A 72,089-nucleotide genomic window follows, 5' to 3' on the forward strand; every position below is an offset into this window, starting at 1 on the left:
GAGAGGACAGAGATGCTCTAGACGTTATCACAGGTACGCTACTTATTTATGATGTGCCTTACACTACATTGATAGATATAGGATCTACGCATTCGTATATTGCCTGTTCTATTTCCAAAAATCTGGGGATTTCAGTTGAGAGTACTTCTAGTGAGGTGATTGTACTGAGTCCACTAGGGCAATCGATTTGGGTTAGCAAACTGTATAGATATGTTCCACTAGAGGTTTAAGGGACAGTATTTTTGATTGACTTGATGGAGCTTCTGTTTGGGGAGTTCGATCTGATTTTGCGGATGGACTGGTTGGTCAAGTATCGTGTAAGCTTGGATTGTGCAACTAAGAGGGCCATCTTGAGAACTGGGGAGGATGTTGAGGTTGTCGTGATTAGAGAACGCCAGAATTACTTGGCTAATGTGATCTTTGCACTGATTGCTGAAAAACTAGTTCGCAAGGGATGTGAGGCGTACTTGGTCTATATTAGTGGTTATGTTTCTAAGGACTCTAGTGCAAAGGATATCCACACTGTAAGGTATTTTTCAGACGTTTTTCTTTAGAAGCTATCAGGGTTACCTCTGAATAGGGAAATGGAGTTTGGGATTGAGCTTTTTTCTGGTACAGCTCTGGTGTCTATTGCTCCCTATCGAATGGTATCGAAAGAGCTTACAGAGCTTAAGGCTTAGATTCAAGAGTTGTTGGATCATGGGTTCATCCGCCCTAGTGTTTCTCCGTGGGGAGCAACGATACTATTTGTTAAGTAGAAGGATGGATCCATGAGGATGTGTATTGACTACCGACAACTGAATAAGTTGACCATCAAGAGCAAGTATCCGTTACCAAGGATTGATGATCTGTTTGACCAATTTCGAGGGCATCTGTGTTCTCTAAGATTAACTTGTGTTCTGGATATCATCAGTTGAGAGTTAAGGAGGCCGATGTGCATAATACGGCATTTAGGACTCGTTATGGTCACTATGAGTTCCTAGTGATGCCATTTGGACTGGCTAATGCACCGGTAACTTTCATGGATCTGATGAACAGAGTATTTTAGTCCTACCTAGATCAGTTTGTAGTGGTGTTCATTGATGACATATTGATTTATTTGAGGATTGAGAATAAGCATGACGAGCACCTCAGAGTGGTTCTTCAGCCTTTGAGGGAAAAATAGCTCTATGCTAAGTTCAATAAATGCGAGTTCTAGTTAGGTGAAGTAACATTTCTGGGTCATGTGGTGTCTGCGAATAGGATTTGAGTCATTTCTTAAAAGATTGAGACGGTATTGGATTGTAAGTAGCCTAAGAATGTGTTTTAGATCCGCAACTTTCTAGGGCTAGTAGGTTATTACCGACGATTTATAGAAGGCTTCTCATTGATTACAGCACCCTTAACTAAGCTGCTACGTAAGGGTGTACTATTTGTCTGGTCTGATGCGGAGCAAGAGAGCTTCGAGAAGCTCAAGACTGTATTAACTGAAGCTCCTGTTTTGATACAATCAGAGCTTGAAAAGGAGTTCACGATTGTCAGTTTGGGATGTGTGTTGATGCAGGATGGTAAGGTGGTAGCATATGCGTCTCGTCAGCTTAAGACACACGAGGTGAACTATCCGATGCATGATTTGGAGTTGGCCGTCGTAGTCTTTGCATTGAAAATCTGGAGGCATTACTTGTATGGTCAGAAATGTGTCATCTATACTAATCACAAAAGCCTCAAGTACCTCCTTACTCAGAAGGAGCTGTATCTTAGGCAACATAGATGGGTTGAGCTGCTTAAGGATTATGACTGTTCTATTGAGTACCATCCGGGCAAGGCTAATGTGGTGGCTAATGCATTGAGCCGTAGAGCTATGGAAGATCTGAGAGCAATATTCACTCAACTTAGCCTATTCAACGATAGGGGTTTGTTGGCTGAGCTGCAAGTCAAACCAACTTGGATCGAGCAGATCAAGGGTAAACAGTTGGAGGATGAGACTTTGGGTCTTCGGTTCCGACAGATTAAGAGTGGTAGCACTACGAACTTTGGGTTGAACTCTGAGGGTGTATTGTGTTGCTGAGGCCAGATGTATGTACCGAACGACATTGATCTGAGGCAGTCTATTTTGTGATAGGCACATAGTAACCCTTATGCTATACTCCTTGGAGGAAATAAGATATACCGAGATCTTCAAGAGTTGTATTGGTGGCCAGGATTGAAGCGAGAGGTTACTAATTTTGTGGCTAGATGTCTGACATGCCATCAAGTTAAGGCTGAGCATCAGTTGCCATTGGGTTTGCTACAACCGGTTAAGTCATTATGGAAATGGGAACGAGTAACGATGGATTTCATTAGTGGTTGGCCCTTGACATCCACTAAGAAGGATTCTATCTAGGTCATCTTGGATCGATTGACCAAGTCTGCGCACTTCATACAGGTTAGGACTTATTATTCACTGCAGAAGTTGGCGAAGCTCTACATTTCTGGGATTGTGAGACTGCATGGGGTACTGATTTTGATCATCTCTGATAGGGATCTTCGCTTTACGTCTCAGTTTTGGAAAAAGCTACATGAAGCTCTGGGTTCAAAGTTGGACATCAGTACTGCGTTTCATCCTCAGACCGATGATCAATCTGAGAGGGTGATTCAGATACTGGAGGATATGATGACGAGCTGTGTTATCAATTTTCGAGGCAGTTGGAAGGATTATCTGCCGTTAGCCGAGTTCACCTGCAATAACAGCTTTCAGTTGAGTATTCAGATGGCACCTTATGAGGCTCTGTTTGGTCATAAGTGTCATACTCCTTTGTGTTTGACTGAACTGGGTGAACCACGTGTTTTGGGTCTTGAGTTGGTTTCTGAGACAAAGGATAAGGTTTGATTGATTAGGGATCGTTTGAAGGTGGCTTCTGACAGACAGAAATCTTATCCTGATCTAAAGAGTCGTGGGATTGAGTATTCTGTGGGAGACTTCATATTTCTTAAGGTCTCGCCGTGGAAAAAGATTCTGAGGTTTGGTCGTAAGGGCAAGTTAAGCCTTAGGTTTATTGGACCATACCGAATTCTGAAACGAGTAGGACTGGTCACTTATCAGTTGGAGTTACCTCTAGAGTTGGATCGTATTCACAATGTGTTCTACGTCTTGATGTTGAGGCGTTACCGCTCTGATCCTACTCATATTGTCCCTGTTGAGAAGATTAAGGTTAGGCCAGACTTGACCTTCAAGAAGGAGCCGGTTCAGAATCTAGATCGCGATGTAAAGGTTCTTCAGAGGAAGTCTATTCCGTTAATGAAGGTACTGTGGTAGAACCATAGTACTGAGAAGGCCACGTGGGAGCTTGAGGATGCGATGAGTCAACAGTATCATCATCTATTCTAATCAGGTAAATTTCGAGGCCAAAATTTTTTTTAGGGGGTAGAGTTGTAACGTCCCAAAATTCTTACTTTTGTTTCAGTTAAAATGTTACACAACTGTGTATCTGCTTCAGTAGTTAAGTTTTCTAGGAGTGTTTGAGAGGTCCTAAGTTCAAGCTTTGTCTTGGGTAAAATTTTGTCTTTTTCTGAATAAAGCCTTAACCTTGCTCAAAGGGTTTAAGTTTAATTGGTTGTAGGTATGTAACAGAATTGGCCTGCTGGTCTGGTGGTTAAGATGTGGGTAGGTGTGTTGGAGGTCTAGAGTTCGAATCCCTGCTTGAGCATAAGCGTTATTTTTGCGCGATAATGGACAAGAATTTTGGCTAAGTGGGGATTTTGGAGTGGTTGTAGGTTAGTGGGATTGTGGGAGTGAATTTAGGGATATGGGCATTATCAACATCACTTTTGACTAGTTCCTGATTCTTTTTGCAAATTTTCAGTTCTCCTTCTCTTCTCAAATTTTTCTGGCATCATTTTGGTATCTCTCCCTTCTTCTTCTCCCTCTTTTTTCAATTTGTTTCCAAACGCTACTACTCTCTTTGCTATTCATTCGTAGTTACTCTTCTGGAGTGCACTCTCTATTTCATCGGTAGTGGTAAGTGATTTTGGTGCTTTGTAATCTTGATTTCTAAGATATTAATTGGAGACCTATGTATACTATTTTAACAGTCGAGAATCGGGTGAAAGGGGCTATCTAGTGCCGAATTGTAGTAGAAAGCGTCCGGGGTTTTTGAGGTAAGTGTTAATTAGATGTTATTAATCTTTGATAGTGTGGTGGTTTCGAACTAATCGTGGTTTTAGGCTGATTTTTGGGTGTTGGAATGTCATGTGTAGGTTCGGGAGTGCTCATGGTTGTTTTAGTAGCATAAATGATACAAGTGTGTACCCGTAACGTAGAAAACGGAGTTCAGCAAAAAGCTAAAAAACCCCACTGTCGACACCACATGGGCGTGTGGTCACTCGTGTGGTAGGCCGTGCCCCCGAACACGGGCATATGATTGACGAGGCTAGGCCGTACGCGCAAGTCACAGCCGTGCGATGGCCAGGTAGGTTGTGTGCGACACAGAGGCTGGACTGATTTGGGCTGTGTGGTCCACACGTGCATGTGGGGTTTTGGGCCAGGCCGGGTGATCCACACGGCTAAGGCAAATTTTGGCCGTGTGGGCCCACATGCCCATGGACGTGTAAGCCCGTTTTCACTGAATTGATTGCTAAGGTTGCACAGGTTGCCCCAGTTGACTGTGAACCTACTGTAGGGTCGGTAACCATTGCTTAGACCCCTAATTGTGTGAATGGACTGATTGACGGATATAAATGTACTGATATCATGAGATAGCATGTCATGTATTGTATGTTGCATTGCATGGGGTTGGGTTGATTTTATTTTGAGGAAGTGTACTAAAAGGCTCTTAAGCCTAATATACTGGCAGCCAGCTGCAAACTACTGTTTTATGCCATATTTGGTACTACCTGAGTGCAGGGATGGGTAGGTTGATTTAATCCCCACATGGAGTGTAGGGTTGGACAAAGATGGTGTGTAGAGGCTAGTTGGGTAGGACTTGGTTCTTGAATCGATATCTCATATCGACATCGTAATGTGCTAAGGCCTTGTGCATACCGACATCATTATCGAAAGGGACTTAGGCCTAATACTGTTTTTGACTGTGCATTGTGTTTATTGTTGTTTGTTTTCTATGGGATTACACACTGACTTTACGTAAACTCACCCCTCTCTGTTTAATGTGCACAGGTAATCCCCAGACCTAGACGGATTGGGCGACGGAGGACTCAATGGTGACCACAGTTTTTGGGACTTTTACGATTTATAATTTGTGATTTATGGTTTTATTTACCGTGGTTTATTCAGATGTAATTTGGGGGGTTTTTGAGACTTTTGCTTAAATTTGATTTTTATTCATTTTTATGGATTTATAATTGCTAGACGTAAGAAAACTCGGTTTTCAAAAAGGCAAAGTTTTCTCTAAACAGACAATTTACTCAAAAAGGTTTTAAAAGCTTCCGCAACAAATTATGTTTAAAATAATCGATTAAACGAGTAAGGATTTAGGAATTAATAAGAGATAAGAAAAGTAATTATATGGAAATGGATTTATCGTAGAAACTTAGTTTGCAGACACCCTATCATGTCACATCGCCAACTTTGGCCATAACGTCTGGGCTGGGTTTGTGGTGTTGTAGTCACAGTTGTCACAAATTAATTGGCAAAGAGGCAACAAAATAAAAAATAATAGGAACAAGAAGGAAGATCAAAGAAAGAAACCAAATGAAATAGAGAGGGTGATAGAAGAAGAAATGAACAGAAAAAAAATGTGAAATTGATACAAAACAAAAAAGAACGTGAGGAGTGAAGGGAGAGTGGAGAGATGGACGGTTGGGGGAGTAAATTTAGGAGAAAATATTTACCACTATTTTTTTACAACTACCTCACTAATTCCTATCATTATCCCATCAATTTTTTTCTTGGAGTTTAAAACAAAAATAATTTTTCCACCTTGCATATGTAAGGATTCGAGCACAAAACCAAAGGGTAAGCTAAAGCCTTACCACTAAACCAACAAGCTCATTCTTAACATCAATTGAGCAAAAATAATATATAAGTTGGGTCTTCAATGTCAGAAGTTGAAACAAAAAATTAAGGAAAGGGATTTGAACATAAGACCTCTTACATACAAACACAACTTTTAACCACTAAACCAAAACAAATTACTTGACATACTTTTCACAACCTTGATTCAAAACAAGATGTGACGAGTCTTGGTTTTACTAACTCAATTTCTTCTAACCCTATTTTTGGGATGTGACATGTATGATCATTTATTCTTATTGAACACTCAATCTTTAGGTTAAGACAAAATTTTATTTTTAGATATACTTTCATTATAAAGTTTATCTATTGAATAATTATTACTTTTGAAAATTCTTCACAATTCCAAAGATATTTGATACATTAATATCAACAATGCTGATAATAACCTATATATAAATATATTAATTAATAAAAACTCTTGAACAAAATCATATTCACATTTAATGATATTCTCCTGAAACTCGAGTTTTATGCTTCAAACATCAATATTATCAAATAATTTATATCAGATGAATACAAATTTACCAGACGTGAATAAATAACTTTATTTGATGTTTGCATCCACCAAAAATTATTCATAACCAAAAGTCAAGTGTCTTGTGAATGTTCTTGTTACAAGTCAATTCTATATATTGTGACTTGTGTTTTTTTCGCTATTATGCTAACATGTACTCCCCTTAACGTTACACCTTTCAGGTGTTTGGACTTCTTGTTTGACATACATCTCATAAATTACAATAGAAGCGTTTATTTATTTTGATGACTTGTTCTCATCTTAATGCTTTCAAGTAAATTTTTATTCAAAATCCTCACTTTTTCATAATATTTCCTTTTGTCAGCTCCATCATATTTGGTTATGACATAACTAATTAAGATATCTCATTATATTCATTATTTCAAGTGCCTGAACCTTTTTTAAGGTTTTTTCAAAAGTTATACCTTGGGTCTCTTCAAGAATACCCGCCTCATTTAGCATGTGACCATCTTCATTTCTTTCTCCTTTCTTTCAAGAATTTTTCATTTTATGGAGCATGCCCAAGACTTATTTTTATCACATTATCTTTCTGGGACATATACTTATTTGGAGCATTTTAGTTGGTATATGTATCAATTAGTATATGCAATCTCTAAATGTCATCATTAAACACGTCTGACAAATAATTTTATCCTTTAAACTTTGTGCACATAATATTAGTGAGGATCACAAAAAAATGATGACATAAATATTTAACCAATTCATCTCCCCTTAATGTTGAGAAATTTGCAGCATGACAGTACTTCTTCTTTTTTTTCAAAATTATAAATATATCTCCATTCAACTTTTAACATCTAATGAAAATTCTAAAATTTCTCAACTTCATACTTGATGATCCATCTTAGTGCATTATGGTGGAATATGAAATAGATATTGCACATCCAGATATTCTTAGATGGAATCTATTAGCTTATAAATGAAAGTCAATTTTCACGAGACAAATATTTCTTACATGTTGGTTTGATGCAAATAAAATTACATGTTTATTGTAAAATAATTCTTATATTAATAGTTAAGCAATTAAATGGAGGCATAATTTTGCTAAACATTAAGTATAGCATACATAGGCAATAAACAACTTAATATTATCACAGTCAAAACTACGAAAATCAAGCTTGAGATATAATGCACTAGCGTTGTTAGCACAAATTGCATAATATAAAGATTGTGCACAATCAAATTATTTTAAGAAATAATATCGCAAACTTCGGGTTGCACATGATACATGAACTCATTTATTATTTGGTTATCATCTAAAAATGCAACTGACCTAACTTTAGTTGATGTTAGTTCAATATTTTCTCCAAAGAACTAGTATTGATGACAATTATTAAAATATAACTTCTAATTCTTCAATAAAATCATATAAATTTTCATCAAATTATTTTGCATCATCATTGACTCGGGATGGTCTAACTGGTCATACCAACACTAAGAACTTCTTTTCACTATCTCATATGCCAATCATATACATGCAATGTATTCCTTCGGTGAATATTTATAATTTATAAACACGAGTATCTCATGTCATTTCTATTTTCTATCCATGGTTTTAATGTAAAACACATAAAGATTTCCTTCAACATATATCTTCTTGATTTGTAAAATAATATTATGTTTTACAAAATTTTGCATCATAAGGAGGTAAAATATTAGCTCTTAAAGAGCTTTTTACAGTTCGATACAATATTAGCTTTTCAGAACATGTAATCATTTTATTATATAATCTTAATGAATGCTTAAATTATTTTAAATAATATACACTTTTGCACTTCTTTGCAATATGAATGATAAAAATTTCGATCTTCAAAACCTTTATTTATTCATATAAAAATAAAATAAAAGGTATAAATTAAACATATATTAAACATAATAAATAATAAATTCATGTTACTAATAAATCATTATTGTTAGATAATATATTTTTTATATACCATAATACAACAAAATGCAAAATATTATAAGGTCATATTAAAATAACTTTACAACTCTAAAGGTTTAAACATGAATATTTTCTAATCTCCATCTCAATTATGAAACTATTCGACATGGTGAACATCCCAAAGTTCATGACAAGTAAATACTTTTACTCTCATTCCACAAGAATCATATATCTTAATCAATTTTATTAAAATGAACCAATAAAAATAAAAACATTTATCTCTATGTAAAAATCTCAATAACTAAATACGTGAAGAGATTTAAAATTCATAGAATTATGGATAAATAATTATATAAATTAAACTTCTTAATAAAAAGCAAATCAAATTTCAAAAGAAGTTGATTAGACCGACTTAGGCTGTGATTATAAACATCCTTTGTAATGAAGAGAAAAAGATCATCTCCAAGTAAATATCAAGTAACCAATGATTTTAATGATTCTTAAACCAAACAATTAAATTTCAATGTTTGGATCCCAACAAAATTTTGACACAAACTAAGAACATATTAATCATCCTTGTATGCATGGTCATCTTTAGTATCATAGTAAAGGTTTTCATCTTTTGCCGAAAAATTATCCTCCATTTCATCATTCTCAATATTGTTTCTTTTTTTTAATGAATGCTTTGACAAAGTTTTACTAGATGCTTAAACATACAACAGGTATGTGACCAATGTATTTTCATACCATATTGGTAACATGAATTCTCAATAACCTTCGAATATTTTATCCACCATTTTCTTGTTTTTTCCTTATTATTCTTTTTCTAGTGACTAAAAGTACCACTATTATAACTACCATGTAACAATTTGTTAGGATTGACCAGATTAAGCAACAGGTAAAAAAAATAGCAGAATAAATTGAGAAATTGAATACACAAATTTAACGTAGAAAAAACCCCTCCAAAAAGGATAAAAAAACCACGGGCAAAGATAATTTTACTATAATGGCAAAAGAACGAAGAGTACAAAAGATGGAGATAAAAACTAAACCCCAAAAACCTGAAAATAAAGAACCCTCAAAACGTAAACACAAAATTCTCTAAATGTGTTATGAGTTCTAATATCAAATTGGTGTATTTTATAAGGTTGAAAAAAAACCTATTTATAGGCTAAATTAGTAATTCAAATAAACTATACTAATAAATGCTAAATATATTATACTAATAAATACTAAATCGTCTAGAAAGAAAATATATTTTGTTTAACTTGACTTGCAAGCAATCTCTCAAAATTTGGGTCACACAACTCTAACAATCTCCACTTTGACACGAATTCTTACAACGCCATCTTTGCCAAAGCCCGCCACAGGCCTATCTTGAACTATCCAGAGAATTAACTGAGTCGAATCTATGCTTAAAAGCTAGAAGACGTCTAGCCTTCGACTGGTGCACTGCCAAATCAAAACTAACTTGGGTCTAATTTTCACGAACACAGTACCCTAACTTTTCAAAACCTGCATCCAAAAGAGAACGTCTCTTCAATGAAATGGTCATACCTTTTTTCCCTCCTATGACTAAGTTGTCTTCGCTCCAAACAAGTTGACTTTGACTCCGTAATGGACGAGAGACGTTCGATTTCATCGGTCACTGTAGAACCTTCCAGAATATAAAGACTGCTAATTCTTTTACCTTTTAACAAAACAAGATCCCCACGAGATACTTTAATTTCTCTTGACTCGATGTTGATTCTGCATCCTTTCAAGTCTAAAATACTCAAGGAGATGAGATTCTTTCGTAAATTAAGTACATACTTGACATCTGAGAGTGTCCTAATCGTCCCATCATCTATCCTAATTTTAACAGTACCAATACCAATTACCGTAATAGATGAATCGTTTCCCATGCGCACAACTCCACCTTCAATCGAACTATATGTGGAGAACTATCCTCTGTTAGGACACATATGGAAAGAACATCTCGAATCTAGGATCCACTCAGACTTGAGCTTGGAGTTATCACTCGTTGACACTAACAAGAAATCATCACCGCTTTCATCGGCCAAATTAGCACCAGCTACATCTTCCTCGTTACTCTCAGTAGCTCTTTTATTTCGCGGTTTATTACAATCTGCTTTAACGCGACCTAACTTTTTACAATAGTGACACATTTTGTCTCGTTTATTTGATGCTACCAAAATGGAAGCTTGCCTATCTACCTTTCTATTCAAACCAAACTCATTGTCAAGTTTGTCTCTACTCAACAAATGACCCTTTACATCTTCGAACGAAAGTTTATCTTTGCCATAATCAGGGTCTCCCTGAAAGACTTGTATGAAGAAGGTAAAGAGCACAATAATAGCATAACCTGATCTTCATCGTCAATATAAACCTCAGTGTTCTTTAAATCATTTAAAAGAGTAATGAATTGACTGATGTGATCTCTAAGAAGCTCACCTTCATTCATAAGAAACGTAAATAGACGTTGTTTCAACACTAAATGATTAGCCAGAAACTTAGTCGCACAAAGAGTTTCTAACCTTTTCCACAAGGCAGATGAGGTCTTCTCCATCAATACTTCCTGCAATACCGCATTGGCGAGGCACAACTGGATTGCAGACAAGGCCCTTTCATCAAGCTCTTCCCATTCTGTTTGATTTAGATGCTCAAGCTTTTTCCTTGTAACAACCTTTTTCAAGTCAGTTTGAACTAGAATTGTCATCATCCGAACTTGTCATAGATTGAAATTTGTCTCACCATCGAACTTCTCAATTTCAAACCTTGTTACTACCATCTCTGAATGGATTTATTTATGAAAATTGAACTAGCTCTGATACCACTTATTTGGATCGACCCAATTAAGCAACAAGTAAAAAATAGCAGAATAAATTGAGAAATTGAACACACAAATTTAACGTGGAAAAAACCCCTCCAAAGAGGATAAAAAATCACGGGAAAAGATAATTTTACTATAATGACAAAAGAACGAAGAGTACAAAAGATGGAGATAAAAATTAAACCTCGAAAAACACGAAAATAAAGAACCCTCAAAATGTAAACAAAAAAATTCTCTAAATGTGTTATGAGTTCTAATATCTAATGGGTGTATTTTCTAAGGTTGTAAAAAAACCTATTTGTAGGCTAAATTAGTAAGTCAAATAAATTATGCTAATAAATGTTAAATATATTATACTAATAAATACTAAATCTTCTAGAAAGAAAATATATTTTGTTTAACTTGACTTGCAAGCAACCTCTTAAAATTTGGGTCACACAAATCTAACACAATTATTAGTACATCTCCAACCACATCCTCAATTACAACAACAATCACGATATCTATATTTTGATTTTTCATAATTGTTATGTATTGTAACACTCACTTCAGAGAATGAAGCCTTTTTTACTAAAAGACATGAAATCGTTTCAAAATACTTTTTAAAGCCTTTTTCACAATATTATTGCTATAGGAGCACATAATATATTTTAATTATAATAAGCTTTAGAGAGTATTATTGTTTTCTAATGATCAAATCATTCTTTCAAATTATTACGTAATTCAAGAGTCAAGAGAATTTTTCGTAATTATATATTTCACTTTTAATCCTTCATGTAGATGATAAGTATTGAACTTCCACAATGGTAACTTTCTCATAATTATTTCTGTCAAGTTATATATTTTGAGCTAACAACTAAAGCGAGAAAGCACTATTATTCATGTCTGTTTAAACTTAAGTATAGAAATATGATCCTCTAAATATGTTACAACTCAAGGTGTAACGCCCTAAAATTTTAATTTTTGTTTTTGGAAATTTGTGACACAAATGTGTATCTGCTTCAGTGGTTAAGTGTTCTGAGTGTGTGTGGGAGGTCCCAAGTTCAAGCTTTGCCCTGGGAAATTTTCAGTATTGTTTCTGAATAAAGCCTTGATCTTGCGCAGTAGGCTTTTATTTAATTGTTTGTAAGCTTATATCAGAATGGACTTACTGGTCTAGTAGTTAAGGGGAGTGTTAGGTTGCTGAGGGTTAGGAGTTCGAATCTCTGCATTGGCAATATTTTTGTTCGGCTCTGAGCAAAAGAGTTTCAGTTGTGATAGAGTTCTGGGTAGTAAGAAGTTAGGTTGAGTGAATTAAAGGGAGTTGGGATAGGGTGTTATCGAAATCTCTCATTTGATTTCTTTTTGCAAAAATTTTGTTCTCCCTTCTCCCTCTCTCCTGAAATTTTCACTTCTCTCTCTCTCTCTTTTTTTTTTTGTTTACGTTACTAAGGGAAAAACCTCCTTTTTGGTGTAGCACTTAATCGTGCTTGATCGGTAAATGGTATTTTTCCATAGTTCTATCGTTATTTTGATTAAGCAATTAACAGAAGGTTCGTTTTTACTTACGTTTAGGTGTTGCTCAAAGGCTTTAAATGGGTTTTCCAGTGTGTGGTGACTACTGGTTATCGTATTCGTCTTGGTAAGATTTTGAAACGTCGATTGGCTCAATTCTCAGGTTTTACGTTTGGGGTTTTTCGTAAGAATGGCTTCCATAATGAAATTGATTGGGTTTTTGGGTGTTGGTTTATCGTTTGTTAGGTTCTAGAGGACTCATGGTTGCAGTAGCTTCTAAACGAAACCAGGTGTGTACCCGAAAACATAGAAAATCAGATTTCAGCGAAAGTCAAAAACCAATTTGTTGATGTCACACGGCCGTGTGGTACACCATGTGGTAGGTAGTGTGCTATAACATGGGCGTGTGATCGACGAGGCCAGGCCGTGCGCACGACACACGGCCAAGGCCAATTTGGGCGATGTAGGCCACACGGGCGTGTGGGATTCTAGGCCAGGCCATGTGATCCACACGGCCAAGGGCGTGTGAGCCCATGTTTATGAAAAGTTGCTTAAGGTTGCACGGGTCGCCCGAGTTGACTGAGAACCTACTAGAGGGTCGGTAAGCATTACTTAGAACCTTAATTGTGTGAAGTGTCTGTATGACATCTGAACTGAACATGTATGCTTGCTGAATGTATGTTCTGTTATTAACATATTTACATGTCATTTATGGTATGTTGCACTGCATCGGTGTGGGTTGATGAAAATTTGGAGGAAGTATCTAAAAGGCTCTTAAGCCTGTTATCTAGCAGCTCAGCTGCAAACTTCTAATTATGTGCAGCATTTCGGTACAGCATGGTGTGTAGGGATGGGTGGGTTGATTTAATCCCCACATGGTATGTAGGGCTGGACGGAGATGGTGTATAGAGGCTGGTGGGTAGGATTCTGATTTACTGTATCTATATTCTATATCTGATATGGGCCAAAGCCCTAAATAAATTCTGAAATTATATCTGAATGGGCTAAGGCCCAAATTGATTCTGTAATGGGCTCAATCTTGGACTGTAAATGACTATATTCTGATGTATATCTGTATGTATGTTTTCTGTGGGGATTACACGCACTGAGTTTGCAAAAACTCACCCCTTTCTGTTTAATTTGTACAGGTAATCCCCAGACTTGACGGATCAGCACAGCAGAGGACTCGACGGTGGCCACCTGTAAATTTTAGACTATTCTCGTAAGTTTTTAGATTTTATTACTTATTTGAGGTTTGATGTAAATTTTGAGACTTTGGACTGTTTTGGATTTTTACTTTGGATTTTTAACTGCTTTACGGTTTTAGAACGGCTTAACGGTAAAAACTCGATTTTGCTAAAACCAAGGTTTCTTTCAAAACGAACAGTTTTCCAATAATAAACGTTTCCAAAAGCTTCCGCTAAAAAGATTTCATTTAGACATGACGAAGATTATGCGCTTTACTTCGAATTCATATAAAGTTAATTAACTGGAACAATTTTAACTCGACAAACTCATTTTTGACTTCTATTCCATATGACATAGCCAGATTTGGCCATAACGTCTAGGGCGAGTTTAAGGTGTTACACAAGAAATAAAAAGGATACTATTAAAATCTTATGATACCCCAAAAAAGTTTTTTGGAATATTAGCTAGAGACATCACATTATCCTATTTACTATAATCAAGGTTTCCATAGAAAATTTCATTCGTAAAGAAACAAATAGCCATCAGTTATGTCATATGCATTTGGATATAAATTTGATACAGATATATTTAACTTTTTTCTAAGTTCTTCATACCGCGTATCCAAATATTGAACATGAGCCTCTAGTCTCAAAAACAATAATATAATAATCTAATAGGCAATGTAGTACATTTGGTAAAGGTTACCAAATAAAATGAAAAATTTTAAAATGACTACTATTTTTTGATCATATCAATGACATATATTATGAAAGATATACATATTTAAGTAAAAATATTCAAGTTGTTGATACTTCAATCTTATTCAAGTCTTAGATCATAAACAAGCATAGCATGGAATATATAAAACATAAATTCATACTTAAATATGATTTTAAAAAATGAGCATCATTTTTAACTTTTTTTTCATTAGGAATATTGAAATCTCAAAATCTTTCAAGCATGCATAGAAACCACATACTTTTGAGTGTTGCTTCAACGAGAGCGTTGTATGTCTAGATTACTTATTCTACAATGGAATATTGAATACTATCGAGCAAACTCGTGTTGATAACATTTTATAAAATAATTATAATACAAAGAACACAAGAATAATAGATGATAATAAAGAGAGATTTCTATTGTATTTCTCTTCTTTTCCATCATCATTACAAGTAATATACTCCTCTCTCTCTTTCCCTCTCTCCCTCTCTCCCCTCCTCCTCCCCTCCCTCCCTCCCTCTCCCCTCTCTCCCCTCCCTCCCTCCCTCTCTCTCTCTCTCTCTCTCTCTCTCTCTCTCTCTCTCTCCTCCCTCCCTCCCTCTCTCTCTCCCTCTCTCTCTAGCTCTCTCCTCCCTCCCTCCCTCTCTCTCCTCCCTCTCTCTAGCTCTCTCCTCCCTCCCTCTTCCTCCCTCCCTCTTCTCTCTCTCTCTCTCTCTCCTCTCCTCTCCCTCTCCCTCTCCCTCTCCCTCTCTCTCCCTCCCTCCCTCTCTCCCTCCCTCCTCCCTCCTCCCTCCCTCCCTCCCTCTCTCCCTCTCCTCCTCCCTCCCTCCTCCCTCCCTCCCTCCCTCCCTCCTCTCTCTCTCTCTCTCTCTCTCTCTCTCTCTCTCTCTCTCTCTCTCTCTATATATATATATATATATATGGGGAGATTAGACTCTTATTATTTTAATACATAAATCGAAAAGGGATTATAACGACATAAAATGTGAAGAGTAAAAGAAAAGATAGAAAGTTTATTGTAATGAACTAGAGGTGACCATAGACCGAGTTGAGTTTGACTTAGGCCCAAACAAAATTTTAGGCCCATTTTCTCTCTCTCTCTCTCTATATATATATATATATATATGGGGAGATTAGACTCTTATTATTTTAATACATAAATCGAAAAGGGATTATAACGACATAAAATGTGAAGAGTAAAAGAAAAGATAGAAAGTTTATTGTAATGAACTAGAGGTGACCATGGACAGAGTTGAGTTTGACTTAGGCCCAAACAAAATTTTAGGCCCATTTTCTAGGCTTTGGCCCAGTTTAAAAAATGGGCTTAAGATTTTGCCCAAGCCCGGCCTAGATAAAAATTATAAAATCCGGGCCTGGCCTAGCCTTCCTGTATTAAATTTTTTATAATATTTAATATATATATTTAAAATATAATAAATAAAAAATACTAAAAACATTAAAATAAATGTTTCCCAACAAATTAAAAATAAATATATGTATACTTAAATAACATTAAAATTGGTGCAATTTAACAAGCAAATTAGGGGTATGTAAAACTCGATTCGACTCAAAAAAATAGAAAAAAAATTTGAATTTCGAGTTAAACGAATCGAGTTATTCGAGTCAACTTGAATTTTTTTCAAATTTCGAGTTCAAATCGAGTTAAGTTTTCGAATTCGAATAACTCAAATAATTCGAATAAATCGAATATCAAACTATAATATTTTACATTTTTACCCCAAACTCCCAAACTTTTTTATTTTTCCCTCAAAACTTTTACTCCTCCTTACTTTCCCCCTAAAACTTTTACTCCCCTCCCATCCCAACCCTCATCTTCCCAAAATCCATTTCCCACCAAAATTTTACTCTCCCACTTACTTTTCCTCAAAATTTTACTCCCAAAAACCCTCAAAACCTTTTATTTTCCCTCAAAATTTTTACTCCTTCCCACTTTCCCTGTAAAAGCCTATTTTTAGTGAAATCGGAACAGTGATTTTGGGACTATAAATCCGAGTTAAAAAGAAAATTTATTTTAATATTATTACATGGTTTGCATTATGATAGGAAGGATGTATGAGAATTTTTATAAGAAAATTTTACCGATATCATGTTTAATTAGGGAAAGGACCAAATTTCATAAAATTCAAAAGTTGAGTTCTAGTAGCTAAAAGGATCAAATAGCTATGGAATTTAAAACTTGAGGTCCTTATATGGTAATTAGACCATTAAAGAAAAGTTAATAGATATTTTTGATGATTCATCCATGGAAAATTAGAAAAAGAAAAGGATGAAATTGGAAAGTTAAAAATTAAAGATGATAAATAAAATAAATATCAAATAATATCATTTGATGTCATCTTCATCCAAAAAATTTTATGGAAACCCTATGAGAGAGAAAGGAGACTAATCAAGCTTAATTAGGTATGAATTCTTGTCCTGTTTTTAGTAATTTTTATATTTCTGATATCGGTATAGCTTAATTTATCTATTTTGGGGATTAATTTGGAAAGATATCAAAGTATAGAAATTTTTTCATGGATGAATATACTGAAATTTTGAAATTTATGGTAGAAGATGAAAGGTTGTTGATAGATAAACAACTTTTGTAAAATGAATTTTGATGAAATTATGATTTATGTAAAGATGTAAAAGTTATGGAAAAATTCTAAATTTTGTGAAATACATGTGCTATAAATGTTATATGAAAATTTTGATTGGGCTTGGAATAAGGATTAAATTTCATGAATTTCATTTTCCGAGCTTAGAGACGAAAGTGTCATTTATGAAAAGTATAGTGGCAAAATGGTAATTTTGCCTAAGATGTGAATTGAATGTAAATGAGTATGAAATAGATTAAATTGATGTTAAATTCATTTATATAGATCTGGAAAGATCAAATAAAGAGTTAGATCGAGGAAAAGAAAAGGTGTCGGATTGGTAGGCTTTTATACACAAACAAATGTCGAGGTAAGTTCGTGCAACTAAACTATATTTATTTTTATACTTGAATTGAATGTGGTATGTGATTAAATGAATTATATAAATGGTATAATTATATGAAATAATTACATGTCCGATCATGTCCGAAAAATGTTAAATTTCGTTTGAATAATAAATTTCGATGGATATATGATTTCCCATATTGAATGAGGTCCTGCATATGTTGCGGAAAGAATATAGCTCAAATGAGCAATCTTGTTAAAAGCACTCTCGAGCATCCTGTTATATAGTTCCTGCAAGCAACCTGATCGGTTCGGCATGTGTTGCGCACTACCGCAGCTCTTTATTGGCATCATGTTACATAATTCGATCGGTTATGCTCCAGCATTTATTGCAGACACAAACGCAGATCTCTATGAGCATCATGATATAGGCTTTTATGAGCTTCCTGACATGGCTCGCTTGAACTCCCTGTTACGTTATCCGTTGTTCCCTGATAATAACTCTTCGGAGTTACCTGTTATGTAACGCCCCCATGCCCGAAACCGTCACCGGAGTCAAGCTTGAGGTGTTACTAAACTTATCTTACCTTTTAAACAACTCTAAACCACTTATTTTAATTTTCGGAATAAACTATTTTTCTGCGTCATGATTGCTTAAAAATTCATTTCTTGAGTTTCAAAACTCGAAATTAAGATCCGTAAATTTTTCCTGAAACTAGACTCATATATATATCTACTAATTTTTTTCTAGAATATTTTACTTAGCCAATTAGTACAGATTATTAGTTAAAGTTACCCCTGTTTCAGAATTCGACTGCACTGACCTCTACTTACTACGAACCACTTTTCTCCCTGTAAAAAATTTATATGACTATACCGTTTGTTTCTATTAAAACTAGATTCAATAAGGATTCTAACCATATAAATTAAACCACCTAATTATTTTTTTAAAATTTATGGTTAATTTCCAAAGTTGGAACAGGGGATCCAGAAATCGCTCTGGCCCTATTTCACTAAAACTCAGATATCTTATAAAATACAAAACTTTTACCTGTTTTGCTTATTCCATATGAAAATAGACACAATAAGCTTTAATTTCATATATTATTCACCATCAAACCATGTCTCTACAATTTTTTTGTGATTTTTCAAAGTCACATTATTTCTGATACTTGAATCCGTTTTTAAGTTACTTTCACATTTTTCATAGTTTTCATGTGATAGTTACTACTTAATCATACATACTATTAAACATGTATATCATCAGCCATTCTATTAGCTAATCACTAGCAAGTATTTACACATCATTCATTGATCATATCATATCAAAAGAAACCAAGTTCCTATACATGCCATACACAAAACGAAACGTCTAACTATACCAATGTGATTTATTCGATAATGTGATCGGGTCTCCGACGTTTCCTTCGATCCCCAAGTGGCTAGATAAAAACTATAAGAAAAAGAAAATAAAGAGAGTAAGCACTAGGCTTAGTAAGCTTACAAGAAAATAAATTACAACATTCAACATAATGAATAATTATAAATAATGTCACCTAGCCTCATAAACTTTCTTTACTTCTCATTTTCTACCTTCTTCTTTACTCACTTACCTTCTTTCTTACCTGACCTTTCACTATTCATAAATATAATCTACCTTCCCTTTTGCTGATAATTCACTGTAATTTAACATGTACAATGACCCGTTGAACCACTCGGAATACTAAGGATACTAGGGTCGTTCTGCTCATCAATATCTCGCCAATGCCATGTCTTCGACATGGACTTACACGAATTATTCCTGTCTCCAATGCCATATATATATATATATAATATGGGCTTACATTGGCTCATTCCTGTCTTCAAAGCCATATATCTGATATGGACTTGCATGGCTCACTTTTGTCCTGTCCTGTCCTGTCAACTCCAATATCCTAACATTCCTAAGGTTCAAACGGGGCTTCCTAATGCTTTTTCTCTGTCACTTCGCCTTTAATTCGACTTTAAATATTCTCAAAAAAATAAGTATATAAATGCTGGAAATTGACAATAATAATGTAAAATAAAAGAATATTGCATTTATTTACTGTAAACTTACCTCGATACAAAATGTGACTAAACTTTACAATTTAGTCCTTGACTTTTTCTTTTCCCCGATCTACTCTCAAATTTCGCTCTTCTTGATCTATAATAGAAAATTTAACTTATTTAATATTCACATTTATCAAAACAGTCCTTGACCCAAACTTTGGCAAAATTACATTTTTGCCCCTAAACTTTCACATATTTGCACTTTTTCCCCAAGGCTCGTAATTTAAATTTCATCCTATTTTCTTATGTTTTATGACATGCTGATCATTTTTCCCTTCTATGACAACATCAAATTCACACTCTAACATGTACTTATGACTATTAGGTATTTTTACCGATTAAGCCATTTTACTCGTTTTCACTTAAAACCGAGTAGCACAAGTTGTCTAACATAATTTAAAACCTCATATTCTATCATAAAACATCAAAATAAACACTTTTCACCTATGGGTATTTTTCCAAATATGAACCCTAACTTAAATTATTGCTAGCATAAGCTTTATCGAGCTACCGGGACTCTGAAAACGTAAAGAACATAAAAAACGGGGCTTGGAATCACTTACTATGGAGCTTGAAAGCTTGAAACAAACCCTAGCTATGGAGAACCCTTGAAATTTCGTGCTAATGAAGAAGATGATGAATTTTGTGTTATTTTTCCCTTTTTATTTCATTTAATATCCAAATGACCAAAATGCCCTTCCTTATTAAACTTTCAAAAATTCCATCAATGTCCTATTTTGTCCATGAACTTAGAAATTGGTCAAATTTTTATTTAAACCCTCCTAATTAATATTCCAAAGCAATTTCATACTAAAAACTTCTAGAATGCAAGTTTTGCAAATTATTCGATTTAGTCCCTAATCTCAACTTAAGCACTTTATGCATAGAATTGCATCACGAAATTTTCACACAATCATGCAATCATATCATGAACCTAAAAATAATAATAAAATAAATTTTTATACCTCAGATTTGTGGTTTCGCAACCACTATTCCTTTTAGGCCCTATTTCGGGATGTTACATGTTAAGCTCTATGAGCTCCTTGATTAAAACTCTTATGAGTTTCCCATTTAGCCTGGATAAGCATCCTATTACATGGCTCATCTGAGCATCCTGATATGTGGCTCGAGAGAGTGCTTCCCGGTTATGTGCCCAAATGGGAACCCTTGAACACGACTTGATGGATTACTGACTTGTACACCCTGTGTGTACTACCAGAGTATCCATTGAAAGTTCAAAGATTCAACGGATAAAATTCCTAAAATGAGAAATTATGAGTTTAAATGAATTATACCTTGACTGTTCCTGAAAAACTTGGAAATTTATAGTATGATAAGCTCATCTCTGTTTACTTGAAATATTATGTTATTTATATGACTAACTTGTTGGATAAGTACATGTGATTAGGAAATTGGACAAAATGGTTTGGATGCATGTTTTGTATGTTTAGTTTAAAAGAATAAAAATGGTAAGTTAAATTCTTGTTATACGAACCTACTAAGCATTAAATGCTTATTAGGTTTACTTTCCTCTGTTTTATAGTGCTTGGAAGCTCGTAAAGGTTGGAGATCGGTCGGAGCATCATCACACTATCCTCCAGCTCGTTTTGGTATAAATAAACTTACTTTGAAATAATGGCATGTATAGGCTATTGATGATAAAAGAGGGCATGTAAGTGGTTGTTTGTAATCTAGCCATTGAAATGGCTAGAGTGGTATATTTTGGTGTGTGTTTATAAGGCTATAACATGTTTGATGTGTTTTGAAATGGTTAAATAGTAGATGAGATAAAAACCAAATGGTGAATGAATTTAAGTTAGTATAATTGAAAAAACATTTAAATTAAACATAAGTGGAATTGAGGTAAGTTAAACATTTGAACATATAATATTAATAAGTTATACATAATACTTGTATTTGGCTTGGTTTATATGTACCAAATTGGTTTGGAAATATGTTGAGATATTGTTGTAGGTGCAAAGCAAAATGGTTGAGAAATAAGGCTTAGAAAATAGCATTATTTTGTCCGCACGGGTAGACACACGGGCATGTGCCTAGACCGTGCGTGACACACGGCCATGTGCACAGGCATATGGTTTAGCCGTGTGTCCTTTATATCCTTAAATTTGAGAAATAGAATGCTTAGAATTTATCACACGGGCAGAGACACGGGCATGTGTCTTAGCCATGTGCGACACATGGCTTAGCATACGGGTGTGTGTCTTGGCTGTGTGAAACCTGCACCTAATTTTCAAAAATTAAATTGACCACACGGCCCAGCACACGGGCATATGGATGGCTGTGTGACCCAAGTCAGAGAGTTACACGGGTAAGGACACGGGCTGGAACACGGCCGTGTGCCTCATATCGAATGCCCACATGGCCTGAGACATGGGCGTGTCACTTGGCTCACACGGCCTAGCCATACGGGCGTGTGTCCCCTGCACCTAGGAAAAATTTTAAAATTTTTCAAAAAATTTTTTGAGTTCTCGATTTAGTCCCGACTCGATTCTAATGTACTAATTAGGCCTCGATGGTCCATAAAAGGGGCATTATGATTGATTATGTATGATTTTCAGATATGAATACTAAATAACATGAAATAACTGTATATGTTCTGTGAACCCCGGTAATGCTCTATAACCCTACTCCGGCAACAGATACGGGTTAAGGGTGTTACATTCCCTCTAAAACTTTTACTCTCTTCCCATTCGACCCCCCGTCTACCCAAAAACCCATCCTTCCCCCCTCCGACCAAATTTTTTTTAATATTTTCTCTCTAAAATTTTACTCCCTATTTACTTTCCCTCAAACTTTTACTCCCAAAACTTTTTATTTTCCCCTAAACTTTTACTTCTCACCCTTTACTCCCAAATAAAAATCAAAATTATCCAAAAATCCCTAAACATAAATAGTAATAATTATATTTATATCTACTATTTATATTATTAAATTAAATTTTACATTTTATATTATTTATATTATTGAATTGTTTAGTCATATTGAATATTTATATTAAAATTGAATTATTAATGATGTCATAATATATTCATGTTAAAATTTTATATTGGTATCAATTTCACATTTGATCTTTAAAATAACTTTTTATTAAAAATCACATTTTTACATATAATATATTTTTAATTTCAAAATATATAGTGACAAGAATCAAGATAATTGATATAACTAAGCAAGCAAAGAAGCTAACTTGTATATAAAAGATTAATAAATAAATTATGAGGTGATGAAAGTTAATAAAAAAAATTGATTACGATGGACAAATTTTATTATTTTATTACAGTGGATGATAGTGTTACAAGGACCCAAAATTATTTTTTAAAATTTAACTCGAACAAATATATTCGATTCGATTCGATTTGATTCGATTCGATTCGATTCGAATCGAATTTCATCTCACTCGACTTGATTTGAGAAAATTTTAAATCAAATTATGATGATAAAATATGATTCATTTACTCAATTAACTCGAAATTTTTTTATTTGATTCGATCGAACGCTCACCCCTGAAGCAAATGTCTCTAAAATAGTAACAAAATTAACAATAAAACAAGAGTTATACAATATCCAAATAATAACAATAAAATAGTACCAACATAATAGTAAAATGGTAGTAAAATAGTGAAAAAAATAACAAAAAAGGGTTAAAATATCAAGAAAAAGTAGCAAATTTTTTTTTTTTGCATATTCGGGTCGCGATGAACCCAGGCAAAAAAATCTTACCTGAGGCCCTACCCGTTTTCTAAACGGGCCTTTTTTTTTTTGCCCAAATCTATTTTTCGAACCTATATTTTTACCCAAACCCTTCCACTTTTTGGGCGAACCATCGGCCTGGCCCATGAACATACCTATAATGAACATCCACTTAATAGCATTCATAACAAATAAATATTTTATATATTTTTATTTTTGAAGTTGCACTGAGACCTTAGAAAATCTTTTAGAGGATGGTATACTCAGATCATAAAGTATGGTCTTCTTCACATCCATCAAAACCAAATAAACGGTGAAGATCCAAATTAAAATTACAAATCAAAATAAATTTATCTATCAATAGACGGTGTAATGAAAATTAAATATACACCCACTCCCCCCCCAAGCATGAATTTCCCGTTGAAAGTAACTCTTCCCCTTCTCTCTCTCTTAAGGGTGAGCGTTCGATCGAATCGAATGAAAAAATTTCGAGTTAATTAAGTTGACGAATCATATTTTATCATCCTAATTTGATTTGAAATTTTCTCGAATCGAGTCATGTGAGATGGAATTCAAATCGAATCAAATCGAATATATTTGTTCGAGTTAAATTTTAAAAAATAATTTTGGGTCCATATAACCACTATCACCCACCGTAATTAAATTTTTTATTAACTTTCATCACCTCATATTTTATTTATTAATCTTTTATATACGGGTTAGCTTCTTTGCTTGCATAGTTATTTCAATTATCTTCATATTCTTGTCACTATGTATTTTGGAATTAAAAATATATTAAATGTAAAAATGTGATCTTTTAATAAAAGTTATTTTAAAGATAAAATGCGAAATTAATACCAATATAAAATTTTAACATGAATATTTTATGGCATCATTAATAATTCAATTTTAATATAAATATTCAATATGACTAAACAATTCAATAATATAAATAATATAAAATGTGAAATTTAATTTAATAATATAAATAGTAGATATAAATAAAATTATTATTTATGTTTAGGGATTTTTAGATAATTTTGATTTTTATTTGAGAGTAAAAGATGAAAATAAAAGTTTAAGGGGAAAATAAAAAATTTTGAGGAGTAAAGTTTGAGGAAAGTAAATAGGGGTAGTAAAATTTTGGCATAAAAATATTAATTAAAAAATTTGGGGGGATGGGGGATGGGTTTGGGGTAGATGGAGGGTGCGATGGGAATGAAGTAAAAATTTTAGGGGAAAAATGGGAGGGAGTAAAAATTTTAGGGGAAAATAAAAATTTTTTAGGGTTTTTGGGAGTAAAATTTTGAGAAAAAATAAATGAGAGTAAAATTTTGATGGGAAATAGATTTTGGGTAGATGGGGGGTTAGTTGAGATGGAAGGAGAGTAAAAGTTTTGGGGTAAGTGAGAAAGAGTAAAAATTTTAAAAAAAAAGTAAAAATTTGAAAATTTTGGATAATATTATAATTTAATATTTGATTTATTCAAATTATTCGAGTTATTCGAATTCAAAAATTTAACTCAATTCAAACTCAAAATTTAAAAAAAATTCTAATTAAATCAAATAATTCAATTAATTCAAATAACTTAATTAGTTTAACTCAAAATTTAAATTTTTTTAATTTTTTCGAATGAAATTAAGTTTTACTCACCGCTACTCCCTTCATTCTATATATATATATATATATATAAAACCATGAAAATCCCTTCCTTTCTCGTTTTTTTTTTTTTTTTCATTCACTTCGCCTCCTCCCTCCTATCAGTATCACATTCTCCTCCTGACAAGATTTCCACCAACCCATCTCATTCTCCAACACTTCCCGTTTCCTCACCATCCCAAACTTTCTCCTCCCTCTCCACTTCCTTCACCGCCACTTTCTTCCTTTCTACCCTCCTCCTAAAATCAGGAACCTTCTCCCTACAACAAAAGTTCTTCTCTAGCTGTCAATAATCAGGACCCTTCATCTACCTCTTCCGCATCTGGGTATCGTCACAATCCCAATCTCCACCCCTTTCTCTTTCTTCTCCACAATCACCACCGCTTTCCCGCCGGCGACCTCATCATAATACCCTTACTACAGTTCTTTCTTGGAGCAAACGAATTCCTCGTTCCTGATCTATCTTTTTCGACTCAACAGCGAAATCCCCTCTCGGGTTTGCTTTATTCCAAGACTAGACGAAAGAAGGGGTGGCACAGGTTTATGTTTATGAGCTAATGGACCATGAGTAAAGAGCGAGGAAATGGGGAATTTGATCAGAGAATATGACTATGAAATATGGTGTGGAATTCTCTGCTGCTGCTGATGATGAGATTTCTGGGTGGTTTGGGATTCATTTCTTTGCCTTGCTATGGTTATTCCTTTGGTGATTTTTTGTTTTTTTTTTTTTTCTGTTAATGTGGGTTGTGATTAACAGTTGAACTGTTAAAAGATTCCTGTGTATTTTCTGGGAAAGTTTTATTGTAGAACTTAGCTTATTTGGTGGGGTTGATTTCTAAGCTCTTTCTGGGTTTTCTTTGGTAAAGAAAGTAGGATTAAATATTTTTTAGAAACTTAAAAGTGGCAATGATATTTGAGTGTAAGTTCTTGTTAATGAGACTTTCCAAAGAGAATTTGATTTTGTCCTTTTTGTTAGTGTTTCTTTTGTTTATCATTTCAGCTTTGCTTGTTTTCAACAATGGACCATTTCTTATCTTACTTGCCATGATAATGTTAATGGTTGAAACAAAAGTTGGAAGAGAAAACACAGAGTGGCTGGATATTTTAAACACATTCTCAAATATAGATATAAAGGATATCATCTTTCAAATACATGATAAACATAGAAAAAAAAAATATGCTCACATCTAACACTACTTGGTGAAGTGGTCTCTATAAAATTTGTAATATAATACTTCAATTTTTATATATTCAAGACAAACTTGGTGAGTGTCTCTGCTTAAAAAGGAAGGCTTTGCATGGTTGGGCTTCATAAAAATGGATATTGTTTTAGTTGATGCATGGTTCTGTCTGTTATTTTGAAAAGTTGGAAAATTTCCAATGTCTGAAAAAGAAGATTCGGCGAAGTAGATACAAGTATCCCGAAAATCTCCAATCGTCCATGTTGTTTAATTGAAAATTTCCAGAAACTGTAAGCAGAAAAAAAATAAAAAATACGCCAGATCTAACGTCAAAGTGTTGGGGTTTGAGAATTGTAACGCAGAGGTTTTGGAAGCTTAAAAACACGTTTTCCCAAAGATGAGCCCGTTAAAGCATCCAATTGGCTGCTAATGACACTGATTATTTGAGTGCCTCCTTCTTTCATTGCTGTTCTTCGTCTACGAAAGTATTCCCATGTTTCCGTTTCCATTTCGCTATCTGACCTGCATTATTTTCCTGAAAAGCTTAGCTCAATCACTTTTAAGAAGTGACATCACGTGGTTTAGTATTCGAATCTCAACTTCTATAACCCTTTTTCCATATCTCCAAGCAGCAGCCTCTTTTGTCCCCGAAAAATCTTGCAAAAGACAACGCAGTAGAAAAGAAAAACTTTCTCTATGACTCGAGATGGTTATCATGCAACTACTTATGCACATAAGACCAAAATTTTGAAAAAGAAAAAGTGCAAGTACCAACATTACCTCATAATCAAAGAAGACCAACCATTAAATCCCACAGCCTTGAGCTGTTCAGCAGTAACATTTCGCTGTCTCTCAGGCTTCCTTGATAATAGAATCAAAGACCATCCTCTTGACTTAAGCTTCACATACAATTCCAGTATTCGCCAGTGCTTCAGATTGGCTGCATCTTCGATGGAACCACTTGGTTTGTTAGAGCCATATTGGTTGAACCTGAGCCAAAACATGAGTTTAATCTGGTTTAAGTAATTTATTAACAGGAAAATGACAAAGTCCCAAGTAACATAGAAAAAAATAAGGGGAATTACTGTTGCTGGTGCATTGATTGATAGGTGTATGTATGATTTGAAGCAAGGATGTCATCTATGTCTATTAACACAGCATCCAAATGATTGTCCGATGGTGAAATAGTATCGAAGAAGCTCTCAATCATCGAAATCATGAAATTTAAGTCTCGTTCGTATTCTCCCCCTTCGATATAATGAATGGCTAGATTCCAGCAGACTGGAGGAATCTCGGGTTCTTCCAAGCTGTTGAGTTCCCCATGTAAAGCAAAAGCCTTGCAATAATGGTAGCTATCACTTGCTTTCTCAATCTCCACCATTCCCTTGCTCCTACTTTCACAGGATCGCAACATTACTGCTAATGTTACAAGTAAAGTTACTGAAAGAACACCAACAATTAGAAGACCAGCAATGAAGATTGTTGCAGCAAAAGATTTCATGTAGAATCCCGACTCCAACACATATTGGCTTCCACTCTCTGTCAAGAACGACCGAGATTAATACGTATTTGTATCGAACATCGGAAGGTTTAGCAGTAGGAACCATAAAAACGAAATGAGTTAAGCAGTCAACCCATTAAAACAATGTTGCATACAAAATATTTGGATTAATTAACAATCCAGTCATGCCAAATGAATGGTTAAAAGCCTCTGAGAAAAGGGTATTGGAATTGAAAGAACTGTTGGGATCTAATAAAGAAGTGCCTTACCAGTATCTTCCCTACTCAAGAGACTCTGAGAGGAGAACTCCCGTTCCATTTGATGGCCATAAGCTGACATTGTGATTTAGTCAAGCCAGATTCATAGCAGGGCTGCAAAATTCTGCCCAGATCCCTTCAAAATCATTGAAGGGTCACCTGAAACGACAAATAACAATCAACTGATATAGAAGATTCCACCCCCCCCCCCCCCCCCGCCCCAAAACAAACCCCTTTAACCATATGGTGGCAATCACTGATATGATAAATCAAGACAAAAATCCCAACTTTACAGCTACAACTTACAAGCAGCTTCATGATCTACCATGGTCTGAGCTAGCACTCAAACTTCATTGCCCTCTTGACAAGGAATCAAGTTTCCATTTTTATCAAGAATATCTTTCTAAGGAAGGAAAGGGTCCATAACCATTTGACTTTCTAGATATAATACTAATAATCATTAAAGTCCAAAATTTGCTGATCAACTCATTGCTTCACAGTAGCAATTTGGTAAAAAATAAAATAAAAACAACAATTAAGAAAAAGAAATAACTTCATACCCAAATTACCATGAGTTAATAACAAAACAGAATTGAATTCTGATGCAATTAATAATGCAAAAACTGGGTTTATTTTTGTTCCTCATTATCTTAAAGTTAAACAATACAAGGAAAGGCAAAGAGACAAGAGAAGAGAGAGAACCTGAGAGAGGCTTTCGAAGGCTTTTACCTGTAGAGGATAAGAAAATGAAAACCTGACAACAAAAACGACTGTATCTCTTTCGTAGAGAAGCTTCCTTCTTTGTACTGTGTTGATCATTGTTACCGGCTTCTTTCCAAGGACGACGATGACTTTAAACATGACAGATTGCGTAGTGTTTTTACTTTAAAATCGGGGGTAGTTTTGACAACAAGGAGATTATTCCAGGGTTTTACTTGCAATTTTGTTTAAAAGCAGAGAATTTGATTAAATATAGTTGGTATGATAATTCTTGGGCTCCACCATCTCAATCATGCAATGTATTTTTGTAGTGTATGCTCCACCAATTATGTTGTTAAAAAAGAATATATTTGATGATGATGTTTTTGCTAGTCAAAAGATTCTGCCGTGATAAAGTGTACAAGAAACTCTATAGGTACACCTGGTGAAAATCTCTGTACAGACTGGTTCATATCATCATATTCATGCTTATTTTTGCTATTATTATGTTGACATGTGTTATGTCTCATATGTCGCATTCAATACAAAGTCTTCATCAGTTAGTGGAGAACGTGACAGCAATTCAAGTTAATTTTCATTATTAAGATTGCTTACAAAATCTCAGCTCAGAGTTCATGACACCATATGAACATGACATGATAATCACTTCCACCAGTAGGGATTTGTCTCACCTTGTACCCCCTCTGAATTTGTTTTTTTCAAAGAATAGCTACCACATTTATCATCTTAATACTTAACCAGTCTCATATGGTGCAACAATATGACTAAGTTTCTTGGCTAATTCTTTCAACGACATGTTTCCAAGACCTCAGAACCGTTTATCACGTTCACAGCTGAATCCACAGTCTTGGCTAATTCAACGGCTGCACCCACGTAGGAATGTGGCGTTAACTTCAAAAGATGAGTCTTAGCTTCTTCGGGTAATTCCAAGCCTTCAATAAATTCCCTTATACTTTCTTTGGTAACTGCTCTCCCCCTAGTAAGCTCCTTCAGCTTCTCGTAAGGCTCTGGAACACCATATCTACGCATGACCTACAGATCAAGTTAAAAAGAGAAACAAAAAGATGAATCAAAATACTATCCATCTAGCCTCTATTACTTTGCGCTTACAAAAAAATTGAAACAGAAAAGGGCATTCAATAAATGTAGATCAGAAGATACATACAGTCTGAATTGGCTCCGCAAGTACCTCCCATGCCTGGTTCAAGTCTTCGCTTAACCGAGCTTCATTGACCTGGAATCAAAAGGGAGCTTAAGAGAGATGGTAGTATGCAGTAAAGCACCCAAAACTACAATTTAGAGAAGGATTAGCAAGGGCTTTTGCATCATAGGTGATATCAAGCGGCTAATTATCACTAGTTGAAGAAAATAAACTAACGTGCCTTACCACAAGTCATAGATGTATCATGAAGTCAAAATTTTCACAAAGATTTAAAAATACCCCAAGTCCCTGTACTCTTTTTAGACTTTTTAAAATTTAATACTTTAGCTTTTATTTCCAGGAATTTAGTCCCTCATTTGTCAAATTTGAAAATTAAAATCCAACAGATAACAAAATCAATGGATTATCGTTAAATTTGAAAATGTGACATTTGAACATTCAAACTTTTACATAAGTTAAGTCCAATTGATACTCAAATTTAACATAAGTCAATTAACAGCGTTATCCCTCGGATTTTAATCCCTAAGAACTAAAAGCAGAGGGACTAAATATCGAAGTCCAAGGAGTACAGGGGCAGGGGCATAATTAGACCTTTCACAAACTAATAACCAAATACAGGACTTAATTAACAAGAACCTTTGGCACTAAAATACACTTAAAGGAGATCAGAACCTTCATGTTATGCAACATACCTGGAGCTTTCCTATTCCTTGCAGCGCACTTTTGTAAGCAAGAAGGGAATGACCAAGTCCTCCCCCCATGTTCCTCAAGACTGTCGAATCAGTTAAATCTCGCTGCAAATTCAACACATAAGAAGATTTATTTTGTTCAAATGGAGTTACATTAGTTATGAACAAACTTCACAAACATAAAATTAAGCGGCTATCCTAAAATAAAAATATTGTACCTGCCAACGGGAAATAGGCAACTTCATGCTCAGGTAAGTTAGGTCTTCATTAGCCTTACCAAGATTACCTTCACTGTTTTCAAAATCAATAGGGTTTACTTTATGAGGCATTGTTGATGAACCAATCTCACCTGCCTTGGTTATCTGCTCCAAATTTTGACCACGAAAAGACATTGGTTGGGAAAATAATAATAACAATAATAATAAATTAAAGTCAACATGCTGCATCAAAACAGTCACCTGCTTAAAGTATCCTAAAGATATGTAGCCCCATATATCTCTGTCAAAGTCAATCAATATATTATTAAACCGGATAATTGCATAATAAAGTTTTGCCATATAATCGTGGGTCTCAATCTGCAGACAAGCAAAAAAAAAAAACTTTATTCCAGGTCAAGCACATAAACTCGTTACATATCATACCCATATGAAGCTAACTAGAAGTGTCAATACATCAACTGAGATATATATTTTTACAGTATAAGAGGAAGAAGAGCATGGAACATACCTGAGTAACATAGGGGTTAAACTTTAATCCAAGAGAAGTCACAAACTGTTCTGCGATTTGAGGCCAATTAACAGTAGGATATGCAACAATATGGGCATTGTAGTTTCCAACTGCACCAGCAAATTTTCCCATCATCTCGACTTGAGAAATTTCTTGCCTTTCTCTGCTTAGCCTAACAGAAAAAATGGCCATCTCCTTTCCCAAGGTTGTAGGTGAAGCTGGCTGAAAAAACTAATGATTTAGGTGATCAAGTAATAACAGCTATTCCTAGAGCATGTAACAGTAATAAATTACATGTAATTAAAGAAACAAAAAAAAAATAAGCAATCTAGATATAAAACATGCTCTCTCTCTCTGATCAACCTGAGAATTCAAAGACTAATTTTCCAAGTGGCTTATGACAAGCTAAGAGTGAGAAGATTGTTTCAAGAAGGAAATTTCTCTTCTACCTGGCCATGCGTGCGAGAAAGCATAGAAACGCTTGCATTAGCCTTAGCCAGCTTACATATTGCCTCGACCAATTTATCCATGGTTGGAAACATGACTTTGGTCATTGCTTCTTTCAACATCAATGCATGGGCAAGGTTGTTTATGTCCTCGGATGTGCAAGCAAAATGGAAAAATTCAAGGACCTGAAACCAGAGAGAGAATATTAATTGATCCAAAAATTCCCAAAACTCGAGTCAAATAGAAAGGATAGTGAATCAATATATAATCAAATAACAAGTCCCAACCTTGGCAATTTCTGGCTGTGATTGGCATTTCTGTTTCAAGAAGTACTCGACTGCTTTTACATCATGGTTAGTTACTCTCTCTATTTTTTTAACTTCCAAGGCATCATCCATGCTAAATCCATCAATGAGTCCTAGCAAATAAGACTGAGCCTCTGCACTAAAGCTTGGAACCTCAATGACTTCAGGAATTTGTGAAAGCATCAGCAACCATTTAATCTGACACAGTATTTATAATCAATAAGGGTCCTTCTAGAAAGCAAAAAGAAAAGAAAACTAAGTTCATTGATATCGATTTTAACTACATTATATTTGGAATTCAGTAATTATATTTTATACATCAACCAAAAGTGTGCTCATATAATTTGCATTGAGTGTTGCCCAGATTCTTCATTTTCCTCAAAATACCTGTTTCTAACACATATACTTCTGACATGCTGTAGAACAATTGAGCATATTCCAATCAAACATATACCATACCTAACACTTAACTTGAGTCCGAGTAACATAGTTTGCATTTCACTAACTCATTTCTAAAGCAGGCAACCTCCAGTCGAGTGGTTACAGGATTTCTGTTACCTTTTTAATCACCACTAGGGGTGTACAAAAATATTCGAAACCGAAAAACCATTTTTTTCGGTTTATTCGGTTTTCATGTTCGGTTTAATTGGTTTATTTGGTCGGTTTTCGGTTTGACATTTTAAACCGAATAAACATTACACTCCCAAACACAAATTTAAACTTTAAACCCAAATACCCATTGAAATTTAAAACTCAATACACATTAATATTTAAAACCCAAATTGATAATTTAATGTTTTATGATATTAATTTTATTTTTGAACTAAAAAAAACCAAAAAACTGAACCGAAAAATTTTTACTCGGTTTATTTGGTTTTGCTCTCTAGGTCAGTTTGATTTATTCAATTTACATAGATAACTCAGTTTATTCGGTTTTTGGTATAAAAAACTGAACCAACCAAATATACACCCCTACTCACCACATCCACACTTTCCAATATTTCTCATCAAATTATGTCGTCAGCTTAAGATTTATCACAGGTAAAGCTAATTGAAGTCATAATTCAACTACGCTAAGCCAAAATTTGTATAATCATTTCAACCTTTTAAGATACATATGAACTTGATTTCGAACAATTTGCAAAATGACAATATACCAAAAGCCCCTAAGACCATATACATAAATAAAAAAAGTAAGGAATTATAAACTTGAATGCGCCATACATATGAAAGAATATAGAATAATGATGTATTTGGCGAATCAAATACCATGGTCTGTTAAGGAAGCTTTCGGATTTGTTGATAATTTTTGAAAGATTTCTTCGAAAAGGTTTCATCAACCCCTCATTTATGTCGAGTAGCCCTTGTTGTTGCGAGAATTCTTAATTCATGAGTTATAGGGAGGGACTTATGATTCCACAAACAGAGACTAATATATATATATATATGTACCCCAACTATTTGAAACGAAATTACATTAAAAAATGAATATATTAGAGAAAGCAGATTATAAATTTACCTCAACAAGAACCCGAAAGTAAATAAGCCCATATTCACTCATATAGGGAGCCAAGTCTTTCACTTTACCCCAATAACGACCATCCAAAGGTGACAATGCGGTTAATGTTGATAATTCGAACTCGCGAGAATCATCTTTAATCGCCTAAAACAAAATAAAGAAATTAGAACCAAAACAAAAAAATCTAAGCTTCCATAAAAATAAAAAATAAAAAGAAACGGCACTAAAAATTCAATAGTGAATGTGTGTTTTTGTTAAAAATAAAGTTTAATACCTTAAAAAGCGCTTTTTTTTTTTCAAAACCCAAACAGGAACAGAGCTCCATCATTAAAAGAATCAATATTGCAAAGTGTAAACCAAGAGGTAAAGAATAAAACCTGTTTGAAACCATGGGTTCTGCTAGAAAAAGTTGAGCGAAGATAAAGGGAAGCATTTGAGAATTGATGGGTATGTATAGTATTAGGCAAAATAGACATGTTTCTTGAAGATTGGAGTTTACTTGCATGTAAAGGGCTTAAAAAGGGGGACTGAATTTTGGTTAATACCCCGGAAGAAACCCTGGCCTCCATGGAAAAAGAGTAGAGCTTTGAACTGTGAAAGTGTAGCTGAAGTCCAGGGCGAAAATGGTGCGTGCTTGGCTGGCTGTATATTTTCACAGTTTTCTTTTCTTCTAGTTGTTATTGTTGTTGAGCTATAAACCCTAATCTTAAAAAGACCCAATTAAATTGGATTGCTTTTTCTGGGTTTAAATTTTATGTTTTTACTTAAATTAAAATCCAGCCCAAAGCCCTAAATAGTTAATATTAATTAAGGAAATTTTAAAAGGAAATTTTAAGTCAAAGAAGGTAAAATATAAGGTAAAGTTATAAGTAGAGTACGGAAATTAGTGTTAGTGTTGGAAATTAGTAATAAAAAATATAAGTAGAATACGGAAATCAGTGTTATATGAAAAGTTTTTTTTTAAAGAAATATGGAAAAGTTTAGTTAAGTAAATATTTTATTATTTTTAATTTTATTTCCCAAAGTTAAAGTAATGTATGGTTTTAGTATTATATAAAAAGTTAGTATATGTCAGATATTTTAAAGAGAGTGTTAACTTAATTGATAATAGGAAGAATAATTAATATTTAAAATATATGGAAATTATTTATTTATTTTGATATCTTACCTTCATAGAAAAAAATGGTGTGGATTATTTTGCTGAAATTGTATAGATTGTTCCACTCAATGTGAACTTTTGGATTCCTTTTAATCCAGTAATTATTTATGTACCCTTCCTATAATATTATTTATGTACTTTTTTAATTATTTAATAATATTTCAATGTTTTTTATGTCATTCATAAATGACTTTGATAATTTTTAATTTTGAATTTAGAATCTTAAATCTTGAATCTCAAACTTCAAACCTTAAATCTCAAACATCGAAACCAAACCTCAAATATTGAATCATGAACCTTAAACACAAACCCCAAACCTTAAACTTGAATCCTAAATCTTAAATTCTAAACTTGAGTTTGGGGTTTGGATTTGAGGTTAAAAGTTTGTGGTTTAGGATTTAGGGTAAAAGAATTATCAAAATTATATGTTAATGACATGAAAAATATTACTAAAATGTCATTAAATAATTGAAAAATGACTATGGGTGACATATTGAGAAGAGTTCATAAAATAATTTCTCCTTTTTAACCTCTATTAAGATGTACAAGTGTCATTAAACTAAGCTGCCTAATGGCATAAATATAACTATGCCAGGTAAGCTTACTTTCTTTATTTGTAGCTTTATATTACTATAGTATATATATTTATGTATATATATATATATATATATGATTAGCTCATTAGAGAGGATTCATTTACAATAATGTAAAACTAAAATGGCTTTACATATTCCGTAACTTTTTATACCATTAATATTTTAACAACCCAACTGTTATATTTCACGTTCTATTTATGTAGACCATGCATGTCAAATTTCTCATAAATTAAAATTTTCTAACTATTCATGTTATATTAAAAAATTCAATCGTTAAATATATATTAATATAGATAATATTTTAAATCGATATTATAAAGATATTGCATCGATTCAATATTTTATATGCATGTCAAGTATAAATATCTTGATAAATTTAACAAATGGAATGCTAAAATGTTAATCATGTAAGAAATTACTAAAGGCAGTAAAACAACTTTAGTTTTACATCAATGTAAATGGATCCCTCTAGATATTATAATATCTTCATGTAATTTTGATTAAAAATTACACGTGTCAAATTTTCAGTAGCTGGTTTAGCACTTAATAACAATATTAACTCTAGGTACTATGATAATACATATTTTGATTGTTCAAAAACTACATTGGAACTTTTAAAATTAAAGGTACACATTAGATATTTAGTCCAAGTACAGGTACCAAATGTGACATTATCTCCTAATTTAATTTAATATCACCTCTTATTGTTCATTTCTTACTTGATTTTATGTCTACCTAATCACCACATGTCATATGGCATAATGGTGGAGAGTTTTTCTTTATACAATACATACTTCTACTTATAACTTCTCCCTAACCCTTAAATTAGATGGAAAACATACTTAAGTGCACTCGAACCCTTATCTTCCCGATTATTACAATGACAATGGTGCCAGCTGAGTTAAGCTTTAATTGGCTAAGTGAAGGGTTTATTTTATTTTATTTTATTTTGATATAACCGTAGTTATCCTAGTCCATTTTACATTTTCAAACTAATCATTTTTTTAGCCAAAATTGTATTAAGGTAAAACTCTCATAATAATGATGACCTTAAGATTCAAATTCAAACCAAATCTCCATTCCACTTTTTTTTAACAACCAAATCTCCATACTATCCTAGTACTAGTAGTATTACTATTACAACAAGAAGCAAAGAGATTTCTCAAAATAATTTCTTCCGTTTCCTTTTGAAGTGCCAATAATGGATAATGATAACACGTACTATGCATGTGGAACTGTTCTTCCTAATGTTGAGGAAATTGGTTAAAAATGCCTTTTGCAATTTGAAAAAAGGTAAATAACCTTTTCTTTTCTTTTCTTTTGCATTTAAAATTTATTTTAATTTCCTAGACACAAAAGATTAAGGGATGAAGTTGCAAATAATAATGTTAGAAACACTTAAAAAATGCATCTATTACCTTATCTCATTTGAATAATCACGTTTCTTCTAATTTCTCCCACTTCCTTCCTAGTTTCTCCCTCTTTCTTATTTCATTTTTTCATTTCCTTCATTAGAAAACTTTTTCCAATTTCTTTCTAAGTTTTTTTTTTATTAGGATTTTGTAACATCCCTAACCCGTATCTGTCGCCGGAATAGGGTTATAAAGCATTATTGTAAATATGCAATTTAAATTATTCGTCTTCAAATAATTCATATATCATATCATAACTCATTCAAACACATACATATCATCCCATTTTCGAGCCCTCGAGGCCTTAGAAACACTTTAAAAATGATTCGAGACTAATTTGAGAACATTTGAAACAATAAGGAAAAAGTTAGAAAATTTCATACTGCAGGGGTCACACGGCTGAGACACACGCTCGTCTCTCAAACCGTGTGGACATTCGAAGTAGGGACACACGTTCGTGTCCCAGCCCATGTCTGTGCTCATGTAACTCTCTGACTTGGGTCACACGGCCAAGCCACAAGCCCGTGTGCTAGACCGTGTAACTCTCGAAATGGCCTCACACACCTGTGTGCTAGGCCGTGTAACTGCCTGACTTGCCAACTTTTGAAACCTACAGGGGACACACAGCTACAAGAAAATAGCTAAAATCAAGCCATTTCTTTCACCCTTCACAAGCATAAACTTAAGTACTTTTTCACACATGATAAAGACTTCTAAACATGCTCAAAACCTGCATAAAAAGATCCATACCATAGGCTAATAATCCATAGAACTAATACGCTATATACGCACCTCAAACACATACATAAAACATAGCTAAACATGATCACACTTAACCATTCATTAAGTAGTTTATCTTCATACCAAATCATTTCCTAATTAACCACAAATCAAACATACCAAATTGGTCATTCCAAACATGTTTTTACTTGGCCATATCCATACCAATCCACAAAGCATCAAAGTGCCAAAAGCATACCAACCAATACACCATATTTATAAACCAAACATATCAACTTAATTCATAAACAAAACAAAACAATCCATAAGTGTTTACTTTCATAACATTCTATTTGTATCGAAAGATATCTATTTACAAACTTAGACAAATACCTAATCACCTAGTTTAGTAATTCACCATACTATACCCAAACAACCTACATAGCCACATACATGCCACAACCCTAAAAAGAACAAGAACTACCAACATCAATGGATAGTGTGAGCCGTAGATTCGATCCATCCAAAATTCAGTGATAATGATCTACAAAACAATACACAAAAACATATAAGCTTACAGAGCTTAGTAAAAACATAATAAATCTTTTAATTTGTCATCAATTGAATGCAACTTTTATTTTACTCAATTGAAATTACCGAAGTATAAATAGGGCACGTATGTGCAATCAGGGGTACTAAAGTACAAACAGGGGCACGTATGTGCAATCAAGGGTATCGAAGTACAAACAGGGGCACATATGTGTAATCAAGGGTATTGAAGTACAAATAGGGGCACGTATGTGCAATAAGGTATAATTAACATAAGTATTTTATTACATGGTTATAAGATGAAAATATATATATATATATATAGAAATTCAATTATACATCTAAATACTATGAACTTACCTTGATCACAAAAACGATGAAATAGGATCGATTAGTCCGACATTTTATCTTTCCCTCGATCTAAGTCTGTACGAGGCTTAACTTGATCTAAATAATAAAATTCAATCCATTCAATGTTCATTCTATTCAAAATAGTCCAAAATACAAAAATTTTCAAAATTACACTTTTACCCCTAATATTTTAATTTTTTTACAATTTAGTCCTTAAGCTCGTAAATTGAAATTCATGCAATTTCATCCCTACCCAAGCTAGTTGAATTCCATATATATCCATATCAATTCATACAATTGATTATTTCACAATTTTCACCATGTTTTACACATTTTTCAATTAAATCCCTATTTGACATTTTCAACAAAATTCATTTTACAAAAGTTCTTTATCTATCAACAAAGATTCATTTTCTTCCATCAAACATCAAAAATCACATGAATATATTCATGGAAAAACCCTAACCTATTAACATTTTTGTAAATTAGTCACTGGACTAGCTAGATTAAGCTACAACTACTTCAAAAACATAAAAATCATTAAAAACGGGACAAAATCACACTTGTATGCGAGGATTTTATGCAGCCGAATGGAAGAAACCTAATTAAGATTTTCTATTTTCAATTTTCGGTGAAGAAAATCTTTGAAGAAGATGAGAAACTTTTGTTTTAATTAAATTAAACTTAATTTACCTATTTACATTTTTAACCTTTAAAAATATGCTTAATTACAGCAAAACCAACCCATGGATGTTCTCAATCTATAATGATGTTCTATTTACCATTTAAGTATTCCTACTTTAAGGTTCTATAGCTATTTAATACATTTAGCTACTAGAACTCTACTTTTGCACCTTTTACGATTTAGTCCATTTTATTAATTAAACATGCAAACGATAAAATTTCTTAATGAATTTTTAAACAACCTTGTTAATATTCCATAGAATTTAAAATAATAATAAAATAAATATTTTCACATTGGATTTGTGGTCCCAAAACTATTGTTCGATTTTCTTGAAAGCAGATTATTCTGATTTAGTGCTCTTAGTATAGTAATTTTACCTTTATGTACTTGTATTTTTCTGAATAAATTGGTTTAAATAGAAATCCATTAGTTTTATTAATATCTTCATATATTGTCCTCAACGATTTTTGCATGCAAAGCAAAATAAAAGCAAATACTTTACTAATTATCTAACGTTTAACTAATATTAAGTGGTATTACATGGTTAGATCATAATACAAAAACATGACTTATATTATTAGATAATTTACACATGTCCTTAGTCTATTCGAGATTGAGAAATCGATTGAAAGACTAATATGTTGTCTATCGAATCAAATTGGGGAGATACATTGTCTTGGGTATCAGAGCGAATAACTCCTAAAAGATAGACACATGGACGTGATTGATTAAACTGACAGTACATTAGATATGATCCAAGTAGAATAAATCTTAGATCTATTTATAGATTTATTCACATGTGATTTTCATAGTGTGACATACCTTAATCTTGAGTTAATGATGAACTGTGTATGTGTAACTCATATACTTTATTGTAAATAAAAACCTGAGTTCAAATAGATAAGGATCTAAAAGTTGATATGTTGGGTTTACGACTGCTACAGTATGCAACATCATTCCATAGCAGTGGAATTCATAACCCATTTAAAGGGTAAATGATCTCCTCTTATCGACATTACATGATAGATGAAAAATAAACATGGTCATGAGTCATTTATCTTTGTGACAAATTATTTAAAAATTATTTGATAGTAATTGATTTTTCATCAAGGAAGATGTAATGGTTACCATAAGATAAAGATGATCATATTTAGAGAATGAGTTTATCTTAAAGAGTTTAAGGATATCCTATGAGGGTAACACACTTATGATAAGGTCATTGGACAAGCACTTTATAAGTAGCTTTCATAATGGTATATAATAAGGGAGGGCTTAGTCACAATCCTTTATGAAATGACATTGTGACTAAATAATGTTGTAATTAATAAACAAAAATCCAGTACTTAATTACAAATTATTTGAGCCCTAATTATATATGTCCAAACAGTCTCTTCGCTAGCTCGAAATAATCAGGAATGAATTGCATGTAGAGCCAATATTAATGAGAAATGAATGAAAATGATGAAGTAGGAGAAATAGATCGCATGTATCACTATCCGCAATGATTGCATTTTCTCATAAAGTACAAAAGATGACTTGAATTAATTTAAGTTCTTTGAATTATTATTAATTAAATAATTAGAGTTCAAGATTGAATTAAATTAATTAGTCATTATAGATTTGTTGAATAAGAAAATTAAATGTATTTTCTCATAGATTCTATTACGTTAAAGTTGCTATGACTTTAATGGAATAAAATTGATTGAGAAAATTATTTACTTGAAAAATTAATTTGTTAAATTAATTGATTAAATAAATAATATTTTGGAAGATAGAAAATAAAATATTAGATTGATTAGAAAATAAAATATTAGATTGAATAAATTATAAGTGTTGGATAAAAATCTAAGAAACACATATAATCAAACTCAATACATGACAGACCTAATAAGGCCATAATATAAAGAAGAGGGGGCGACAACCCTTATATTGTTTCCCTATAAATAGGAACTTTGTGTTAAGCAAATTATCACATCACTTTTCATAAGTCGTTATTTTTTAGAAAATAGTGGTAATTTATTTTAAAAAATAATTTCTATTTTTTGGGAAAAACGTGTAGTTTTCGGTTGTAGTGAGGAATTATTTTCCTACTAAGAGTAAACAAAATGTTTTCATTTTGTGACTTGGCTCGTGTTGTTTGAGTCCACACTCGAGGCAATTTGTGGTTTGATGATAGTGAAAAGGTCGTTCGATGGCAAGTTGGGATCAACTTTAGTTCACCTCGTACAAAGCACAAATATAATTTTGGTTAAAATTGATTGCTATAAATAACACAAAGGCTCGATTTTAAAAAAAAAAATTAAAACTTCCACTATACTTAAAATAACCATTTTCTAAATCGATTTTTTCCAACATTTTTCTCTTTTATTTCAATTTTATACTGATTTTCTAATTAAAAATACACTTAAAACCCTTAATATCTCCCCTTTGGCAAGATTAATTTTTTCTACTTACTGACTTTTTTTTGGTGTCCCAATTAGTATGATTTATGTATTGAATGGATGAACTTGCTTTGGATTTTGGCATCATTGTTGACAAAATTTCTATGAATAATTTGATTTCTAGTTTTTTATGCACATGTTGTCCCAATTAGTATGATTTATGTACATCATCCATGATATGTCATACCGTACATTTTAGCAATAACTTTCCTTATATGAAATGAAACATAGCTCTTTGTTGCTAATAACGTATTCTTTTAATTTCCCCGTAAACCACGACCAAGACTTTTCATTATCCGAATCAATCGCTCCAACAACGAGGGGATAAATGTGACCATTATCATTCTACGTAATTGTGCAAAGCAATACAACTTTATACTTTCAAGTTAAGAATGTCCCATAAACACAAATCACTTTTTTCAAAAACTAAAATGCAATGAAGCAGCATAAGAAATACTTGAACCAATCTTCTTCCAGTATTTCTTCTTTTATGAACATTAAAATATCCTGGTAAGATAACATGCCTGAGTTCAAGACTACCTTTCGCCTTTTTCTATTATTGCTTGTCTTGCTTTCCATGCCCTTCAATAACTAACATCGTAACCAAACTCTTGATAGATGAATGCTTAGATCTCTTTCGATGAAGAGCCTTTACCACAATTGAACCTTGACATGCATAATCCAATAATTACATCACACAAATGCTTGAATATTGCCCTTCAATGCACTTTTAAGTCTGCAACTATGTCCACCGGCATAAGTTCTAATTTCAAAATGGTTTGATGTTCCCATCTTCTTTAATCAAACCCGCCAAGTGCACCCTTTAACCATACATGATAGTACTACCAACAATGGGGTTGACTTGTTTGTTTTGTATTGAAATTTACCCTTTATTGCAACATTTTTAGGTTCTTTACCACTTCCTCCAAGCTATCAAAGATTTGTTCCACGCATAGAATCATCATTAAATTTAAGCGCTTCATCATCATTAGCTTCATTCTCGCTCTCATTGGTCACACCGTCATTCAAATTATCCAATGCCATCAGGTGCAAATGAAGTTTGTCCAACCCCAAAACACTAACTTCTGTAGCTTCCTCACATTTTACGTGTTCTTCATCATGGGCTTTTTCACCAAGATTTGCACCAGCGAAATCGTCCTTAATAGATATCTTAACTTCAATATGTGTTTCATTATCCCTTGCAATTTCACTTTCCAAATCATCTCCATGCAGATCCATTATTACCTCAAGGTTGTTATGTTGAAAGCCAATACAACTTCTAGATAAAATTCAAACTTATCCTTTAAGAGATATTTTCTTAGGAAGATTTTAGAATATAAAATAAAAAAATAGGATATTATCTAGAAGGCTAGGTGTTCTAAATGAACATTCTAGTTATTAAGTATTTGTAAAATCAATGGCAAGGATGTTGACATGTGTCAACAATTCAATGATCACTAAACTCTGTAAATAGGGGGTGAGAGTTTTTATTCTTGTGATGATGTAAGAGAGAGCTATAAGTAAGAGAGTGTGAGAGGTAGAGGTAGAGAAGAGAATAGTAGTGAGGTAAGTGTGTGTCATATTGTAATCGTATTGTGTATTAATCAAAATGTTCTCTTTTTTAGTAATTGTACGTCTCGGTTAAGCTTTAAGTTTCTAAGCACTTGGTGCACTTGGGTTCACTTTAATATATGGTCGGCTTTGCTGCTTGAGTATTATAGTACACTAAGAAGTTAGAAAATAAAAGTTTAACTGACTTCAAAGAGTTGATGTAACACTAGTTCTAGGTCCTAGGTCCTCTGTAATAGTTGTGTTAGGCTTGTTGAGTTCCTAACATGTCACTTGTAATGTAAGTCAATGAATCAACAATGTTAGCCCTTTCTGCCATGAGACTACTAACCACCAAAGATACCTTTATTGTAAGTCCTAGGTTAAATCATAACCATCTTTCAATGGAAAATACAATGTTTTATCCCATTATCTATCAATTACCTTTAGCTTCTACTTTAGCTTCACTATCATTCATCGAGCCTTCATACTTATTCCTTCTGTAATAACAACCACCCTCAATATTAACTCGGGAGAAAAATTATCTTTTATTATGCCAATCACCCGCCTAATGAAAAAATGAAAAAAATATTACAAAAATGTTTAAATTGCTTATTTCATAAATAGATGAGACATTTTATTAAAAAAATGTGAAATTATATCATAATACATAGATGATCTATAATTGAATCAAAGGCAAGTGTAAACCATATCATCAACATTTTAAAACTGTGGGTATTTGTAAAAATTAAGTTTACCACCTTAAAAAGCTAATTTTTTTTTTCAAAACCCAAACAGGAACATAACTCTATCATTAAAAGAATCAATACTGCAAAATATAAACGAAGAGGGAAAGAGTAAAACCTATTTGAAACCATGGGTTCTACTAGAAAAAGTTGAGCAAAGATAAAGGGAAGCATTTGAGAATTGATGGGTGTAACAACCCTTTTTCAGCGATGTCGGAAACAGTGGTTTTGGGACTACAATTTCAATGAGCGAGTTAGTATTTTATTATTTATTTAATATTTACGATTATTTATTAAAGTCATATTAAAATTTGGTTAAGAAATTTTAAGGTTTAAATAGTTAATTAAGTAAAATGACTAAATTGTAAAAGATGTAAAAGTTCATATTTATTAGTTAAATGGGCTAAATAGATATGAAAAGGAAAAGTAATGGACTTAATGGGTAAAATACCATATCATTAGTTAGTGGATGATTATGGATTAGTTTTAGTGTAATTTTGATGATTTTTAAAGGTTAAACTTGTAATTAGGTAAATTTGTAAATTAAAACAAAAGATGATAAAAGAATTATCATCATCTTTTTCCTTTTCTTTGGTTGAAAACTAAAACCTCCATAGCTAAAGAAGTGAAGCTTTTGGCCAAGCAATTTTGGTGTGTATGTGAGTGATTTTGATTCTATTTTTAATTATTTTTATGTTTTTATTATCGTTTTAGTTTAATCTAGATAACCCGAGGGTCAATTCGTAAAATTTCTAAAATGTTAAGGACTTTCCATGAATGAATTGGAAGTGTTTGTGAATTTAGTTGATAAATTATTAAGGTTTGTAGTTAAATATAAATATTTTGTTAAGTGATTTTTTGATGATTTTAATGTTTATGGATCTATTTGAAAAAATAGTAAAATTAAATGAAAATAGGGTGAAATGGAAAAATATGTGGTTATAATAGACTTCTAAGAAAATCAGCTAGCACGGTTTTTCTTTAAAAATGGTAAATATGCAAGTTTCGGGTTTAGAGACTAAATTGTACAAAAGTTAAAATTTTAGGGTAATTTAGTAAAATAATGATGGAAGGGCTTAATTGTATAAAAGTACTTATTTCAGTGATGGAATAGTTTAGATCAAGAAACGCAACAACTGGATTTGAATCAAGGAAAAACAAAAGTATTAGACTAGTTGCCGATTCTATTTTTGCAACCATTTTAGTCGAGGTAAGTTTGTATAAGGATTAAACTTATTAATTGAAGTTTCGAATGTTGTATTTCTAAATATTATACTATGTATAGTTTAGATTGATAGTTGTACAATGTTTTTGGTATAATGGATTAAATTGGGATACTTATTAAATTGGATGTTGTAATTGAAAAATGTGTATTTCATGAAGCATGTATGAAATAGTACAATACAATGTAAATAAGAGACTTGGATATGTAAAATGGTCCCGTTTAAACCTTGTGAATATTTAGGATGCAAATGACATGTCATTAGGGGTTATACGGTTTCATGTGCAGGTCTTTGATGTCTTACCGATGGTTGAGGTCCTGCATTTGTTGCGAATTCTCCATAGCTCGTGTGAGTAGCATTGTGTAGCTTAACATCCCGACCCACAACTGGTGTGAGCAGGTCCATTTCACAGCTCGTGTGAGCATATACAGTTACATGATACAGTTACAACTCTGTGAGCATTTCTCGAGTATCCGATGATATTCCATTTGGTTTAAGGGTAATCAAGGTTTAATTCAAGTATGTATGTATATGAAAAGGTATATGTTATTATAAGATGAAATGGAAAATGTTGATATATATATTCGAAATGAAAATATATATATTGAATGCTTATTGAGTTATATTCCATGAAATGGGTTGGATTTATATGCTTATCTATACACCTACTAACCTTGTGAAGTGGTGTATTTAGGAAAGGAAATTTTGCTCATGATATAATGAAATTATGCTTGGTTTAACCATATTATGTTCGGTAAGTTTAATTTTCATTTATACGAGCTTAGTAAGCACTAGTTGCTTATGTAGTTGTTTTCTTTGTTTTGTAGATCATCGAAAAGTTCGATCAGTTAGAATCTCGTCAGAGCACAATCACACTATTCATCCATCATTTTGGTAGTTCTTGATTACTTTGGCAAATGGTTATAAATGGCATGTAATAGGACTTGAATGTTATCTTGACAACTTGGTTTGTTTTGAGTTTGTGTCAAACTTATCTGTGTCTTAATGTCCTTGATATGTTTTTTGAAATGGTTATTTGGTATGTTTGATTTATGCTTAATGAGTGAACTTGAAATGTTGAATTGGATCAATTTGATGTGTGAATTGTGGTGCTTATTGATGGCATATTGGTTAGACATAGGATGGATGATTTTTGGCATGATTTTGGTGTTCTTGAATGTGTTTTAATCATGTGAAAGTATCTTGAAATGTTTTGGCTTGGTGTGTAAGAAATGGTGTTTGAAATGGCTTGCATTAGGGGTTATTTAGGGAGCACACGAACTAAGACATAGGCTGTCACACGACCGTGTGCCCTTTAAATTTTAAGTGCAAGATAAACCATGCGGTCATAGAGAGTTACACGGCCTGGAGACACGGCCATGTGACCCAACTTTGCATGCACACACAATCTGGCACATAGCTTGTGATACAACCGTGTGAACCTATTTCAAATCCATAATGACTAATTAATTTAATTCAATATTCAAACTTTAATTATTTAATTAATAATAATTCAAAGAACTTAAATTAATTCTGAAGTAATCTTTTGAACTTAGCGAGAAAATACATTCAACACGAATAGTGATACATGTGATTTATTTATCTTATTTCATCATTTTCATTCATTTCTTATTAATATTGGCTCTATATGCAATTCATTCTTGATTATTTCGAGCTAGCGAAGAGATTGTTTGGACATATATAATTAAAGCTCAAATAAATTGTAATTAAGTTCTAGCTTTTTGGCTATTAATTACAACATTATTTAGTTATGAAGTCATTTCACTAAAGGATCGTGACTGAGTGCTCCTTTATTATATACCATTATGAAAGCTACTTATAAAGTGTCTATCCAATGACCTTATCATAAGTGTGTTACCCTCATAAACTCTTTGAGATAAATTCATTCTCTAAATATGATCATCTTTATCTCATGGTAACCATTATATCTTCCTTCATGAAAAGTCAATTACTATCAAATAGTAATTAAATAATTTGTCACAAAGACAAATGACTCATAACCATCTTTACTTTTCATCTATCATGTAATGTTGATGAAAGGAGATCATTTACCCTTTAAATGGGCTATGAATTGCACTGCTATGTAATGATGTTGCATACTGCAGTAATCGTATACCCAACGTACAAACTTTCAGTTCCTTATCTATTTGAACTCAGGTTTTCATTTACATTAAAGTATATGAGTTACACATATACAGTTCATCATCAACTCAAGATTAAGGTATGTCACACTATGAACATTACATGTGAATAAATCCATAAATAGATCTAAGATCTATTCTACTTGGGTCCTATCTAATGTACTGTCAGTTTAATCAGTCACATCTATGTGTCTATCTTTTAGTATTCATTCGCTCCAATACCCAAGATAATGTATCTCCCCAATTTGATTCGATAGACGATATATTAGTCTTTCAATCGATTTCTCAATCTCGAATAGACCAAGGACATGTTCAGATTATCTAATAATATAAGTCATCTTTTTTGTATTATTATCTAGCCATGTAATACCACTTAATATTAGTTAAACGTTAGATAATCAATATTTTATTTTGCGTGCAAAAATCGTTGAGGATAATATATGAAGATATTAATAAAACTAATAGATTTCTATTTAAACCAATTTATTCGAAAAATACAAGTACATAAAAGTAAAATTACTATACTAAGAGCACTAAATCCCAATAAAAAAAACTTAGAAAGAAATTAGAAAAAGTTTTCTAATGAAGGAAATGAGAAAATGGAATAAGAAAGAGGGAGAAACTAGGCAGTTGGTGGGAGAAATTAGAAGAAACACGATTATTCAAATGGGATGAGGTGATAGATGGATTTTTTTTAAGTGTTTCTAATATTATAATTTGCAACTTCATCCCTTAATTTTTTGCGTCTAGGAAATTAAAATAAATTTTAAATGCAAAAGAAAAGAAAAGGTTATTTACCTATATTTAAATTGCAAAAGGCATTTTTAACCAATTTCCTCAATATTAGGAAGAATAGTTCCACGTGTATAGTACGTGTTATCATTATCTATTATTCGAAATTCAAAAGGGAAGGAAGAAATTATTTTCAGAAATCTCTTTGCTTCTTGTTGTAATAGTAATACTACTAGTATTAGGATAATATAGATAACCGGTTAATCCTCCTATTAACCAAAAAGTGGTTAAAAAAAGTGTAGTGGAGATTTGGTTTGAATTTGAATATTAAGGTAATCATTATTATGAGAGTTTTACCTTAATACAATTTTGGCTAAAAAATGATTAGTTTAAAAACGTAAAATGGACAAGGATAACTATGGTTATATAAAAAAAAATAAAAAAATAAATTAATCCTTCACTTAATCGATTAAGGCTTAACTCAGTTGGCACCATTGTTATTGTAATAATCGGGAGGAGGGTTCGAGTGCACTTAAGTATGTTTTTCTTCTATTTTAAGGGTTAGGAAAAAGTTACGAGTAGAAGCATGTATTGTATAAAAAAAAAAAAACCCTCCACCATTATGCCATATGGCATGTGGTGATTGGGTAGACATAAATCAAGTGAGAATAATGAGAAGAGGTGAGCTTAAATTAAAATTAGGAGATAATGTCACATTTGATACTAGTACTTGGACTAAATATCTAATGTGTACCTTTAATTTTAAAAAATTCTAATGTAGTTTTGAACAATCAAACTATGTATTATCATAGTACCTAGAGTTAATACCGTTAATAAGTTCCAAACCAGCTAATGAAAATTTGACACATATAATTTTTTAATCCAAATTACATGAAGATATTATAATACTGGGAGGTATCCATTTACATCGATGTAAAAATTAAAGATGAACCAATAATGGAGTTGATTATATTGAAATTTACCCTTCATTGCAATCATTTTTAGGTTTTCACCACTTCCTCCATGCCATTAAAGATTTGTAGTACGTGCAGACTATCTATGATTGAATCTAAAGCAAGTGTAAACCATATCATCAACAAGATGGAGTTATTAGAAATAACTAAGTTGGTTAAAGAAAATGGTAGTGGGAAGGAAGATATTGCTAACCAAAGGAAGTACCATTATTCAGAGAAAAACAAAAGTGAAAATGAGATAAATTAAAAGAAAAGGCAATGGCACCACCTTTAAAGAAATCAGTAAATCTCTTGGTTCCCATAATATAAAAATAAAATATTGTGAATCCCAAAAAGATGGATGCCCAAAATCAAAACCAAAAACCAATGACGGATAATTTAAAAGTTTTTGATGTAACTAATTAAATTAGCTTATTCACTTTTTATCGATATATTGCACCCACAAATGACCCTTACAAGTCAAAATGGATGGTCAATCTTGCAATCAAATTAAAAAAAATTAATAAATATAAGTTGGAGGACTAATTCAAAACTTGTTTAATCCAAACTAATTAGATTAGCTTATTCAAATTATAATTTATTTGTTGATAAGACAAGAAAACCTTTCCCTTTTTTTTTTCCTTCATCTTTATGATTGATTGATAGGGTAACAAAAAAAGAAAAAGAAAAAGAAAAAGAAAAGGGAATTTGGATTTAGGTTCCGGAAACAAAAAAGTTTTAGTTTTATGTCTTTGAGCTTCCTTTTTCACGTCATTCAATTTAATATTCTTTATGGGACATATAACAAAATTATTTTTGTTCAACATGGATATCGCCTCTTCTAATTCTAACCATTCCACAGCATCGATGTCTCCTTCTTTCAGCTCCAGGGTATGATATTATAATAATACAAGCAAATTGATAAAATTTTTAACAAAAATTATTATTTTTGATTTAACCAATAGAAATTAATTGGTTTACTTTTTATTTAACCAATAAAAATTAATTCATTAATTATTTAAATAAAAATGGCAATTTTCCGACAAATGAATTTCACCATATCATATAACAGAATAAAAAAAGGAACGCGCGCCAGATAGGGGTCGAACCTATGACCTTCTGCTTAGGAAACAGACGCTCTATCCACTGAGCTACAGGCGCTCTATTGACAATCGTGGTTATTAAAACTGTTTTGTCAATATTTTTTTTTTATGTTTTCATAACTCGAATAAGATATTTTTAACTTTTAAGAAAAGAAAAGTTTTATTTTATTTTTTACTTTATAACAAAAGTTGTCAGTTTATGTTCATTTTGATATGATGGCGTCATGGACTAATTCTTCTATTCTTTTAAAATTCTACAAAATGACAAAATTGGTGATGGCTATATAGCATATCTATTCTTTTAAACACCATACACAAATTATATAGAATATAATATCTTTATTGATATACATAAATGGGTAAATTTGATATCTATATATAACGTTTTTAAAAATAATTAAAAATTTAAATTAATTTTTAAATATATAAAGAAATATATCGATTTTGAAGAAAAAATAAAATATACATACTACTAAAAGCACTTTCTTGCTAACTCTAATTATTCTCTAAAAATGACATCTACCTCAAATTTACCCATACATAAATCACTAAATTACTCCTTTTATTTATTTCCTTTTTTATCTTTTATTTTTTTGGCCTTTCTCCTTTTCAAGATAATCATTACAACTTTTGGCTAACCAAGCGTTCCACTACACCAAACCTTAGAACCCAAAAGTAAATAAATAAATGAAATAAGAAGCAAAAAGTAAATGACCAATTTACCACAATCAACTCCCTTACATGATAAGAGGAAAAATCTTCACTTTTAACACTTTGAGTTCAATTTTTCCTTTTAAGAGAAAAAAAAAAAAACTTTTTGAATTGAATTCAATCCAATCCTTACAAGCCACAGTTTTTAAGCTTCCTTTTCTCTCTCCAACTCTTGTCTCCTCAACGATCAGAATACCATATACCCCCATTTGTTTTTCCTTGCTGCCATCTTCATTTTCTCTTCTACATTTTCCCTTAGATCATTTTCTTTTCTTTTTCCAGCAATCCAAACAAAGAAAGCCCATTCCCCCCCCCCCTACTATATCAGTTTTAGTATCCAAATAATCATCTTTTCGTCTTTTTTACTCAATTGGGTCTTTATTTTGTCCAACCATCTTTCATTATTTTGCCATTTATTAGCCTTTTTTTCCCCTCTACTTTATTGCTTTGTTTTTAGTATAAATTCCAAGCTCTAAGCATGGCTTGTTTACAAATCTCTATGGGTTTTAGCTTGTTTTCAAGTTATACATAAATAAAGAATACAAAAACAATTGTTCTTTTTTAAGATTCTCTTGATTCTATAAAAGATTGTCCTTTTTTGATTCTTCAGTTTGTGCTGTTGAAAAGAAAAAAAAAAAAGATTGATTCTTGATTCCCATGAAAATGATTCTCATTTCGATGCTCTCTTAAGCACTAAAAAAAATCTTGCTTTTTAGTTTTTTCATTTTTATTTCATGTTAAAAATTGCTGTCTTTTTTTATGTTGAGGTTTTTATGTTTTTGTTTTTTGTCTATGGAAACTTTCTTTGCAACTTCTTTCATGTCGAATTCAGATTGGTTTGATCAAGAAGATATAAGCAGAAACCCATATTGGACTAGAGAAGAAAACAAAAGATTTGAGAGTGCTTTAGCAATATATGGTGAAGACGTTCCTGATAGATGGATGAAAGTAGCAGCAATGATTCCAGGAAAAACCGTTTCAGATGTGATTAAACAGTACAGAGAACTGGAAGAAGATGTTTTCGATATTGAATCTGGAAGAATCCCAATTCCGGGTTATCTCACTTCATCTTTCACATTTGAAATGGTTGATAATCATGATTTTGAACCTTACAGGAAAAGGTCTAATGCTAAAGGGCCTGATCATGAGAGGAAGAAAGGGGTTCCATGGACTGAGGAAGAACACAGGTAAAATTTTCCCTCTGTTTCTTCTTGTTCCATGATAATTTTCTCTTTGTGTGTTTGTTCAGTGCAGAAATCTTTCACCAGTACACTGCATTGGCAATCTTGACATAAATTCATAAATATATATATGTATGTATGTATAGGCGGTTTTTGATGGGACTAATGAAGTATGGTAAAGGGGACTGGAGAAATATATCGAGGAATTTTGTGATTTCGAAGACTCCAACACAGGTTGCTAGCCATGCTCAAAAATACTTTCAGAGGCAGCTTTCAGGAGGGAAAGATAAGAAGAGACCAAGCATTCATGATATTACTACACTCAGTATCACCACCCCCAACACTGGTTTTTCAGACAATCAATCCGGTCATGTTCTTGCATTGCACCAAAAACTGTCCTCCACCCTTCAAAAAGTAGACCATAACAATGATGCTTCAGCTATGGCTTTGAATTCAAGTCAAGAGGACTGGTTTACATCATCCCAGCAGTATCTCACTGCTTCTAATGGCCTCAGATTTGATGGCCAAAATCTTTATGGCAATGGCTTTCATGGAGCTCAGCCTCCCCAAAGCTCTGTGTTTTAAAGTCTTTTAACTTAGGATATTAAATGTATGAATATGTAAGACAGTTGTTTTCTATTGTATTCCATGTTTCAATTTCAATTCTAATAATGATAAGAAGTGGTTTTTTAAACACGAATATCGATAGAGGAATCCTTCGAATACATAAAATAAACTTGGAAAATACTAATATCCGATATTCACTATCAAAAGCTTAGAACATGGGTGCCATGTCGGAGGGTGATGTGGCCAAATTGGGTGACTCAATAGGCACTGCCCCTTGGGAAAATCCTTAGAATCTGATTGCTTAGTTTGTCTTTAGAGGATCCATTGCGGCCATTGTTTCAGCTTAATGGATACAATATGGGCAAGTTGACCAAAACTTGATTGCCATCATTATTTAGTCGAAGCTGAGTACGCATTCCACTTAGACTTCAACCAGTCATAGAATATGGTTTACATTTTTATTTCTATTCAGTTCTGCTTTCTGCCATCCCAGATTTTCAATGGTGCCAACACTGACTCATTAACATAAATATGTCTTTTAATTTGTGGTTCATTTGAGACCCAAATTAAAGAATATAATTGCCATGTTGAAAAAGAAGAGAAAATCTAGCTTTAAAAATTAGGCAGAATAGAACCACACTCACACTATAGATTTCTCTCTTTTTCCCCTTCCACGTGAATCCTTCTGAGATTCTTCCTGCCGTATTCTAGAAATGAAGCATTATGATTGTGTATGTAACGAAGAAATTCGGACAAATGGAGGAGCGACGCATGTCTAATCTATCTCCTTAAACCAGCAAATAGGCATTCCAAAAATGAAAAAAAAAAAAGGAAAAAGAAAAGGAAGGTCACTGTATTTGTTTTGTTTTACGATTTGCCAACGTGGGATCTACCCCCCACTATTGTTGCTGCTGCAACTACGATGAAATTGGCCGCTAGTGCCCTTACCCATCTCACTTTTACTTGTATTATCTATCATTTTCTGAGCCACAAAATTCCAAGCGTTTTAAAAGCTACAAAGCACACATGATTGAAATATAAAATACCCATGTTCGACATATTTTCGGACATGATAAAAATGGGATAAATTTTAAAAAGAAAAACTAAAAAATATCCATCATGAAAACATACTCAACTTTGTATTATATAAAAATGATAGAGGAGCAGCCTTTGCTTTGCAAGTTGGAGATGAAAGCCGTGTGTTCCCACTGTATTCTAAAAATGATCAAAAACCCTTTAGAGAAGGTTACACCATTTACTTTCTTTGGCCATCTTTCTTTCCTTTAATTTGCACAAAGAAAGTACGTAAATCTACTTTTAGAGATAACATGATCCACATTCATTAACCCCTTTAAAGAAATCCCCCCATCACTACAGCACGAGATATATATATATATACACATATGTATATGCACATGTATATTACATAATGACCTACTTAATTTAATATGCTCATAGGTTCTGGAGTACTTTTTGTCGTCAGATTTTACGTAAGATGCTAAAGTTGTGTTGATATTATCAACAGCATTTATATATTATATAGTGATGGCTAGGTGTAGTTATATTATTCAAATTCATGTATCATATGTCTCATTCTAAAGGGTTCATGGAGGCTACCTTATTTCCATATCTAAATGCAATATTCCATATCTAAATGATATTGCATATGAATTTTCAACTCAAATATTTCTTAAAAAATTTAAATATTGAAATAAGATGGTAGGACCTGCTAGCTTAGTTTCTTATTTATTTATTTAGTATTTGTGGGAATAAATTCAATGCTGTAATTAGACTTGAAAAATAACTTGAGATATTGAAAACCAATTTGAATTGTTTTTGGTTGACAACGATTAGTCCAATTGAGATCTATTTCATTTGTAATTCATTTTATTTTTATGATATAAAATAATTATTTTATATTTAAATAGTGGAAATAACTTAAAGTTATTAATATAAGAAGTTATTTTTTCAAAATATTATATAAGAATTATTTAATTTTTATTTACTTGATTTTTAAAAAATTATGAAAAAGATTTTAAAACTTTACCAAGTAATATAAAAAGTCATAAAACAAAATCATATTGCCAAAATAAAATCCAAAAATCTAAAATTCAAAAATTAGTATAATAAAATCGAGAATCAAACTAAATTATCATGAATGGTTTAAAAAATCAAAAAATTCAAGCTAATTGGACCAAACTCAATACTAAATATAATGCATATGAGAAAACAAGTTAGTTCGCCACTAGTTCAACTTGTTGTCTAAACACATGTTAAGGCACAAGTTTGAACAGACAACAAAATAGAAACGGAAACAAAGAAAGTAAGGATAGATTTGCATATTGTCTTTTGCTAAAGCATTTCGAAAACAATCCTACTTTGCGAAGCCTTACTCAATGAATTGTTTCATTCCACAATTGATCAAACTACCTATTAACTAAAATCCAATCTACTTTTACACAAAGAAATAATTGCATCCCTAATAGCTAATCCCAACTTATTACAACTAATCAACCAAAACATCACTTACAAGGGTTCAACCTCTCAAAAGGAATGCCTACAAATTGAGTGTGAAATTACAAGTAAAAATAACAAAAAAATAATCAAGCAATTCAGCACAACACTCCCTTCAAAATATGCATATTCTCCATGCACAATCTATTAAAACAAAACTAATTCAACCATTTATTAGGCTGGAACATGTGTCACGGGCTTAGAACTTTAGCCTGGCAAACCGCGTGACCTTAGGCGATTTCTTGGGTTCAAATCCTGCCTAAGTCAGTTTACCCTCGGAAAAATGAGAATTCTAGTAGAAATTCTCTAAGGCAAAGAAGCAAAGTGAAAGCAAACTCGAACTATAAAAGAAGATATGAACAAGCAACAAGCCATAGTAAAATAGAGCATACCAAGTGTTTGAGTAAATTATCTTAAAGTATCTCTATTACTTTGAAGGTTTACAATTGAGCGAATATGTAACGTCCCAAATTAGGGCCTAGTTAGAACAGTGGCTTCGAGACCACAAATTTGAGATAGAAATAATTATTATATGAATCTTATGAGGTCTATGATATGAATGCATGCTTATGTGAAAGTTTCATGAAGAAATTCTATGCATAAAATGTCTAATTGAACTTTAGGGACCAAATTGAATAAGATGCAAAACTTGTATTCTAGAAGCTTTAAGCACAAAATTTCTTTAGATTATGAATTAGAGGGTCCTAATTAGCAATTTGACCAATTTCTATAATCTTGGACAAAAATGGACATGCATAGGAAAAATTTGAAAGAAAAACCCTAAGGGCATTTTAGCCATTTGGTAATTAAAAGAATAAAAAGGGAAAATCAAAGCAAAAATGTGTCCATCTTCTCCAAGTGCTACTCGAATTTCTCAATAACCATAGCTAGGGTTTTGTTCAACATTTCCAAGCTTGATTGTAAGTGCTCCCTAGCCCCGTTTTTAATGTTCTTTGTATTTTTGAAGTATTTGAAGCATGATCTACCCATTTCTAGCTATATTTTGAGCTAGGGTTCATGCATAAAATTTGATCCATGTGTAACATGCATGTATTTTGTTGATTAATGGAGGAATATGAATGTTTGATGCATGATAAACATCTTTTACTAGGTGATTTGTAGTGAAAACACCTAAAAAGGGACTTGTTTATAAAAGTGTAAAAGTGAGTAGTAATAATGTAAAATAAAGGAAAATACAGGCTGATATGAGCATAGTAAAGGTTCGGCTAGGCTTGGGTAACCAAGAAAATACATGCATTTCATTTTACGAGCCTAGGGACTAAATCATAAATAAATGAAAAGATAGGGGTAAAAAGGTAATTTTACCAAAGCATGAATCGTGGATCGATTTTGCATAATGTGATTAATAAACAAGTTAAATTTGGCATTATAGATTAAGAAAAAAGTGAACCGGGTCTTGATCAAGGGAAGAATAAAGTATACGATGATTAGGCTCGATTACTATCATTTTTGTACCGAGGTAAGTACATGTGTAAATAATGTGGCAATGTGGTACGGTATATGGTATTAACATTATGTGATAACTATTTTATTGCTTATTATGTATGCTATGTCTAATGGTACTATTGTAAGCATGAATGATATTATGGTCGCTATCCACGATGTCACGAGCAAGTGCAATAGAGGTGCAATGTGCAAATGAGAAAAACCCCATTTGAACCTTAGGAATAGTTTAGGATACAAGTGACACGTCACTAGAAATTAAGAAGTTTGAACTTGTTGAGTGGTCCGTGTTCGTGATATATGTAGCATCCGAGCTCGTTGAGTGGTCTGAGTTCATAATGGATGCGATACATGTGATTGAGTTCCAGGCAATAGTCTTGTGTGTCTTACTGGTGGCTAGGTAATCCTTGAGTGGTCGGATACCTGACAGCTTTTGTAGGTAGCCCGTGTAGTTACACCTTGATCGATAGCTTATACGAGCAAGCCCGTGAGTAGCTCTATTGTGAGTTTTGCATGATATGAGGTAGCTTCAGCTACATATGTCTATGTGGAACTTATGTGCAAGTTTCCATGTATCTAATAATATTCCAAGTGTTCAACGGGTATTATAATGAATAATGTGATGAAAGTCCCAAGATGGGTATGGTAATGAACGTAAAGTTATTTGATATGCTACGGATATGTACAAGTACGTACGTTATACTCATGAGTGATGCATTGTTAAAGGATGATATGTGACGAGAAAGTATATTTACATATATATATTTATATATATATATATATATATATATATATATATATGAATACTTGATAAATGAGCTAGAATGCTTGAATGATGAATAATCTTGGTAGTTGTGCTATTATGTCTTGCATGATTATGGTTTGCTAATATTGCATATTATTTGCATGTGGACTTACTAAGCTTAAATGCTTACTCCCCTCTCTTTTCCATCCTTTGTAGTTTCGCCAAGCTAGCTCGGGAATCAAAAGTTGTCGGAGCATTTGATCACACTATCAAAAGAACATTGCGTATAGTGAATTTGTTATTTTAAGTATGACATGTATAGGGAACTTGGTCATTTTGTGGTATGTGTCATGCTATTTGGCCAAATTGTGAAGGCCTATGATGTTGATGATTCATTTTGTAATAGCTATGTGGTATGGCTCATGATTTATTCTTGGGTTGTAATATCTAATTGTTCATGCATACATGTGTTGATGCCTTGATGATGTTCTATGTGGTTGTGTGATAGATATATGATGAGATATTGTCTTGATGATGTGGAATATGATTGCTTGGTGGATGTATGAAGATGTATGGATTAAATACTAGGAGATAAAGAATGGTTTAATAACCTAAGATGACAAATAGTTATAAATGTGCAACTTGAAATTTTGATAATTAAATTGATTTGCATGAAGTTTGTATAAAATGCTCCCAAATGGTGTGATTAAGGGAATGTGCAATAGGATGATATTATAAAGATGTGAAAGTGCTATGGTGTTGAATATTGAATGTCTAAGTATGTCATGTTGCATGCTATGAAATATACTTAAATACATAAGTGATTCAGGGTGGCAATTGGCTTGGAAAATAGCCTTCAAATTGTCCACACAGGTAGACACACAGGCATGTGTCTAGGCCGTGTGTGACATACGGTCTATCCCACGGGCGTGTGGAATGGTCGTGTGTCCCCTGAACCCTATTTTTGCAAGTTAGTATGCTCAGTAGTACACACATGAGCTAAGACACGGGCGTGTGTCTTGGCCGTGTGAGGGACACGGCTTACCCACATAGGCGTGTACTCTGGTCGTGTGAAGTCTACACCTTTTTATGAAAAATTCATTTAATTTTAATTGACCATATGGTCTAGCCACATGGGCGTGTGATGCGACCGTGTGACCCTAAATTGGTGCTGACGTCATAGTCAGAGAGTTACACGACTGGAGGACACGAGCGTGTCCCCTGTCTCACACGGGCGTGTGGCTTTGTATTAGGGAAAATTTCCCAAACTTTTCTAAAAGTTTCCGATTTAGTTCCGATCCTTTTTTGATGGCTGTTTTAGGCTTCGTAGGCCCATATTAGGGACAATTTGTGTATGTATGAATGATGTTATTTTAAAGAAAAAATTTATAGCCTGACTTTTTGCATGAATGTATGAGTACAAGTTTGGTAATGCCTTGTACCCTGTCTCAGTGTCAGATACGGGTAAGGGGTGTTACAGAATACAAGTGAGAGGGAAGGCCTCTATTTATAGTTGAGCTCCTAAAAAACCAACGGTATAGATTGAGTTACATCGATGGTCGAGATTTGTGCCTATCTACAATATGAGGCTCCTAAGGGATTTAAACTCTATACATATTTATCCCTTAGGATTTACATTAAATACCCTACAAACTCTAGTTTTATTGGAGTGTTTCATTGGGCCACCAAGGCTTCAAGTAGATGGGCTTTTCCATGGGTTCCACGAATCGAGCTAGCTCATGTGGGTCAAATGAGCCGCATTTAATAAGTTGACCTCTATGGGACATTTTGTGTGCAATGGTCATGAAATTTAATTTGTGACCCGTGACATTCTCCATGTGACACCCTTAATTTGACCCTAGTCGAAAAGTGGTTTCGGGACCACAAAATCGAGTCATAAAAATAATTAACCGTCATAGTTGATGCTTATTATATGTATATATGCATGTGTGAAAATTTCATGTTTGAATTTTGTTAATTGTAAGTGAATTTTATTAAATAGGACTTATGTGAGAAAATTTAGAAATGTGCTAGGCAAATGTAAAGTGGCCTATTAATGCATGTTATGAAAATGATGGGTTTGCATGTCAAATTACCCAAAATTAGAGCTAGTGGTCGGCCATGCTATGGGGTGAAACATGTTGGAAACATGTTGTGTTAGTGTGTTATGTTAGAAAGAATAAAATAAGAGGTTATTAATAAAGTAATGAAAAGAGAGGGGTGATGAAAACAAAGTTGTCTCATCCATGCCCCCCTCCATTGCCATGAATTGAAGGAAGAAAACAAAAGAAAAGAAAAAAATGTTCATCTTCTTCTCCTACCTCTCTCAAGCCGAAACTAACCAAGAAATGGAAGAAAGCACACCTAAGGCATTCGGCCATCTTGTGTGGGGAATCAAGGTATGATATCATGTGATTCTTTTGGAATTTTTGTGAAGTTGAGTTTGTTTTGGTGCTCATAACATGACCCATGTGTTAATTTTTGAGTTTGTGTTGCAAGAAACATTTGGTTATGTCCTTATATGTCAAATTGATGATAAATTTTTGATATTTGGTGAATGAATATGGGTTTCGGTCATGGTAGATAACAAAGAATGTGGTTGTTCTTCTTGTTAATTTGGATGAATTTTTGGTGGATAGGTGCTTGAATCAAACAAATGATCATGTGTGTACACTAGGTGCTAGTTGAGAAGAATCGATCACTATATTGGAGGCCATTGCCGAATATGAATTTAGTTATTGAGAGTGATGAATGTGTTTTGAGTTGATGGAATAAAAGAATGCTTAAAGATGTGTCACAACAAATTATATGTTAAGCTAAGGTTGTTAAATTATCAATCTTTCTTCCTAGCGAATATGTGTTTATAAAGTTGAGTTGTTAAATAGATTTTGAAGTTAGCCCATGTATTTATTTTTGAATTTAAGAAGAACGATACATTCGACTATGCTTTGATGTGCTTGGATTGTTGTTCATTGAGTAAATGATTGAGGAATGGTTAGAAGAATTTGAATGCTAAACTAGTTGATTTGTTTATAATGTCCGATTATGATCATTTATAGAGATGTGAATGAATTGTTGTTATGTGAATAAATATTTGTTTGATGATATATATATATGTATTCGGCAATGGGATAAAATGTGTATTAAGGTAAGTTTCATGGTGATTATGCTTGTGATGTTGGGTTAATATTCGGCATTGAGTAATGTGGGGTAAGGTGATTAATCGGCTATGAAATTAGCTAAATTGAATAGGTATGTTTAATGATATGCTTAGTATAATGTATGATCTTATAACTCGGTTTGGTATTGAGATAAAGGTTAGATGTATGATTGGATTTTGGTATGTGCTAAATTGGTTAATCAAAGATTAAATGATATGTGATTGCCAAATGTGATTGTTAAGTGAATAATATTAGTTAAGTACTTAAGCAAATCTATTGTTTTACTTAAGCTTAAGAGCAAAGAGGATCAAAGTCGGATAAGGGAAAAGAAAGTAAGCGAATAGCCGTGGACATCTAATCGTCGACCACTTCCGAGGTAAGTTTTAAGTGATTAAACGTTGAGTAAATTCAATCATAATAGGACATAATGAGTTGATTTAATAAGATATGATGTGGCCATGATATGTCTTAAACTCAAATGGTAAGTTCATAAGTGTTTGGACTTGGAAATTTAAGAGCAAATTGTAATAATTTGCTTTGGACAGCAGCAGTAACGTGATTTTAGAAAATCACTATAAATTGTTGGTGTGGAATTATAGGCTGAATAAAATATGTAATCAAAGCTTAGTTAGTCTAGTTTCTTATAAAAGAGACCGTGGAAGCAAAGAAAATTCCTATAAAGAGATATTTAAAGTTGTGTGGGACAGTGTCAGAATGACTCCGAAATCCCCTGTTCTGTTTTTGGAAAATCATTATAATTTGTACAAAAATGGTTATAAGATAAGATTTATATTATTAGACTCCTTAATGAGTCTAGTTTCAAATGAAATCAAATAGAACACATTATGAATTCTGTACAATGAAAAATTTGATTCGTAGTGAAGAGTGGTCAGATTAGTCAAACAGTGAAACAGGGGAAACTTTAAGAAAAATCTGGTACTGATTGGCCAAACCTAAAATTCTGGAAATTTTATGGATGGAAGATATACGAGTCTATATTCAGGGAAAATTAACGGTAAGTGATTTGGAGTTTTGTAGCTCCAGTTATAAATAATTTAGTGACTATTGCTCAGGAAAACAGCTCGTAGTGAATATGTGATTTTGTTGTAAACATGGATAAAACTTGTTTTAGCTGCTCATAAGCTATTGATTAAACCCATACGTGAATTCTAAATCGTGATATTGTAAAACGATATATGAGTGTTAGACAGATCTTCGATATTAAAATTTGTGAAATTGTAAGTTTATGAGTATTCGAATATGAAATGATAGTATGGCGTGAAATTGAATTATTCATTGGAAAATGATTGATGTAGATTCGGCCAAGACAAAGTGTATACATGATAGTATATGTGGTATGTGAAGTATATTTGGATAATTGTGATGTGAATACATGAAAATTTATATTTTGATTTAGGATTTTATGTGATGAATGTGAATGTGTATATATGTGATAAGGCCGAATGGCCTATGTGATGAATGTGAACATGCATATATGTGATAAGGCCGAATGGCCAATGTGATGAATGTGAGCATGCATATGTGTGATAAGGCCGAATGGCCAATGTGGTGAATATGAACATGTATATATGTGGTAAAGCCGAATGGTCAATGTGAAATATATATATGAGATATGTATATGTGGTAAAGCCGAATGGCTAGTGTGAAATGTGTAGGCGATGTGCGTATATTGTGGCCGAACGACCAAATGTGAAAGGTGTGTATTATTAGATATTTGATGAGGCAAATGAATTACAAATATGACAGTCGATGTGAATGTTGTAACATGTGATTAAATGTACATGAAACTTGGAAATATATTCCGGGTGAGACCCGATGACTACGTGTGGAGATTATGTCCGGGTAAGACCCGATGACTACGTGTGGAGAGTATGTCCGGGTAAGACCCGATGACTACGTGTGGAGAGTATGTCCGGGTAAGACCCGATGACTACGTGTGGAGATTTTGTCCGGGTAAGACCCGATAACTTCGTGTGGAGATTTCGTCTGAGCTAAAGGTCTCGCCGATAATCCGAGTAGAGGTTAAAGCTATAAGACTTCGTAATAAGAATTGCTTATAAATATATTCAATGCGAAAGGTTAAACAGGTATGTACTCCAAGTTTATATGTGAGCTTGATTTGAACTAAATCATAAGGTAGTTATGTGATGCATACGAGAGCAATCTATGGGACTATTCCTATGATTATGTGACATCGGATCAGTGTGAGAGGTTATGTGAAATCATACGATATATCTATGTCACATGAGCTCACTTTTATGTGAGAGTTTATCTGCCTATTGTATATGATGAGATGTGCATATTCGGTAAAGGGATGGTATGCCCGAAGGAAGAGTGAAATAAAAATACGAACAACTATGCTATAATTTGATTGTTATCTGTTGAAACTGCTTAAAACTTACTAAGCATTGTAATGCTTACTCCGTTTACTCTGTTTCCTCTGTTTTATAGATCTCATTCTTGAAGCTACTGGCTCGGGATCGTCAAGACAACTAGTCACACTATCACTATCCACCGCTTGTTACTATTATGTTTAGAATTATTTTATGGCATGTATAGAATAGACTAGTGGCGGAAGAATATTTTTGGTTAAATGAACGATCTTTATTTTAAGAAAAAGTTCAAAATTTTACTGTTCTGACATGAGTTACAAGTCCGGTAATGCCCCTTACCTATTCTGGCGACGGTTACGGGATAGGGGTGTTACACTCCACCACCCATTTTTGTGATGCCCTTGTTGCGTCCTTGGAATGAAACTGGTTTGACTTGTCTTAGAACGGTCTCAATGCCTCGACTAATTCCTAACTACTCTCTATCGGGTAGTTCTATCTCTCAGAATATTTGCCTCGACTTATATCTCTCTCGTCACCTAACTTGCACTATACTTCTCTCTTGTACATGTAACACCCTTAACCTTTCTCTATTATCGATTTAGGGTTATAGAGTGTCATAGAGAAAAATAGAATATTTGTCTTCATTTCAAAGCAATTAAACCAAATAAAATACAAACAAATCAATTCATAGCATATTTATACTGATGAGTCTTAAATCGGGCTTACGGGACCCTAAAAACAATTTGAGGATAATCCAAAATCAAATTGAAACAAAATAGAAAGTTTTAAAAAAACTTGAAAATTTAGAAAATAGGGGTCACATGGCCGTGTGACATAGCCCAGACCGTGTGAACATTCAAAGTCAAGACTCACATCTATGTCCCAGCCTATGTGTCCGCCCATGTAAAAATTCGAAATAGGGCCACACGATCGTGTCGTAGTTTATGTGTCAGATTGTGTGAAACCTGCACTTAAAACCAAATTGACACACGATCGTGTGGTGTGACTGTGTGTGACACACGACCGAGTGACACGCCCATGTCCCAGGACATATGTACCTAAAATTTGGTTCCAAACAAGACATTTTAACCTTAATATCTTAGGTGCCAAATCAAACTGTAACGCTCTAAATAATTTAAGTTTGTTTTTGTGAAATCTTGACATAAAATATGTATCTACTTCAGCGGTTAAGTGTTCTGGGTGTGTGTATGAGGTCTTGGGTTCCAATCCCACTTTTAGCAAATTTTGTTATTTTTAATCCTAGTCTCATCCCTGCTGGGTAGGCTTTTGTAACATTGTTTGTAAACTCATATCAGAATGAGCCTGTTGGTTCAGGTGGTAAGGAGTTAGCTTGCTGGAGGTCTGGTGTTCAAATCCTAGCATAAATGTGGGTGATATTTTTGTTTCGATTAGCTGAGAGAGAGTTTGGATGGGATTGAAAGTTTGAGTGAATGGGTAGTTGAGATTGAGTTGTTAGTGGGGAGTTGGGATTTATTTGATTTTGTTTTTATTTTTGGGGTTTTTTCAAACAAATGATTTTCTTTCTCTTCTCTCTTTTCTCTCTGATGCTCTTTTCTATGTCCCTTCCCCATCAAAAGTTTCTTTTTTCTTTTTTTTTTCTTATTCTGTCAATCTTTTGTTCCAAATCGTTGTGATACGAACCCTTGGTCTCTCCGTGTGTTTCGGTAAGCGAAGGGGTGAGGTCTTGCTCGTTTTAGTGGCAACGATTTGTGATAATATTTGTTGATGTTACTATTCATAGTTTGATTTTTGGGTTTTGATAGCAGTGAATCGTGAAGAACTGGACTTCCTCTTGCGGAATGGTAGTCGGAATCGTTTAGGGTAGTGGGTAAGTGATGAACACTTGAATTGAACCATTGTCGGTTTTATTGGTTTGATTTAATTAAGAATTAAAACTGATTTTGGGAGTATGTTATATTGATTTTAGGTTCTGGTGGTCTTGAGAGTGTTTTCCCATCAAAATCGTACTAGGTGTGTACTCCTAACACGAAAAATCGAGCTTCGGTGAAAGTAAAAAATGGAGTATGTCAACACCACATGGACGTGTGGCCGACCGTGTGGTTGGCCGTGTGGGAGACACGGCCGTGTGACTGATGAAGGCATGGTCGTGCGTAAGACATGACCATGTGATGGTGTAAGTGTGGCCGTGTGGGCCACACGGACAAGGCCAATCTGGGTGTGTGGGCCCACACGGGCATGTAGGCCCAAAATTCTAAAATTTTTCCTAGGGTCGCACGGGTTGTTCCAATCGACCGTGGGCCTACCATAGGGTTGGTAAGGGCTAGTCCAACCCTTTTTCATGTGATATGATATTATGATAGTCTGATCTGATTAAAAAATTGATATGTATGTCTGACCGTACTGTTTAAGTATGTATGTTATTTGTATACGAGCATGTTAAAGTATGTTAAATCTGTTAATTCTATAACTGTATTTGTGTTTGGGGTGAGATTTGTATATGTGGAGGAAGTGATCTATACGGCGATCTTTCGCCTATATTCTGGCAGCTTGACTGCATACTATTCTATTATGTGTTGCATCAACACTATATAGTGTGTAGGGATGGGTGAGTATTTTTAAACCCACATGGTGTGATGGGGTGGCTAGAGATGGTGTGTAGAGGATGGGGTAGGATTCTGTATATCTGTTCTGCTTATCTGATTCTACTATCTGTATCTGTCATGGACTTAGGTCTGAATCTATATCTGACTGTATATGAAATCCTGTGTATTTTGCATGACTATTTTTGTCGGGTTACACACTGAGTTTATAGAAACTCACATATGTTTTTTTGTTCTATTCAAGTAACCCACAGACTTAAGTGGGTCGATGCGACGGAGACTTAGCGGTGACCACTTGACCGAGATCTGTTTTCGTTTAGTAATAATAGTTTTATTTTAAAATCTGGCTTTCTTGAGAGTTTGTAATTTTTGAGATTCTCTAGACTGTATGGTTTTAACTTTTGGATTTGGATTTCATTTTGCATTCTTTTCCACAACGTTGACAAAAACATTACCTAAACAAATGGTTTTAACAAATGGTTTTTGGAAAAAATGAGCTTAGTTTTGTTTAAAACGATTTCCAAACTTCAACTAAGAAATAAACGGTTAATTTTAAAGAACAACTTAAATCGGTTTCAATAATGTATATGTATAAATGAATATGTTAAAATACCAGGACAATTTATCAAATAACTAAACATGATTTTATCGAAGTGTTGTCAATTTCAAAATCCTACATCATAACACTCCCGGATCCGGCCATAACGTCTAGGCTGTGTTTGGGGGTGTTACACAAACTATAATTAGCTAAAAGCATGCTTTCAAACACCTTAAAACGAGTCTAAAGCATACCTATTCAATGTAATTTATGTGCCTAACCAATGAGTTCTCATTGATACCACAATTTTTTATGCATATACCATTACCATATCACTTAAAAGATTATTGACATACATATTTCAAGCATTATTAAGAGTACTGAATCAAAACAATGCCCAGACAACGGCACAAACATTACCATACCACATTAGTACCAACAAAGGACATAACTTTCTAAACATTACCATATATATATACTCAAATACAAATAAACTAACATTTTAACTTTAATCACAATAAAGCCTATATATACGTGCCACAACCCAAAATGGTCCAAAATCAAAAGCTACTGAAAAAGGTGTTGGATAGTGTGAGCTCTAAAGTTGATCCGTTCAACTAGTTTCGCAAAATCATAGCTACAAAAAAAACAGGAAAAAGAAACAGAGTAAGCTTATAAAGCTTAGTAAGTTTATAGGTATTTTAACAAAACTCTTACCTTGGTTATAATTAAGTAAATAAATATAACTAAATTTAACACGATTTCTTGAGAGAACATTTAAAATAATTAAGTGAATGTTTTATATATCAATCGTATAATCTTTTAATAATTTAATATGACATAATTACGTATCATTCAATAATGTCAACATGAAAAACGTATCATCCATTTGACCATGTCAATTCACATACACATTACATTTCTTTTAAATAAATAACTCTGGCACTAATATCGCATTTACAAAGTGTGCGTTTCATACTTATAACTATAAACTTTCCTTTCTTTTATTTATTATTATAAACTACTTAAAAAGACATAACCATCAAATATTCAATTTCATCACTTACATCTCCATATGATTCATGAATTCAGTATCATCTTATCTTAACTTAAATTAATATTAAAAGAACTTTCATAACCATTGTAACGCCCCAAATTTCTTATTTTTGTTTTTGTGAATTTATGACACAAATATCTATCTGCTTCAGTGGTTAAGTGTTCTGGGTGTGTGTGCGAGGTCCCAAGTTCAAGCCTTGTCTTGGGTAAATTTTGGTATTTTTCTAAATAAAGCCTTAACCTTGATCAGTAGGCTTTTATTTGATTGTTTGTAAAAACATATTAGAAGGGCTTGCTGGTCTGGTGGTTAAGTGGAGTGTTAATATGCTGGAAGTCTGTGTTCGAATCCCTACGTGAGCATAGGTGACGTTTTTGCTCTAAGTTTCAGCTAGGAGTTGTGTCGTGTGGGACTCTGAGTAGTGGAGTTTGTGTGGGTTATCAAAAAAATCTATTCATTCTTCCTCTCTTCAACAAAAACAAGTTTCAATTTTCTCTATTTCTTCAAACCCTTTTCCGTCCTCCTCTTCTCATTTTCTTTTTTTTTTCTGAGTTCGTTCCTTCCTTTCTTATTTTGCAACATAGTTGGTGCTCACGCGGGTTTGGTATTCGTTTGTTATGTTGAAGGTTAAAAGGCTGGAGTGTTTCGGTTGGCATTAAAGTGGTGTGGAAACGCTGTTACTCAATTTAAGGTAAGGTTTTTGAAGGAATTGGGTTTAACATCTCGATTTAGTTTCGTTTAAGTTTCTTTTTAACACTGATTTTTGGCGTTGGAATATAAATTTTTAGGTTCTAGAGTGCTCAGTGATCGTTTTAGTATCAATTGAAACCAGGTGTGTACCCGATTACGCAGAAAATAGGGTTTTAGCAAAAACCAAAAACCCCACTATCGATGCCACACGAGCGTGTGGTCCCTCGTGTGGTAGGCCATGTAATATGACACGGGCGTGTGATTAACGAGGCCAGGCCGTGCGCATAAGACATGGTCGTGTGATGGCCAGGTAGGCCGTGTACGACAAACAGGCTAGACTAATTTGGGCCGTGTAGGCCACACGGGTGTGTGGGATTTTGGGTCAAGCCTTGTGATCCAAACGACCAAGGCAAGTTTGGGCCGTGTGGGCCACATGGGCGTGTGGGCCCACACGGGCAAACCACTTGGGCGTGTGAGCTCATTTATCTGAAATGATTCCTAGGGTTGCACGGGACACCCAAGTCGACTGTGAACCTACAATAGGGTCGGTAAGCGTTACCTAGACCCCTAAATGTATGATCTGAGTGTATGTGAAGCATGATAAATTATGCATGATTACTGATATATGTATGTATACGTATGACTGATGGTTGCATAAAAGCATGACATATTGTATGTTTGCATTGCATTGGGTTGGGATGATGATATTTGGAGGAAGTGTACTGAAAGGATTTAAGCCTAATATCTGGCAGCTCAGCTGCAAATTACTGTTTATGTTCCGTATTTGGCACTATCTGTAGTGTAGGGATGGGTGGGTTGATTTAATCCCCACATGGAGCGTACGGTTGGACGGAGATGGTGTGTAGAGGCTGGTTGGGTAGGACTTTGCTACTGAATATTTATGATTGTTACTGATATTATGATGGGCTAAGGCTCTACTGCATACTTAATACTGTACTTGTAACACCCCTTACCCAAGTCCGAGGCTGGGACTGGGCACGAGATATTACTTGACTTAAACACATGCATACAATCATTTATGAGTCATAAAAACTCGATCAAATTTAAAACTTTTCAATCTTAATCTAGAAACTCTTAATATGCCCAAATCACACTTTGGAAAAGATTCGGGATTAATCCGAGTAGCTTTGAAACTTTGAAAAATGTCACTTGAAAAAGGGGCACACGCTCGTAGGGCTATTTTGACCTAGCCGTACTGAAGGCCCGTGTGGTTCAGAAGACCTAAGCACAAGGGGACACGCCCGTGTCTCTAACCCGTGTGAATTTAATTCCAAATTCAAACCTACAGGGGTTTTCACACGACTGGGCACATGCCATGTCTATAGCCCGTGTCCCTCACACGGCCATGACATGCCTGTGTCGCAGCCCATTTGTAAAAACCTTGACATTCTGTTTGTGACGTTAGCAACAAATTAGAGGCACACGGCCAAGGCACATGCCCGTGGCCAGAGGCCGTGTTCTCTACACGGCTGAGACACAGGACTGTGTCTCTGCCCGTGTGTTTAGTACATGCATACTGACTTGCAAATTCAAGGTGCAGGGGACACACGACCTAGAAACACGCTCGTGCGTTGACCCGTGTGGACAAAAATAGGGCTATCTACCAAGCCTTTTTGCCACCCTTACTTGTACTAACTTATACCACATCAATATTACCAATTCCATGCACCAACATAAGGCCAATTTAACCACAACATCATAATTAAGAACAACTCTCATTACACTATAACAATCCAAGAATGCATTTATTCATTCATGCAATTTGCCCATCCATGAAACATCATCAATTGCATATCATAGATAAATATTAGTCATAATTTGTGGCCTTATACAAAATGAAGGGTTTCATCCCGTACCAACACATTCGGCCAAATAACAAAGACACAAAACTCAAAAGACAAAGTCCTATACATGCCATATTCAAAATAAAAGAACTAACTATACCAAGCTTTAAATGATAGTATGAATGAGGCCTCTGACGGTATCTGATCCACGGGCTACTTTGGCGACTTTACAAGGAAATGGAAAGGAAAAGAGGTAAGTATAAAGCTTAGTAAGTCGCATGTAAATAATAAAATAATTACAAGTTACCATAAGGGATCATACTCCTAATATAATTCAATTTTTCACTCGAAAGTGAGGATTCATAAATATTATTTGTTCATATTCATCTCTCACCAAGCATACAATGTTGATTAAATTCACATTACTTCATGTAATATACACAAATGGTCATAAGCATATCTTACTCACTTTCCTTCCTTACTAAACATACAACGCAAATGAAGCTTATATTTCGTAATTCTCGTTTAGGTACCTGTACCACTCACCACATGGTCATAAGTTCTCTCATTTTGTTACAAACCATAAATCTTCCGTTGAACCATTTGGAATACTATGGGATATTCAATAGCCCCAACATGGGATAAGATGCCGACGCCATGTCCCAGACATGGTCTTACACTGGCTAGCACATCAAAGTCGATGTCGTGTCCCAGACAGGTCTTACACTGACTTCATATAAGGAGGCCGATGCCGTGTCCCAGACAAGTCTTACACTGGCTCTCATCTATCGGTGTCGATGCCATGTCCCAGACAGGTCTTACACTGACACACAACAAGCTGATGCCATGTCCTAGATAGGTTTTCCACTAGCTTGTATATCTCAAAGCCGATGCATGTCCCAGACATGTCTTACACTAGCTCTCGTCTTAATGCCGATGCATGTCCCAGACATGTCTTACATTGGCTCTAATAATGTGGTCGATGCATGTCCCAAACATGTCTTACACTAGCACACATCTATTCCTAATGTTCAACCAGGAGTCTTTATTACATTAATTCTCATAATTCACATTTCCAACACAACTCAACAATTCATGCCAAACTAATTGTATAATAAATGATCATATTTAATTTGCATTATTTACGTACAACTTACCTCGGTATACAAAAGTAGGTGACTAAGTCGAGTTATTCAACTAGCTTGGTCTTCTCCCAGTCTAAGTCCAGATTGTGTCTTTCTTGATCTAAAACAACAAATTTCACTAATTTAATCATCATAATAATTAATACACTCTAAAATTCATACTTTGGCAAATTGACCATTTTGCCCTTAGACTTTACAAAAATTACAATTTTACTCTTAGGCTCATAAATCAATTTCAATCAAATATTCATATCAACCAAGCCTAGCCAAACCTATTTCATGCTTATGGCAATGCATAATTTCACACATTTTACACAGTTACTACCTATTTTACAAACCTTACAAAATGGCCCTATTAAGGGTTTTCATGAAAAATCCTTTCACAAAAGTTGTTTACTTAACAACCAAGGTTCATTTTCTTCCATAAAAACTTAGCAAACATCATAAATTCTTTCATGGCAAATCCCTAGACCATCAACCATTTTGCAAAATAGTCCCCTAAATGGAAAGCTCATGCTACAAGGGTCTTAAAAATACAAAAATCATCAACAATGAATATGAAAATCACTTACTTTCAAAGGTGATAAGTTGCTGAAATTTCAAGCTTCCAAAATCCCCATTTTTGCTGAAAATTTTGGTGGAGGAGAAAGGAAAAAAGGAAAAAGATGATGGCTAGTCACTAGGGTAATATTTTGTTATACATTAAGTCACCTACCCATTTGACCATTTGATTTTCTTGTCCCCTATGGCTGGCCATCAGCTTCTAAAGAGTCTATTTACTCTTTAAACCCCTCTAATTATGGTTCTCCAGCAATTTTTCACCTTTAACTAATAAAATAAAACTTTTACCCTTTATGCGATTTGGTCATTTTTCGCAATTAAGCTCACAAAAGCTAAAATTAACTCACCAAATTTTTCATACACTCATATAATCATACTATGACACTAAAATTATAATAAAAATAATTTCTCGGCCTCAAATTTGTGGCCTCAAAATTACTGGTCTGACTAAGCTCAAAATCGGATTGTTATAGTACTGAAATGGGCTACGGCCCAAACTGTTACTGGTACTGAAGAAGGGCATAGGCCAGGACTGTTTTAACTGTCCACTGTGATTTATTGTTGTTTGTTTTTTGTAGGATTACACACAGAGTTTACGTAAACTCACCCTCTCAGTTTAATGTGCATAGGTAATCCCCAAACTTGACAGATCAGTGCAGCGGAAGACTCGGCGGTGACCACACGTATTTAAAATTGTTTTAATTTCAGTTTTGGTATTTATTTCTTAATTATTTTCTGTGTTATTTTTGATGTAAAGTGAACTTTTTGGCATGTTTGCTTTTATTTTAGATTTTAGGCTGTTTTCGTGGATTTGATATCTGCACAAACTCAACCAGCAAATGGTTTTCACTAAAACAATTTTTTTTAAGATGGACGGATTTATCTAATTAACCCGATTTTTCATAAATTAAATGATTTCTAAAGCTTTCGCAACGAATTGAGTTTTAAAACAATTGAGTATATAAGTAAGCGATTTGGAGTCGACAAGAGTAATGAAACGAAAAAGGATGTATAGTAAAAACTTTGTTTTTAAACACCCTATCATGTGACATCACTAGATTCGGCCATAACGTCTAGGCCAGGTTT

General features: G+C 33.5%; 3 protein-coding genes and 1 non-coding gene across 9 annotated transcripts; 1 reads left to right on the forward strand and 3 right to left on the reverse strand.

Moving 5' to 3' along the window:
* Positions 1-26,144: 26,144 nt before the first annotated feature.
* Positions 26,145-28,957, reverse strand: LOC108460378 (uncharacterized protein At2g39920-like). 5 transcript variants are annotated; one of them, XM_053027032.1, is made up of 5 exons: positions 28,713-28,957; positions 27,996-28,142; positions 27,311-27,764; positions 27,006-27,215; positions 26,145-26,760 (listed from the first exon to the last, which is right to left on the reverse strand). In XM_053027032.1, exons 2-5 carry the CDS (start codon positions 28,063-28,065, stop codon positions 26,739-26,741), a joined length of 756 nt encoding a protein of 251 aa, XP_052882992.1. In that variant the 5' UTR covers positions 28,066-28,142; positions 28,713-28,957; the 3' UTR covers positions 26,145-26,738. The 5 variants fall into 5 exon arrangements, with proteins under 5 accessions (XP_052882992.1, XP_052882991.1, XP_017615344.1 ...); XM_053027031.1 differs by having other exon boundaries at positions 26,145-26,747; positions 28,686-28,953; XM_017759855.2 differs by having other exon boundaries at positions 26,145-26,747; positions 28,713-28,952.
* A 298-nt stretch (positions 28,958-29,255) lies between these two features.
* Positions 29,256-34,299, reverse strand: LOC108460377 (uncharacterized). 2 transcript variants are annotated; one of them, XM_053027030.1, is made up of 10 exons: positions 34,097-34,299; positions 33,552-33,695; positions 32,015-32,230; positions 31,730-31,912; positions 31,281-31,502; positions 31,013-31,129; positions 30,773-30,916; positions 30,558-30,659; positions 29,869-29,937; positions 29,256-29,735 (listed from the first exon to the last, which is right to left on the reverse strand). In XM_053027030.1, the coding sequence occupies exons 1-10, from the start codon at positions 34,118-34,120 to the stop codon at positions 29,490-29,492; spliced, it is 1,467 nt and encodes a 488-aa protein (XP_052882990.1). In that variant the 5' UTR covers positions 34,121-34,299; the 3' UTR covers positions 29,256-29,489. The 2 variants fall into 2 exon arrangements, with proteins under 2 accessions (XP_052882990.1, XP_017615342.1); XM_017759853.2 differs by having other exon boundaries at positions 33,929-34,298.
* A 15,617-nt stretch (positions 34,300-49,916) lies between these two features.
* TRNAR-CCU (transfer RNA arginine (anticodon CCU)) lies at positions 49,917-49,989 on the reverse strand. The gene has a single exon. It is a non-coding gene; the product is annotated as a tRNA-Arg (tRNA).
* A 717-nt stretch (positions 49,990-50,706) lies between these two features.
* LOC108460379 (transcription factor DIVARICATA-like) lies at positions 50,707-52,517 on the forward strand. The gene is made up of 2 exons (XM_017759857.2): positions 50,707-51,829; positions 51,970-52,517. Exons 1-2 carry the CDS (start codon positions 51,402-51,404, stop codon positions 52,406-52,408), a joined length of 867 nt encoding a protein of 288 aa, XP_017615346.1. The 5' UTR covers positions 50,707-51,401; the 3' UTR covers positions 52,409-52,517.
* The last annotated feature ends 19,572 nt before the right edge of the window (positions 52,518-72,089 follow it).

This window comes from Gossypium arboreum, chromosome 4, assembly GCF_025698485.1.
Source record: "Gossypium arboreum isolate Shixiya-1 chromosome 4, ASM2569848v2, whole genome shotgun sequence".
NCBI lineage: Eukaryota > Viridiplantae > Streptophyta > Magnoliopsida > Malvales > Malvaceae > Gossypium > Gossypium arboreum.

What these genes read in the sequence shown, in the direction of transcription:
- LOC108460377 (XM_017759853.2), bottom strand. Translation starts at nt 34,120, where the DNA reads ATGGAGGCCAGGGTTTCTTCCGGGGTATTAACCAAAATTCAGTCCCCC. An exon ending in TTAACCCCTATGTTACTCAG is followed by an intron (nt 31,130 to 31,280) that starts GTATGTTCCATG and finishes GCTTGTCTGCAG; the next exon opens with ATTGAGACCCACGATTATAT. An exon ending in TTGCGGAGCCAATTCAGACT is followed by an intron (nt 29,736 to 29,868) that starts GTATGTATCTTC and finishes CTTGATCTGTAG; the next exon opens with GTCATGCGTAGATATGGTGT.
- LOC108460379 (XM_017759857.2), top strand. Translation starts at nt 51,402, where the DNA reads ATGTTGAGGTTTTTATGTTTTTGTTTTTTGTCTATGGAAACTTTCTTT. An exon ending in TGGACTGAGGAAGAACACAG is followed by an intron (nt 51,830 to 51,969) that starts GTAAAATTTTCC and finishes ATGTATGTATAG; the next exon opens with GCGGTTTTTGATGGGACTAA.
- LOC108460378 (XM_053027031.1), bottom strand. Translation starts at nt 28,065, where the DNA reads ATGTCAGCTTATGGCCATCAAATGGAACGGGAGTTCTCCTCTCAGAGT. An exon ending in CTTGAGTAGGGAAGATACTG is followed by an intron (nt 27,765 to 27,995) that starts GTAAGGCACTTC and finishes CGTTCTTGACAG; the next exon opens with AGAGTGGAAGCCAATATGTG. An exon ending in TGGTCTTCTTTGATTATGAG is followed by an intron (nt 26,748 to 27,005) that starts GTAATGTTGGTA and finishes AAAATAATGCAG; the next exon opens with GTCAGATAGCGAAATGGAAA.